The following is a 72089-nucleotide window of genomic DNA, read 5'->3' as shown; positions in this document are numbered from 1 at the left end:
TAGCCAGTGCGACCGCCACCGGAGCCGGCACAACAACCAGTTGCCCAGCATCCGACCCTACACCACAATCTTGTCGAAGACACAGCCCCTGTGAAAAAAACAAAAAAATAATAACAATAAATAAACACTCACCAACAAGTCCCTGGCCCGTGTGGGCATCGAACATCATGACACCACCCACGCGGTAGTCATCCACACAGATGTCCATGGCGAGGTCGGCCCCACCCGCCGCCGCCTCGGCGGTGCACAGCGGAGACGGTGGCCCTCGTTCCTTCGTAGGCTCAGCCGAAGGTGGCTTGCTCGAGCCGGCAGCGACAGCCCTCGCACCCGACGAAGATTTACTGGGCCCAAAGACGGTCAGCTTCGCAGCCGGCGGTGGTTTGTGGCTGCCGGGGGTGGCGAACTTCATGCTTCCCCGCGCCCTCTTGACCTCGTGACTAGGGTCCCCGACCCTAGTGAATGCCTGGCGCTTCCGCGCCACATCTTGGCGATCCTTGTCCATCATTGCCGATACAACAGTAGCAATATTCTGCCTGTAAGGAAAAATCTTCATCTCACGGGCCAAACGAGACGTAAACATGTCCTCGCCGGCCGCCCGGGGGATCGGAATGTTCCTCGACCATTGACCCCCGGTAACCTCTAGCATTCACGCCGAAGAATCCCGGAGCTCGGGCGAAGACATCCTTCCCCCGAGGACCGCACAAGTTCCCATTAAGCCCACAGCAAAACGATCGGAGACCCCCAACCTCTCAGCTGCAGTACCTAGTTTTCTCTTCTTAGTGGCCGACACAGCTTCCCGCGAAGGGCCTTCCTCAGCCGCAGCCGCTGGTTTTTTCCCCCGGTGATCAACAGCAGTAGTAGCATCGTGTCCAGGGTAACCACCATATGGCAGACAGTTTAACTCGAAGACACGGTTCAAACGAACATTGGATCCACGAATATCCCAGCTCCGCAGAGCCTCCATCCACGGCACATACCGCCCCACAATCCTCACTGCTCTGTCCTCTACTTCACGCACGAACGTGGCTGGGTTCCGGCCGCGCAAATCCAAAGCGAAGGTAGGACTTCGCACCAACTGCCCGCCCAAGGTAGGCATCTGGCGAGGGCACACTTCGCTAAGCAGCCAGACATGCGCCAAGGGCAACACTCCATAACCGATGAATTCCTCAACCAAATCACGCCCACTACTCATGTGGGCAGCGCACCGGAGGGCTCCTTCGTCCTCCGCCACCTCAAACGGTGGGAACGCCACGTAACAGTGGGAGCACATGATGGCCGCAGGGAGCCCTGGAAGGTCTTCGACTTCCCCTCCCGAAACATAAAACCAATAGTCCAACCAGTTGCCCCATTTATTCCGAGCACAAGGAACTATTTCCACGACTTTCACCGAAGTCTTTCCGGTCCTCGGCGTGAAGGTGCACGATCCAAATTGTGCAATCTTATTTCCAATTTTCCTTTTTTGCCAATGCAGACAATAGTTCTTGGCGAAGACTTCTACGGACGGCTGACCACCATACGAAGTCACCGCCCAGGCATACTTCGCTAGGGCAACCACAGTGTTAGGTGTCAACTGGTGGACCTGGACCTCGAACCTCTGCAAGACCTCCGCCACGAAAAGATGCGCCGGAAGGCGAAGGCCGGCGATGAAGAACGCCTCGAACACAACTAATTCGCCCCTCAGGCTCTGGGATCTCCTCAGCGCCCGGGACGCGCCCAACACCGTCACCAAAGTACCCCAGCTGCTGCATCTCCTGCATGTGAATCGAGGAAATCCTCGAGGTGCCGAACTCCACCGTGTGGCCCGGCTGTAACTCCATCACCGCCAAATCGCTCAGGGTATCCTCGGTCGACGGACCAGCCGACGACGCAATCACAGTAGATGAGGAGGAAGACATTGCTATGTACCGTCGACGGCGGCGCGCGATCTGCTTGACGCGGGCCAGATCTCCAAAGCAGAAGAACAAAGGAGGGCAGGCGAGCGGGCGATCGGTTTGAAAAAGCTAGGGTTTTCCGGTGCACGCAAGGGTAAGCAACAGCCCCAAACGCGTCGCCTTTTATAGACCGGACGCGGCGCTTCGGGAAACACGCAGTCCAACAGTGCCACGTCCATCAACAGTCACCTCAAAAAACCCCGCAAGACAACTTCGAGCGAGGGCAGCGTCTCCACCATCTAGCGACGTCTTCGGCACCAGATGACTCAGTCGAACTGGTCCCTCGGAGGGCAAATGTTGGGGCAAAGGCGAAGACGCTACCCTTCGCTCGCCAATCTTCATCGCCTCGCTGCACCAACAAAGGCCACGCCCGAGCGAGCCGTCGCAAGACGGAGGCAAGACTCCGACGAAGTCTGCTAGTCCCACGTCCTCATCACGCCCGGAGGCCCATGAGGGATTCGGCCCACTGTAACGGGCCCCACGCGGATAAGCGTGTTACAGGCCTCATCTGTAATAGCCTTTTCTGTAATGATGGTCTGTAACCTCCCCTTGTGGGAATATTCTGGGTATAGTCTGGGTACCCGAGGGCATATCGTCCCTACCAGAGGACAGTGGACACTCGGGTACCTATAAATACCCCCATACAGTGCCCTTGAGAGGCCAGATTAACAGAGCTATAGCCATTCCCCGTTGAACTTTGCAAACACTTTCTCCACTCTCCCGTTGGATTCACTTTCCCAGAAAAGCAAGTACCAACATCCAGTGCACACCGGACAGTCCGGTGAATTATAGCGGAGCACGCCTAGAAGAAACCCGAGAGTGAGTTGTTCGAGAGTTGCTCGGCCTCGTGCACCGGACACACCGGACACTGTCCGATGCGCCACTTGCAGCACACTCTCAAGTCCTTTGCTCCAAATCTATTTGAGTCCCTAACTTAATTTCTTTCTTGGTTTGTGTTAAACCTTATGCACCTGAGATAAAAGACATCTTGGCAAACTAATTAGTCCATGTGGTTTGTGATGGACATCAACCACCAAAATCGATTATAGGAAACGATTAGGTCCATTTCCCTTTCAGGTATCATGTTCAAGTTGCCCTTGGTGTTCATTGCTTTCTTGCTTTTAATTCGCAATTTTTGGTGAAGCAATGAGGTTTTTAGGCCACTAGTTTCTCTGTTTTGGTGCTTAATGCCAAAGGGGGAGAAATTAAAGCCAAAGCAACTAGATCAACTACCACTTGTGAATTTCAAAAATTATTGTGTTAGTACTTATATCTTGATCAAAACTCTCTTGTGGGGGAAAATCTTTATTATGGGAAATAGGGGGAGTTTTGGCTTTTGATCAAAACTAGTCTTGCAAAACGTTTTGATTTGCTAATCAAAGTGTTTTTCGATTATGTTAGTACCTCTTTTGTTGCTTTTAGGAGTGTTGGCATAAGTCACCAAAAAGGGGGGAGATTGAAAGGGAAATGTACCCTTGGGCTATTTCTGTTTAGTTTTGGTGATTAAATGCTCAACACATTGTGTTTGGACTACCATCATCTTGTATGAGCAACGAGAACAGATAGTTAAAGCAAATTGAGAAGAAGGCATTTTTAGGCTTGAAAGTGGGCATACTACAAATCTATATCGTTCCAACTAAAAATGTTATGCTTCTAGCACTTAGTCAATTGTTTTAGGTACTAATCATATTTGTCTAAGTGATAGGGACTATATGGAGTCAAGTCAAAAGAAGCAAAAGAGAATCGTGATGAAAAAGAACATATTGAACTCGTCTGCGTAGCACTGGACGGTCCGGTGCCACCCACCGGACAATCCGGCGCACAGTCAGACCGAAAGGGCTGCTCTCAGGAAAAATACACTTCGTCGGCTATAATTCATCGGATGGTCCGCATGGAGCACCGAGCAGTCCGGTTTGCCAGCCGGCCAACGAATAGTTGACATGTCAGCCGGCTGTCACTCCCGGTTTTAGAAGGCAAACCGAATGTGAACCATGTACGTGCCAGGATCAGCAATTCACGTACATAGCAGTTACATAACTGGACATCATCACTGTTGGGGACTTGTTCTCAAATGCTTCGTCTTAAGAACAAGGAAACATAAAATGTTAAATGTTAATGCCCTTCATCCATTGAAGCATTATCTCCCCATGGGTATAATGAACTTCGGACGAAGGTCATGAGCAAAAATCACGAAGGTCATACCTTCGTGACTAGAGTTGTGAAACAGTGAAAGATAAAATATAAAATATAAAACATGAAGGAATAATATATCAAAACACATAAACTTATTCATATATTTCATTATACAAACTTAAATATTAAAACATAACATTTAATCACATTTATACCTTCGCCTTGACAGAAGGCAATAATCCAAATGTCATGTGCAAGTGATTACAAGATTGCGTGAACAGTACGGGGGTACTGTTCATCTATTTATAGGCACATGGCGTAGCCTGTGTGAAATTACATTTATGCCCTTTACAATCGATTACAATCATGACACAAACTATCATGGGTCTATTGTTCATTTCATCTTTAAGTCAGTTCACTCCTTCGTCTTGAGATATGTCCCTATGCCGAAGCTTTATGGGTGATAGCTTCGGCACTTCTTTTGAGAGGATCTGTCGAAGGTGTTTCTTTCTTCAGGATCTTCGGCTACGAAGCATACCCCCAACAGTAGCCCCTTCGCGGTGCTAGATCGTTTTTCGTAACGAGCTTGATCCGTGAAAATGTCTCCTAGGCTTCGGGATGCCGAAGATCCGAAAAACACCTTCCCTGAGCTCATTGCCGAGAAACGATTAAAATAATCCGAGCGCGAGGTGGCCCACCATGCAGCAGTTACGCACGTCCTGGCGATTCACCTTCTCGGGCTCTGTGGCCCACCGTTTAGTGGGTGCAGGAGGCTATTTGTCCGGTACGGAAGACTTGACGATTTACCTTCCCACCTGCGGCACTATATAAACAGACGGGTAGGTGTGAAGTTACCACAACATTCATTGCTATTGCACTGTTTTGCTGCCAAAAATTTGACCATAGCTGAAGCTTGCTTACTACATCCTCAACCGAAGCTATTCATTTTGCTCGAGCTTCGTAACAAGAAAGAGCTTCGGCGAAGTTAAAAAAACTTTCAACTTCGTCAAAAAACAAGAAATTCAATCATCAGATGGCTAGAGTACGCTCAACAGCTAGGGTTACTCGCGGCGGAGAGGAAGCCGAAGGTGCCAAATCCGCTCCAATCTCTAAAGTGATGAAACGGTCAGGGCTGGTAGTATTGGAGGATGCACCTGCCGCTGAAGCTAAGCAGGTTGATGCTGAGGAAATTGAATCTAAAGATGATTACAGTGTCGTGCCATCTAAACCCAGCCACCTGGAGTTTGAGAAATCCACCATTACCGAAGGTGATATGTCTATGTTGATGAAGTTAGGCTATTTCAGTGAAGCAAAAAAGGAGCTGGTTCATTTTGGCGAAGAGGAAATTACTCCGAAGCCGAAAAAGGATGAGGTGGTAGTCTTCAAAAGCTTCTTTATAGCAGGATTAAGATTTCCTTTGAATGGGATGATTGCTGATGTTTTGAAGAAGTTTGGGATTTATCTTCATCAGCTAACTCCTAACACCATCGTTAGGCTTAGTGTCTACATCTGGGCCCTCCGAAGCCAGGGGGTAGAACCATTTGCCGAAGGCTTCTGCCGAGTACATGAGCTTCATTATCAAACAAAAGCTAGAGAAGATGGGCTGCATGAAAACTTCGGCTGCTACAATTTTGCTTATCGCAAAAATATGAAGTTTCCAGTTATCAGCTATCATACCAAGTGGCCAGCTAGCTGGAAGACTGAATGGTTTTACGTCAAAGTTGATGAAGAAAAGGAGAAGCTGGTCCAAAGTCCACTAGAATTAATCTTCGGAGAAACCAGGCCCCAGTGCAACATGACATCGGAGAGTCCAAGCCAAATTGCACTGGGCGAATTTCGAGTTATTGCAGAGCATATTGGCACTAGGGGTCCGGTGCAAGAATTCTTGGCTTTTAGAGTGTTCCCAACTTTGAAAGAGTGGGACATGCCGAAGCTCAAGGGAGAAAAGAAAAAGAGGGAACTTGTTCGGTTGCCCTATTATTATAAATTCAAGAAACATTTCAAAGTACCTTGCCAAGAATGGTTAGACACAATTGAAGTTATGTGCAAAAAAATTCTTGGCAATTATTCTAAAAAAGAAGACCAACTAATGACTGCAGCCTTAGGCACTCGTCCGAAGCGAAGGTTAAACCGGGTGATGGATGCTCTGAACTTTGAGTATCCTGATTATGAGCGACTGGACCGAGGTGCCGAAGGACAGAAGAGAAAGAGAGTTGCGAGCGTCCTGAATAAAGAAGCTGCTAAATTGGTGAAAGATGATGAAGAAAAACTGAAAAAGAGAAAGTTGAGGCCTGAGCCGAAGACAGATGCTTCGAAGAAAAGAAAGGCTGCGGCTTCGAAGCAGAAGGCAACTGATATAGAGGAAGAAACTGCTGCAACACCTTCTGCCACCGACGTGGAGGAAATCTTAAAGGTAATGACTGAATTTTTGCCTATCAAGCTAAGTCCACTGGGGCCGTATCTGACGAAGCTTTTTCAAAAGGAAAAGGAGCCCTCGATAACGAAGAAGGCAACTGGGCCAAAAAAACGAAGAATTATTACTGTGACAGAAGTTATTGAAGGGACACCACCGTCAGCTTCGGCTTCGAAGGCTCCAGCTGTTGAGAGCGCAACAGCTACCAAAGCTGTACCTACTGAAACTGCAGCTGTCGAAGCTGCCACGGCCGAAGATGTACATTTAGAAAGCACACTTTCTAACATTGATAAGATACTTCTGGACATGGCCACAGAAGAAGTTGCCGCAGCCGCTGAAGAAGCCATGGCTACAGTACGTGAGAAGGAGAAGGAAATAGCTGAAGATGCTTCGGAAGAGGAAATTTTCAATTTTCAAAACTTAGTCGGACAAGAGTTGATGAAGGCTGAGAAAGAAGAGTTAAAACATATGCCATATCATGTGGATATCAACCAGGGGCACTACTCTTCGGTGGTGTTGACGATGAAAAGTTAGGCTGCGTCCGAGATCAAACCGGAGCGAAAGTTATCGATACTCTATCAAAGAGTATTGGTTTCCCGAAGCTTGAGACTGACATAAGCCGCTACCGACGATAGCATCTTGTCGGTAGTTTATTCTATTCTAATTTCAAGGTAAAAACTTTTCTTCGATTTTTTATTGTTTTTAACAACGAAGGTGTTTTCTAACGAAGGTTGCTTGTGCACAGAGTATGCTGTTGAGTAAAGCTTTGAGAATGCAACATGATCTTAAATATAAAAAACATGAAGTTATAATTGAGGGTTTAGAAAGCAAAATAAAAGATCAAGCAGCTTCTCTTGAAAAGAAGGATTTCGAGCTTCAGACAACAGAAGGCTTATTGGCAGAAGCTGAAGCTAAAATTGCAAAGTTAAATACAGAGCTTCTCTCAAAATCAGAAAGCTTCGAACAGGAAAAGCAGAAGATTAATGCAAAATTTGAGACTGAGGTCGAGAAAAGTTCAAATTTGCAAAAATCATTGACAGAGCTTCAAAACAAATATCTGGAGTTCAGTAGCCGATGTGTTCAATGGCTGAAGCAGATCTTCAGTTCGGTTGGAGCCAGCTGTGAAAAAATTAGTCCTTCGACTGAAGACCTGCCAGGGGCCTTCGAACATATCGAGGGTGAAGTTGATGCCCTTGATGAAATTATAGCCAGACATGGTGATTTTTGTGCCCTAGTAGCTTCTCGGGGCACAGTTGTCGCCTTCCTGAAATCTGGTTGCACACATGGAAAGATTGTCAATAGACCCAACTTTAGTTTATCACCAGCAGATCTGGTTGATATTCCCAGTCTTGCCCGAAGCATAGGAAACAGATTTATAAAACTAATATGGACGAAGGGTGGACGAAGCATAGCTGGTGACGAAGCTCGAAGTCATCTTAAGCCGGTAACAAAATCATACCTTGTGCTTACCTTTTCCTTTAAACTTGAATTTTCCTTACAATACTTTAATATGTACAGGATGACGAAGCTGAGGAGCAAGTTGATAAAGCTGAAGAGCACAAAGCCGAAGCTTAATAGATAATGATGAAGCTTGAATAGATAGCTGTGGAAAAAACTCTAAGAACACTTGTAATAGCTTTTGTAAAGAATATTGTAATTTAAGAATTAGATCTTACTCTGTAAATTTTGTCCATACCTTGTAATATATTTTTACCTTTCCATCAATGTATGAAGTGCTTTGATGTGAACGAAACTAGCATTTTTTGAGTCGAAGGCGAAAAACACCTTCCGTTCTTTTCGTACACAATGAAGCATAAAACTGCTTCTTTTTCTTTTGCCAAAGCCTTATCTTTAGAGCCGAAGCATCCGCCTGTGTTATGATGATGATGATCCTATGTATGTCTAAATGAATGTTTATGAATGCAAATGTATGATGTAATGTGTCGTGCAAATGAATGTCCAAACACACGCATACGAAGCCACAACCATAGCCTTCATTCCCTTGGGAATGACCGAAGTCTCTTTGCCGTTTATTTTTCGGCTTCATCGCTTATTTTTCGGTGTATCAGCGCTGACTTTTCGCTGTAAGTTCTACATCCCCTTAGGAACGTCTTTTGAACTTCTTCGCCTTCTATTTCGGCGGTATCGCGTTGACTTTTCGCGCTTTGCCTTATATTTCAGCTGTATCAGTGTTGACTTTTCGCTGTAAGCTCTGCATTCCCTTGGGAACGACTTTTGAGAAGAAAACTTACGCTGCGCTCCCTTAGGAACGACTTTTTGTAGCTTCGTCGTGCTCTGCATCCCCTTAGGGACAACTTTCGAGCTTCTCCCTGTTTTTTCCTTTTTCCCTGCACTCGATGGTGCATGCTCAGTTTTTACATTTACATATTTGGTGGATTTTGCTCTTGTAGAGCTGAAATAAGAAAAAGAGAAATTACTTGCTATGGCCCTGTTAAAAACCTTTCTCCCCCTTTGGAAAGGAAATGGGTGCCATAGGAATAATAAAAAGATTACATCAATCTATACATAATATCGCTGAAGCTCATCCGCATTCCAAGATCTAGGAATGTCGTTACCGTCCATATCCTTCAATCTGTAAGAACTGGGTCTTGACGAAGATACTACCAGAAAAGGTCCTTCCCACTTCAATTGTAGCTTGCCTACTGTATCTGGGTTGGCAACTCTCCGAAGTACCAAATGCCCTGGCTGAATGTTCTTTAGCTGAACTTTTCTGTCACGCCATTTTATTGTTTTGGCTTGATTATTATTGATGTTCTCCACAGCCTGAAGCCTGATCCCTTCTATAGCATCTTTTGCCACAGAACAATCAGCTTCGTCCTCTGCCGAAGCCACTGTTCTTATTGATCCTGCCTTAGCTTCTTCTGGGGTTGTTGCTTCATCGCCAAACAGTAATTTGAATGGTGTAAAGCCTGTTGACCTTGATATTGTTGTGTTGTGGCTCCACACCACTTTGATCAATTCATCTGGCCACTTTCCTTTGGGCTGATTGAAGATTAACTTCATTATTCCTGTCATTATAATGTCATTAGCTCTTTCAACAAGTCCATTTGACTCTGGATGTCTGACCGATGCAAAATGAATCTTCGTGCCAATTTGTTCACAGAATTCTTTGAAAGCTTCAGCATCGAATTGTGTCCCGTTGTCCACAGTAATAGCCTTCGGCACTCCGAAGCGACAAACAATATTTTGCCAAAAAAAATTCTGGACAGTGACCGAAGTTATTGTGGCTAAAGGCTTCACCTCAATCTACTTGGAAAAATACTCTACCGCCACCACAACATATTTTAGATTTCCTTGTGCTGGTGGAAGTGGGCCTAGCAAATCGAGGCCCCACCTTTGCAACGGCCAAGTGGGTTGTATTAACTGAGTGAGAGATGAAGGTTGCTTCTGGTCTCTTGCACATTTTTGACAGCCTTCACATTTTTGGACTAATTCTGCTGCATCTGAAGCTGCCTTCGGCCAATAAAATCCTTGTCGAAAAACTTTTCCCAACAAGGGCCTAGATCCAATGTGAGATCCACACAGACCTGCATGTATCTCTTTCATTAATTCCATACCTTCGGTTCTTGATAAACATTTGAGAAGTGGTGAACAAACTCCATGTTTATACAATTCCCCTTCTATTATCACATATGGTCTTGTTCTTGCCTCCATTCTTTTGTTATAAGCTTCGTCACTTGAAAGACAATTGCCTTGAAGGAAAGATATTATTTCAGTTCTCCAGTCTTCACTGTGTACTGGAGAAATAGTAAGCACTGCTCTCTCCATGAGCTCAACCGAAGGTGCTTTTATTGCTTCAAAACATACTTCGGAGGGTAGGGGGACCCCTTGAATCGCTGATTTGGCTAGCAAATCTGCATGCTCATTTTCACCTCTTGGAATATTCTTGACGGAAAAACCTTCGAAGGAAGCTTCCAACCTTCGAACTGCATCCAGATATTTTTCAAGCTTCGGATCTCGTGCCTTGCTGCTCTTATCCACATGGCCAGCAATAACGTGAGAATTAGTCTTTAGGATGGCCCTTATTATTCCCATTGCCCTTAGTTTCCGAAGCCCCAATAGAAGTGCCTCGTACTCAGCAATATTATTTGTGCAACTGAAATCTAGTTTGACTGCAAAACATGTTTTGACTTTTGAAGGTGCCATTAGGACCGCAGCTGCTCCTGCACCGAAGGTTCCCGAACATCGGCCAAGCTTCAGTATCCTTGCTTGTCCCTTCTTCGTGAGCCCCTGGCGTCTAGTCAGCGATGAAGTCTGCTAGCGCCTAGGATTGAATTCAAGATCTGTGCACGTAGTCAATGGTGAATTCATTGAGCTTTGCGGCCCACTTTCCAACCCTTCCAGTAGCTTCTCTGTTCCTCATAATATCCTTCAGAGGCTGTGATGAGGGAACAATTATATGGTAAGCTTGAAAATAATGTCGAAGCTTCCTGGAGGCCATTAATACAGCATACAACACTTTCTCCAATTCTGTGTAATTTTTCTTTGATAAGCTTAATACTTCGGAGACAAAATATACTGGGACTTGCTTTTTAGTTTGTCCTTCAAGCTTCTCCTGTACAAGCGCCGCACTTACTGCAGAGTGCGAAGCTACCACATACAATAGCAGAGGAGCCCCTGGCGTGGGTGGAGTTAGCGTTGTTAGATCTATCAGGTATTGCTTCAGCTCTTCGAAGGCTTTCTGGTGAGCTGATCCCCATTGAAAGACTTCGGCCGACTTCAGCACTTCAAAGAATGGTAAATTTCTCTCTGCTGATCTAGATATGAATCGATTCAAAGATGCCAGTCTTCCTGTCAGCCGTTGAGCCCCCTTTGTGCTTGGCGGCTCCATCCGAAGAAGCCTTCTTCACCATAACAGTGTTGGCTAGCCATTCTGGGTATTTTACTTCTCTGATGACTCCAGCACTAAGAAGTCTTTTCACTTCATTCCGAGCACCTTTGGCTTTGTCATCAGACATTTTCCGAAGCCTCTGCTTTCTGGGTCTGAAGGATGGATCGACATTGAGCGAATGTTCAATGACGTCCCTATTGACACCACAGAGATTGTTGGCTGACCATGCGAAGACATCTTTGTTGTTGAACAAAAACCTTATTAGAGTTTTCTCCTGATCCTCAGATAATTGAGATCCCAGCAATAGCTTATGCTCTGCTATATCTTCACATAGAAGCATGGGCTTCGGCTGATCGGCCGAAGCAACCTTCTCCCTTCTGTACTTATACTGCTCACAAGCTTCGGCTCCATCTATATTATGGATTGCTTTTGAATCTGTCCAGTTTCCTTCAGCCTTTCTGGTAGCTTCCTGACTTCCATGAATAGCAATAGGCCCTTGATCCGAAGGTATCTTCATGCATAGATATGCTGGATGAAGAATTGCTTCAAAAGCATTGAGTGTCCCACGACCAATGATTGCATTGTAGGGGTACTCCATGTCGACAATATCAAACACAACTTGCTCAGTCCTTGTATTGTTGACAAATCCGAAAGTCACTGGCATCGTGATCTTGCCGAGTGCTACGATCTGCCTTCCTCTGAAGCCACAAAGAGGGTGTGTAGCATCATGAATCTTATCCTCTGGCTCTTGCATCTATCTGAAGGCCTTGGCAAATATAATATCCACTGCACTGCCTATATCAACTAGAACATTGTGGACCAGAAATCCCTTGATGACACAAGAAATGACCATAGCATCATTGTGAGGGTAATCCTTGAGTTGAAGGTCCTCCTGGGAGAAGGTAATTGGGATGTGGGACCATTTTGACTTGATGAAGGGTCCCTGCACCCCGACATGTTGTACCCTTCTCTGAGCCTCCTTCTTCTGCTTCTTGTTGGCCGGCTCTGAGCATGAACCACCTATTATCGGGAGCACCAGCTTCGTAGCCGAAGCAGCTTCAGCTTCAGCTTGGTTGTTGAATGAAGCCATCAGCTCAAAAAGTGGAAGTGAGTTCACTGGAGGTGAGCGCCAATGTTGGGGACTTGTTCTCAAATGCTTCGTCTTAAGAACAAGGCAACATAAAATGTTAAATGTTAATGCCCTTCGTCCATTGAAGCATTATCTCCCCAAGGGTATAATGAACTTCGGACGAAGGTCATGAGCAAATATCACGAAGGTCATACCTTCGTTACTAGAGTTGTGAAACAGTGAAAGATAAAATATAAAATATAAAACATGAAGGAATAATATATCAAAACACATAAACATATTCATATATTTCATTATACAAACTTAAATATTAAAACATAACATTTAATCACATTTATACCTTCGTCTTGATAGAAGGCAATAATCCAAATGTCGTGTGCAAGTGATTACAAGATTGCGTGAACAGTACGGGGGTACTATTCATCTATTTATAGGCACAGGGCGCAGCCTGTGTGAAATTACATTTATGCCCTTTACAATCGATTACAGTCATGACACAAACTATCATGGGTCTATTGGTCATTTCATCTTTAAGTCGGTTCATTCCTTCGTCTTGAGACATGTCCCTATGCCGAAGCTTTATGGGTGATAGCTTCAGCACTGCTTTTGAGAGGATCTGACGAAGGTGTTTCTTTCTTCAGGATCTTCGGCTACGAAGCATACCCCCAACAATCACACAGTGCTCAAATGATCACATAAAGGGGTAATAATAGTCAATTACATCATATGTCTGAGACATCCACATAGTCTTTACAATAATCAAAGTGCGGAAAAAAAACATAGATACACACGGCCTTCACAGGCAGCCGACTGGGGGTTGCCGCTAACCCATGCCTAAAACTCATAGTAATCTAGGAACTCCTGGAGATCTCCTTCCACGGCTTCATCCTCTCCTGAGCAGGGGTTGCAATGCTGACAACCTGGGGATGGGGGGTTTGGTGTGTAGAGCAAGGGTGAGTACACATCAACATACTCAGCAGGTGTCATGTTTGGATGTAGTGGACTAGCTTTATGTGGGGGTAAGTCAAGCAGTTGCTTTTAGTTGGTCAGATTATTATTACTAGTAAAGAAAGCCAAGTTTTAGAATTAACCCACGTTATTACCCAAACGTACTCCTTTCCAAACGGAAAGAGTACCACTTACCATTACCAGAGTCAATACCAAAACCATCATTCTCATTGCCACCTGTAATCGAAACATCTCTGAACAAGTGCCACTAATCAATGGAGCTCCCTTGGCCGCTCATAACCGCGAGCACGGCTGATATATCAATTCTTCATACACTCTACAGAGGTTGCGCACTTTACCCACAAGTCGTGATTCCCTTTCTGCCCGGAGATCATGACTCTCCATTGATCACTACCAAGGTGACCCAGTAGGGTATCACTACGTAGCCTTTACAAAGATTCCCCGGGGCTGTAGCCGCCCGTTAGGTTTCCTAAATGCACCGCACTCCTCCCCAAGGGGCGAACCAACTTGGCAGAGCGAGCCGCATACACCGAGCCCCATTAACGGCACGACAGCTAAGCGAACTACGCCCCGGTTCCTCTAATTATTCAGCTAAGGGTGTCCCACTCCACCCTCATGGTTGCACTATTTTCCCGGGCGGTCATCCAATGAACAGGTCCTTACGGAGAGGCACTCGAGAAACCGCTCGAGCCCCCTTGAATGCCACAAGAATAACATCATAATAAAGAAGGGAAACAGTGTATCATTGATAAATCTCATCATGTTCATTGATTAGAGTTGAGCAATAGCATAAAGCTAAACAATAATAATCCAACCCAAATAGGTAAACAAGGACATGGATAACAAAAACTAATCAATCCTTAGGTATAACTGTGTAAATGCGGGAAGTGAATTATAGAATGCATAGGACAAAGATAGGTCAAGGGACACTTGCCTCCACCAACCAGCTGCTGTTCAGGGGCTTCTCCTGCGAGTTCCTCGGGCTCTTCAACCAGATCGTTCTCTATACGAGCGCAAACATATATACATCCACACATTTAATACAAAAGAACAGTACACCATACAATAGAATACTATAAATAAACAGACGTTCCACACGGGGCCCGTAATTACGGTTAAGAGAGAAAGAGGAAAAGACAGTCGAGTCTACGGTCGAGAAGCGATCACGTTACATAATTATAAATTAAACCACTTGATTAACAGAAGGGTATTAATTTGGCCACTGCTTTTAGCATAAAGTAAGGTCATGTTCCACATTTAATCATTATAAATAAATAAAGATGAATGAAAGGGAGTGGTCGCACGGCGAGACGCGCGACACAACATTTAAATTGAATTAAGAAATAACGACTCGCCACGCGACAGAGCGCGCAACGAGATTCTTGCATTAATTATAGATAAACGTTAAGCGTTGTGCGACGAAACGCACGACGGCTAACGTCAACAGAACTGCATTTAAAACAAATCGTTGCGCGGCGAAGCACGCGACACAACACATTAATAAATATAAATTTAAGGTGAATCTTCGCGCGGCGAAGCGCACGACGCAGCACATCGACTAAACTAAAATTAAAATGAATTAAGACGGGGGCTGAACGCTGCGCGACTACGGTCGCACGCGCAAAAGCACACTGCGCGTGCCGAGGGCATGTGAGCACGGGCACGCGAGAGCGCGGCAGAGGGCGCGAGGCCAGGACGCGGGGCGCGGCGTGGGGCAGGGGCTGAGCCGCCGCCGCCCGGCGCGGGGCTGAGCCACCGGCGCTGGGCATGGACGCGCAGTGGGCCGCGGGCGCGGGGCCACAGGCGCGGGGTCGGACTGCCGCCGAGCACAGGGCGGGCAGCCGAGCCGCCGGCGCGCAGGGGGCCGCGGGCGCGGGGCTGGACCGCCGCCGGACGCGGAGGGGGCGCGGGGCTGGGCGAGGGAGGGCGCGGCGCGGCCGAGCCGCCGCCGGGGGGGGCGCGACGAGGAGGGGAGGGGCGCGGGCCGCCGGGCACAGGGAGGACGCAGAGACGCGGGGCCGGGCGCAGGAGGGCGCGGCGGGGGAGGGGGCTCACCGGGGGAGGGGGCGGCGCGGGGGGGAGGGCGCGGGCCGCCGAGGAGGGGCTCTCCGCTGGGGAGGGGGCTCATCGGGGGGAGGGCGCGGGCTGCCTGGGAGGGGCTCACCGTGGGGAGGGGGCTCACCGGGGGGCGCGCGACGGGGAGGGGGCGCACGGGGGGAGGGCGCGCGAGCAGGGGAAGGGAGGGCGCACGGCAGGGGCCACGCAGGGAGGAAGAAAGGGTGGGGGAGGGAGAGAGAGAGGGAGAGGGAGAGGGGAAGCTCACCTCGGGGATCCAAACTCCGGCGATCACCGTCTCCAAACCCTAGGGCACCACGGGGAGAGAGAGAGAGGTGGAAGAGGGAGAGGGAGGTTATTGCGCGGGAGAAATCAAATGAGACAAATGGATCAGGGGGAGGGGGCGCGCGCATAGGGAGGGCCAGGGGCGCGTGGTCCGGACTGGGCCGGGCTGAGCCGGGCTTGGCCAAGCCACGGATCCAAACCCACGACACGCACGACCACCAACGGAGACCGATCACGAACCGAAATCCAAAACAGAACGAGACGAACACGCGACTAATCACGACATCAGACCAAGAAAAATATGCTTCAGCATGATGCAACACCCATGACACTTTGGTTTTGTTTACACATGGCACGGACAGTCGTCACTATATGGCTTTGAAATTGGAAAGAAGCAGCGAAACGAAGAAGAGAAAAAGAGAGTAACGCCTGAATTTGGTGAGTAAAAAGAAGAAAAATTCTACCCCCAAATTCAGGGCATTACAAATCTATCCCCCTTAAAAGAATCTCGCCCTCAAGATTCAAGGTTGGCCAGCAAAGAGTTCAGGGTACGTGGCCATCAGATCATCTTCACGCTCCCAAGTTGCTTCTTCCTCAGAGTGGTGACTCCATCTGACTTTGCACATTCTGATAGTCTTCCTTCGGGTGACTCTGTCTGCAGTCTCAAGAATCTGCGCTGGCTTCTCTATGTAGGTCAAGTCCTCCTGGACCTCCAGACCTTCAACTGGCAACTGCTCTTTTGGCACACGTAGACACTTCTTCAACTGAGACACATGAAAGACATCATGCACTGCGGACAAGCCTTCTAGCAAACTGAGCTGATAGGCCACTTCTCCACGCCTTGCGAGAATCTGATACGGGCCAACATAGCGGGGTGCTAGCTTGCCTTTGACTCCAAATCTTCTGACTCCTCTGATCGGTGACACTTTCAGATAGACAAAATCTCCAACTTCGAAACTCAGCTCTCTTCTTCTTGTGTCTGCATAGCTTCGCTGCCTTGATTGCGCTATCTTCAGATTCTCTCGGACCATCTTGATGTTATCTTCAGCTTCAAGCAGAATGTCTGGACCAAACACTTGCTTTTCTCCAGGCTGATCCCGTTGCAATGGAGTTCTACAACTCCTCCCATAAAGCGCCTGAAATGGTGACATCTTCAAGCTGGCCTGGTAACTGTTGTTATAGGAGAACTCTGCATAAGGTAGCCTCTTATCCCATCTGGACTGATCTTGCAAAGCACAGGCTCTCAACATGTCTTCGAGGATTTGATTAGTTCTTTCGGTCTGACCATCTGTCTGTGGATGATAAGCTGAACTGAAATTCAGATGTGTACCCAAGGCTTCATGCAACTGCTACCAGAAATGAGAGGTGAATTGTGTTCCTCTGTCTAACACTATCTTCTTCGACACACCATGAAGACAAACGATCTGAGACATGTACAACTCTGCCAATACTGCACTGTTTTAGTTGGTCTTGATAGGTATGAAGTGGGCTGACTTGGTTAAGCGGTCCACCACTACCCAAATTGAATCGTAGTCGGCTCGAGTGCGAGGCAATCCGACTATGAAGTCCATACCGATTTCATCCCATTTCCACTGAGGAATATGCAACGGCTGCAACAATCCAGCTGGTGTCTGGTGCTCTGGCTTGATCCATCGACAGCTATCACACATAGCCACATGCTCTGCGATTTCCCTCTTCATTCCGTACCACCAGAATTTCTTCTTTAGATCTTGATACATCTTCTCACTTCCAGGGTGTATCGAATAAGCTGTCTCATGAGCTTCCTTGAGAATCAATTCCCAAATATACTGGACATTGGGAACACACAAGCGGTCTTTGAACCATATCACACCTTCTGCATCTTCCCTAAAATCTTTACCTCTGCCATCTAGAATCAGCCGCCGAATTTCACTGATCTTCTCACCATTCTTCTGTGCTTCTTTGATTTCCCGCTCCAGAGTGGGTTCTAACTCAACAGTTACTCCTCGCATATTATTTAGATATCCGAGACTCAACCTGTCAAACTCTTTGGCCAACTCAAAAGGCATCGAATGAGCGACCATCATATTGACCTGGCTCTTCCTACTCAAAGCATCTGCCACTATGTTTGCTTTGCCTGTATGGTAATGAATCTCCAATTCGTAGTCTTTGATCAACTCTAACCATCTCTGTTGCCTCATATTCAGCTCTGACTGAGTGAATATGTACTTTAGACTCTTGTGGTCTATGTAAACATCACATTTCTGTCCATACAGATAGTGTCTCCATGTCTTCAGTGCGTGAACAACTGCTGCCAACTCTAGGTCATGGATTGGATAATTCTTCTCATGAACCTTCAACTGTCGGGACGAGTAAGCTACGACTCTTCCCTCTTGCATCAACACACATCCCAAACCAGTGTAACAAGCATTGCAATACACCGAGAAGGGCTTATGCACATCGGGCAAGACTAAGACAAGCGTTGTAGTCAACTTCTCTTTCCGCGCTTCGAAGGCTTCTTGACATTTCTGGGTCCACTTGAACTCGACCGTGTTGCCTAGCAAGGCTGTCATTGGTTTCGCAATCTTCGAAAACCCTTCAATGAATCGCTGATAATATCCGGCCATTCCAATGAAGCTCTTGATTCCTCGAGCATCTGTTGGCGCTTTCCAGTTCATAATGTCTGCCACTTTCTTCGAATCCACAGCCAATCCTTCTTTGTTAATTATGTGACCCAAGAACAGGACTTCACTGATCCAGAACTCGCACTTGCTCAACTTTGCATACAGCTGGTGCTCTCGCAACCTCTGCAATACCATCCTCAAATGACTTGCATGCACTTCTTCGCTTTGAGAATATATCAAAATATCATCAATAAATACCACCACAAACTTGTCAATATAATCCATGAATACACTATTCATCAAATTCATGAAGAAGGCCAGTGCATTTGTTAGGCCACAAGACATCACAGTGAACTCATACAACCCATACTTGGTAATGAATGCCGTCTTCGGAATGTCTGAAGGTCGAATCCTGAGCTGGTGATAACCTGACCTCAGATCTATCTTTGAGAACACACTGGCTCCTCTCAACTGGTCGAACAGGTCTTCTATTCTGGGCAAGGGGTACTTGTTCTTGATTGTGACCTCATTCAGAGCTCGATAGTCGATACACATCCTTCTGGTGCCATATTTCTTTTCCATGAATAGGACAGGGGCGGCCCAAGGTGAGGTGCTTGGCCGGATGTATCCTTTCTCTAACAGCTCATCGATCTGCTTCTTAAGCTCAACCAACTCTGGTTCAGATACTCTGTAAGCTCTCTTAAAGATGGGGGCGGTGCCAGGAAGAAGCTCTATGGCAAACTCAACTTTTCGCTCTGGTGGCATACCTGGTAAGTCCTTTGGGAACACGTCTGGGAACTCGGATACAACCTTGATAATCTCAAGTGGGTCTGTTTCACCACTATCAACAGCCATCTGATAACAACTTCCTTTCTTTGGCTCAGGCAGGACTAACTCGGTCACCACTTCCTCTCCTAGTGGGGACATCAACTTGATTGTCCTCTTATCACAATTGATAATTGCCTGATACTTATCTAGCCAATTCATCCCTAGGATGACATCTATTCCCTGAGTACCCATTACTATGAGGTTAGCAAGAAACGCTATCCCCCTTATTTCCACACTTACATTCAAGCAAATGTTGTCGGCTCGAATTCTACCACCGGATGAGTCAATTTGAATGGGGGTTGACATGGTAGTTATTGGAAGATTATGTGCTTCTACCCATGATGCAGTAATGAATGAATGCATTGCTCCAGTATCAAATAACACTTCTGCAATATGGGAGTCGACTGGAAACATACCTAATATCATGCTGGGGGTCTCCTGAACTGCTTCAGCCTCCAAGTGGTTCAGTCTCCCATGGTTATAGCGTGGCTGAGAGCGGTTGCCTGCTCCAAGCTGAGGCGCATTCTGCTTTGCTGGGGCACTGGGGCCTGACTACTGCTGGGATGCCTTCTTCAGACATTGCATCACTCAATGGCCTTGCTCTCCACAGTGGAAACATGCTCTGTTTCCACCCTGAACTGGTGTTGCTTGACTGTTCTGCTGGATCGCGGGGGTAGGAAGATGAGGTGCCCGCTGATTCTATCTCTGGAACTGGTCTCCTCCTGACTGATTGTTTTGGCGATTCTGATGCTGGTGCTGAGGATACTGCCCTTGAAACTGTTGATGTTGAGGTGGACGCGGGTTCTGCCTGAACTGCTGAGGTGGATTGCCTGAGAAACGAGGACGATTGCTGCTTCCAGGCTGAGGTCCACTGACCTTACACTTGCGATCCTCCATTTCTTTACGCTTCCTCTCTGTTATGATTGCTCTGTCAATCAGGTGCTGAAATGTTGGGAAGGTATGATTCATCAGCTGATACTGCAGAGGGTCGACCAAGCCTCTCAAGAAACGATACTGTCGCTTGGCGTCGGTGTTAACATCTTCAGGAGAATAGCGAGACAGCTGCAAAAACCTGTCCCGGTACTCACTAACCGACAATGACCCTTGCTTGAGGGCCAGGAACTCCTCCTTCTTCACTGTTATCAGACCTGCAGGAACATGGTACTGACGGAAGCTACCTCTGAATTCTTCCTAGGTGATGGCGTCGGGGTTGGCATGGGTGGTGAGATAAGACTCCCACCAAGACTGAGTTGCTCCGCTCAACAGACGGGGACCATACAGAACTTTCTCCCTGTCATCACACTGAGCGGTATGCAACTCTCGCTCCATAGTGCGCAGCCAGTCTTCAGCATCCATGGGGTCAGAAGAGTGAGCGAACGTTGAGGGATGACCTCTCATGAATTCAGCACGCTTGTCTCTAGGCATCTGAGGCATCTGAGGCTAAGGTGGTGGCTGCTACTGCTGCTGCTGCTGAATAGCGGCCAGAGTCTGACCGATGGCTTGAACTGCCTGAGTCTGCATTATGAACATCTGCTCGATGGACATCGAGGGTGGGGGTGGCAGCTGCTGCTGGGGTGCCTCATCCTGCGGGGCTGGCTGTTCCGGCTGAGCACGCCTTCCTCCTCTGCGCCTATTTTCTGACATCTGCAGAATGCAATCACACATCAGAACTGACCTTGCAAATCTTGCAGCATAAGAAAAGAGTATAGAATTCTTCCACAACACTGAACAGATGAGCATCTTCACTAATCTCCAACACAAACCAACACAGCTTCTCAGATAAAGAGGAAAGTGGAATGAAAGGCTTCCTAACTAGATAACTAACTTCATTAACATATAACAGGTAAACCAAAATGCAGGGGATACCCACACTCTGGTGACAGTCATCACAAAGATCCAACTCCAACATAGTTCATCATGACAAACATAAATGCACAGGATAAGTAAACTACCCTGTCTAACTAAGACTAACTAAAAGCAAGACTAACGCTAAGATATAACTTCTATGTATATATTTTCATATTAATTACAAGATCTGACTCTAACGATCTATGGTTCTAAATTTATCTTGGTCTTGCAGTTGGGGTTGCCGTAGGACTAGTGTCGACGCCGAGGTGAGCGGTACGGGTGCTGAGTCCCGACGGGAGCGGGGGAGCCATCATCAAGGTAACGACGCTCTGTGCGCTCAGCCCACAGCTGGGCGATCTCAGCACGAGCCCTACTCAGCTCGTCTAATGCATGGTCCAGCTCTATGTTTAGCAAGGCGGCTAGGTTGACTGTGCTACTCAACCTAGGATTGTCCTCACCAACAGGTGAGACAATCACGCCTCCTGTGCTGCCAGATGGACAGCGGGGGTAATACTTCAGGTTGAGACCATCAGCTACCCCGCCAAGAACCGAGCAGTAGTGCGAAAGCGCACGCCGTGCGGCATCTTGCATGGCCGCCTCAGCTGAGTCCCGCTCAGAGATGGAATAGTGCTCTGAGCAGACCTCAGCACCCTAGAGACTGTTCTCCGGACGGCGCACCAAGTAGGTCGCCTCCCAGCGGTCCGGGTAGACCCCGCGACTGTGCTGGAAGACCACACAATGATACTCGATAGACCAAGTACGCCGGTCAAGTTCTCGACGTAGCAGGGTGTCGAGCGCATCATGGAAGTGACACCCGTGAGCAGCGTCGCGAGTGATGGGTCGAGCAACCCATCCTTCCGGCTCCTGGTCAGTAGAAAAGTCGGTGTCGTGGCTCGAGCTACTGTCGCCACCTCCGTCGTCTGGGTCTCCTCCAGCAGCTACTCCAGCGGCTAGGGCACTCAGTGGTGGTGCAGGGGGCGCCTCCAGCGGGAGCATAGGGGAGCAGCTCCTCACAGACTCTATCTCCTGCTGGAGCGAGAATAAAGAGCCCTGCTGCTCCTGCTCCTTTCGTCGACGCTCCTGCTCCTCATGCAGGTGGTGGTGCAACCTCTCAAAGTGGCTGGACTGACCGGCTGCTGGACGGCGAAGCGGACGCTCCGCGAGACGGGAGGGTAAGAAGGGGATGATAGACTTCCGTGCAGTGTGTCTAAGACGAGCCATCTACAAAAGACACCACAAGCATAAGAGTGAGAACAGAACTAGTATGACCAGCAAGTAAACCATGAATAAATGAGGAATTAGAATAAACAAAAAGATTTTTAGCAAGGTATAATATATAGTAGAACATAGGTTTGGTCGATATGACCAACTTTTGAAGGGATACCAAAGTCAAGGTGAGAATAAGGGTCTATAATCCTTAGAACGACTATTCTACTCTAGGTTAGCGGTCCTACAGTCAGCACGGCTTTGATACCACCTATGTCACACCCGGTTTTGGAAGGCAAACCGAATGCGAACCATGTACGTGACAGGATCAGCAATTCACGTACACAGCAGTTACATAACTGGACATCATCACACAGTGCTCAAATGATCACATAAAGGGGTAATATTAGTCAATTACATCATATGTCCGAGACATCCACATAGTCTTTACAATAATCAAAGTGCGGAAAAGAAACGTAGATACATGCGGCCTTCACAGGCAGCCGACTGGGGGTTGCCGCTAACCCACGCCTAAAACTCGTCGTAATCTTGGAACTCCTGGAGATCTCCTTCCACGGCTTCATCCTCTCCTGAGCAGGGGTTGCAATGCTGACAACCTGGGGATGGGGGGGGTTTAGTGTGTAGAGCAAGGGTGAGTACACATCAACATACTCAGCAGGTGTCCTGTTTGGCTGTAGTGGACTAGCTTTATGTGGGGGTAAGTCAAGCAGTTGCTTTTAGTTGGTCAGATTATTATTACTAGTAGAGAAAGCCAAGTTTTAGAATTAACCCACGTTATTAACCCAAACATACTCCTTTCCAAACGGAAAGAGTACCACTTACCATTACCAGAGTCAATACCAAAACCATCATTCTCATTGCCACCTGTAATCCGAACATCTCTGATCAAGTGCCACTAATCAATGGAGCTCCCTTGGCCGCTCATAACCGCGAGCACAACTGATATATCAATTTTTCATACACTCTGCAGAGGTTGTGCACTTTACCCACAAGTCGTGATTCCCTTTCTGCCCGGAGATCATGACTCTCCATTGATCACTACCAAGGTGATACAGCAGGGTATCACTACGTAGCCTTTACAAAGATTCCCCGGGGTTGTAGCCGCCTGTTAGGTTTCCTAAATGCAGCGCACTCCTCCCTAAGGGGCGAACCAACTTGGCAGAGCGAGCCGCATACACCGAGCCCCATTAACGGCATGACGGCTAAGCGAACTACACCCTGGTTCCTCTAATTATTCAGCTAAGGGCGTCCCACTCCACCCTCATGGTTGCATTGTTTTCCCGAGCGGTCATCCAACGAACAGGTCCATATGGAGAGGCACTCGAGAAACCGCTCGAGCCCCCTTGAATGCCACAAGAATAACATCATAATAAAGAAGGGAAACAGTGTATCATTGATAAATCTCATCATGTTCATTGATTAGAGTTGAGCAATAGCATAAAGCTAAACAATAATAATCCAACCCAAATAGGTAAACAAGGACATGGATAAAAAAAGCTAGTCAATCCTTAGGTATAACTGTGTAAATGCGGGAAGTGAATTATAGAATGCATAGGACAAAGATATGTCAAGGGACACTTGCCTCCACCAACCAGCTGTTGCTCAGGGGCTTCTCCTGCGAGTTCCTCGGGCTCTTCAACCAGATCGTTCTCTATACGAGCGCAAACATATATACATCCACACATTTAATACAAAAGAATAGTACACCATACAATAGAATACTATAAATAAACAGACATTCCACGCGGGGCCCGCAATTACGGTTAAGAGAGAAGAGGAAAAGGTAGTCGAGTCTACTGTCGAGAAGCGATCACGTTACATAATTATAAATTAAACCACTCGCTTAACAGAAGGGTATTAATTTGGCCACTGCGTTTAGCATAAAGTAAGGTCATGTTCCACATTTAATCATTATAAATAAATAAAGATGAATGAAAGGGAGTGGTCGCATGGCGAGACGCGCGACGCAGCATTTAAATTGAATTAAGAAATAACGACTCGTTGCGCGACAGAGCGCGCAACGAGATTCTTGCATTAATTATAGATAAACGTTAAGTGTTGCGCGACGAAACGCACGACGGCTAACGTCAACAAAACTGCATTTAAAACGAATCATCGCGCGGTGAAGCACGCGACACAACACATTAATAAATATAAATTTAAGGTGAATCGTCGTGCGGCGAAGCGCACAACGCAGCACATCAACTAAACTAAAATTAAAATGAATTAAGACGGGGGCTGAACGCCGCGCGACTACGGTCGCACGCACGAAAGCACGCTGCGCGTGCCAAGGGCAAGCGAGCACGGGCACGCGAGGGCGCGGCAGGGCGCGGCCGAGGGCGCGAGGCCGGGATGCGGGGCGCGGCGCGGGGCAGGGGCCGAGCCGCCGCCGCCGGGCGCGAGGCACGCGCGGGCGCGGGGCTGAGCCGCCGGCGCTGGGCATGGACGCGCAGTGGGCCGCGGGCGCGGGGCCACAGGCGCGAGGCCGGACTGCCGCGGGGCACAGGGCGGGCAGCCGAGCCGTCGGCGCGCAGGGGGCCACGGGCGCGGGGCTGGACTGCCGCCGGACGCGGAGAGGGTGCAGGGTCGGGCGCGGCGTGGCCGAGCCGCCACCGGGGGCGCGCGACGGGGAGGGGAGGGGAGGGGAGGGGCGCGGCGTGGGCCGCCGCCGCCGGGCACGGGGAGGACGCGGGGACGCGGGGCCAGGCTCGGGGACGCGGGGCCGGGCGCGTGGGGCGCGGGGCTGGGCGCATGAGGGCGCGACGGGGGAGGGGGCTCGTCGGGGGAGGGGGCGGCGCGGGGGGGAGGGCACGTCTCGCCGGGGAGGGGCTCTCCGCCGAGGAGGGGGCTCATGGGGGGAGGGCGCGGGCCGCCGGGGAGGGGCTCGTCGTGGGGAGGGGGCTCACCGGGGGCGCGCGCGACAGGGAGGGGGCCACGTGGGGGGAGGGTGCAACGAGATTCTTGCATTAATTATAGTTAAACGTTAAGTGTTGCGCGACGAAACGCACGACGGCTAACGTCAACAGAACTGCATTTAAAACGAATCGTCGCGCGGCGAAGCGCGCGACACAACACATTAATAAATATAAATTTAAGGTGATTCGTCGCGCGGTGAAGCGCGCGATGCAGCACATCGACTAAACTAGAATTAAAATGAATTAAGGCGGGGGTTGAACGCCGCGCGACTACGGTCGCACGCGCGAAAGCACGCTGCGCGTGCCGAGGGCACACGAGCACGGGCACGCGAGGGCGCGGCAGGGCGCGGCCGAGGGTGCGAGGCCGGGACGCGGCACGGGGCAGGAGCTGAGCCGCCGGCGGCGGGCGCAGACGCGCAGGGGGCCGCGGGCGCGGGGCCACAGGCGCGGGGCCGGACTGCCGCTGGGCACGGGGCGGGCAGCCGAGCCGCCGGCGCGCAGGGGGCCGCGGGTGCGGGGCCGGACCGCCGCCGGACACGGAGAGGGCGCGGGGGGGGCGCGGCCGGGTGCGGGGGGTGCGGGGCCGGGCGCGGGAAGGCGCGGCGCGGCCGAGCCACCGCCGGGGGCGCGCGACGGGGAGGGGCGCGGCGTGGGCCGCCGCCACCGGGCATATGGAGGACGCGGGGCCAGGCGCGGGGACGCGGGGGGCGCGGGGCCGGGCGCAGGAGGGTGCAGCGGGGGAGGGGGCTCGCCGTGGGAGGGGGCCGCGCGGGGGGAGGGCGTGGGCCGCCGGGGAGGGGCTCGCCGGGGGAGGCCGCGGGCCATCGGGGAGGGGCTCGCCGGGGGGGAGGGGGCTCGCTGGGGGCGCGCGCGACGAGGAGGGGGCCGCGCGGGGGGAGGCCGCGCGAGCACGGGAGGGGAGGGCGCGAGGCAGGGGCCACACAGGGAGGAAGAAAGGGTGGGGGAGGGAGGGAGAGGGAGAGGGGAAGCTCACCTCGGGGATCCAAACTCTGGCGATCACCGTCTCCAAACCCTAGGGCACCACGGGGAGAGAGAGAGAGAGAGAGGTGGAAGAGGGAGAGGGAGGTTACTGCGCGGGAGAAATCAAATGAGACAAATGGATCAGGGGGAGGGGGCGTGCGGGCCGGACTAGGCCGAGCTGAGCCGGGCTGGGCCAAGCCGCGGATCCAAACCCACGACACGCATGACCACCAATGGAAACTGATCACGAACCGAAATCCGAAACGGAACGAGACGAACACGTGACTAATCACAACATCAGACCAAGAAAAATATGCTTCAACATGATGCAACACCCATGACACTTAGGTTTTGTTTACACATGGCGCGGACACTCGTCACTATATGGCTTTGAAATTGGGAAGAAGGAGCGAAACGAGAAGAGAAAAAGAGAGTAACGCCTAAATTTGGTGAGTAAAAAGAAAAAAAATTCTACCCCCAAATTCAGGGCGTTACACCGGCCAACGGCTAGTTGCATGCCAGCCGGAGCCAATGCTCAATAGGAGCACCGGAGAGCCTGGTGCCACCCACTGGACAGTCAGGTGCCCCTAGAATCAGAAAGTAGCCAATCAAGTGATCCATAGTCATTGCACTATGTAGTGTCCTGTGTGCACCAGACAGTCCGGTGCACCCACGAACAGATGGCAACCAGTGCCTTCCAAATGGAGCTCCAACGGCTCCTAGGTCCCTTGGGCTATAAAAGGACCCCTTAGGCGCCATGGAGCAATACACAAGTATACCTTGAGCATACTACAACTTCGAGACGTTGTGACCATGCTACTGTTTCATTAGATAGAGATTTGAGCGCGTTCTTGAGCTATGACTCTAACGTTTTGATTTTTGCACTCTTTTCTTGACTTGTGTGCACGTTGTTGCTGCGATTGAGTTCTTGTGTGTGTTTATACTCCCTCCTTACTCCGGATTTGATTAAGATCATCTGTGTAAGGTGTGAGAGACTCCAACTTGTGGAGATTCCTCACAAACGGGATTTGAAATAAGGAAGAAAACTGTGGTACTCAAGTTTGATCTTTGGATCACTTGAGAGGGGTTGAGTGCAACCCTTGACCGAAGGAGGTCACCACAACATGGAGTATGCATTGTCCGAACCACGGGATAAAATTGTTGTCTATTGTCTATTTACTTTATTGCGGTTGCTGACCTCTTGAGTTCTCATATTCATTTATGTTATTGCTCCTAAGTTTGATACACATTTAAAAGGAGCAATCAAGTGAAGAATTCTCCTCTCTCTCCATCTATACACATACCAACTTGGTTTTAGCTTCCACTAACACTCGTTATAAACCAAGTTTGTGTCATTTAGAGTTGATTTTTGTAGGATCACCTATTCACCCCCTCTAGGTGCTCTCATAGTGGCATAGGCAGTTCATTTTAATTCTGAAACTAATTAGATAAAAAAAATATGTTTTTAGTAAAACATAGCATATGCATGTATTCATATCTAATGGTCTTTTAAGCATGAACAAACAAAATAATAAGAACAAGAGTAGATTTTAACTATACCTTGAGCTAAGGGCACTAGATGCGGCTTTACCAACGGTAGTAGCTATGTTGCTTGATGAGAAATTGGCTATTTTGCCACTCTGAGTTTTGGCTCTCTGTTATTATCTCATCCCATGTCTATGATTGGTGGGACCATCTATGTCTATGATTTGTGGGCCCGATGGCATACTAGCGAAGCTCACAAATGATAATGGCAAAATTGTCAATGGCTCGCTGCTTGGGGTTTTTTCCGAAGGTGACTCTTCATCATAGTCAGATTCATCATCAGCAGGCTTCTTTGAAGTTTTCTTGCCAGTTTCCTTTATGCCCCCTTTTCTTTTCTCTACAACTTCGGTGCTGGCCACCAGCTTGGAGTAGTTTGGGTATTCAACCCCAATGGCATTCATAAGCCTATTCAACCTCAATTTCGCTCGGTTCCTAAAGTTGGATGACATATCTTCGTGTTCCTTAGCAAGATAGTTCCCAACAATTTTATTGCTTTTTGTTTCTATTAGCTTTAACCACCAAGTATAAGGAGCTTTGTACGAGGCTTGCTCCTTAAATTTAAATGCTAATGTGACAAGTGCACCTTCATTAGATTTCACTTCCTTCGGCAGTTTCCACTCAGTGTAGGTGGGAAAGATATTGTAAGCAAGTGCTCCCTGAATCAGGTCTAGAGAGCCAATTTTCTCAGCGGCAGTATTGAAAATTTTGTACCATTTCTCAGCAGCTTTGCTCATGTCGCACTTCGGCCTCTTCAGACCGAAGCTAATCTTCAGAGGACTCATCAGCATGCTCTTGAACTCCTCGCGATGCTTAGAGTCTTCTTCAGTGTAGAACCACTCCTTTGACCAATCCCCATGCCACTTTGTCCAATATGCAAGAACCAAAGGAATTGTATCTTTACGGAATGCAAAATTGTAGCATCTGAAGTTATTGTGAAGGTTGTCTGAACTCCTGGCCTTTGTCTGATAAAGCAGGTCATGAATTCTACAGAATGCATCAGCTTTAGTGTGAGCTCCTTGGCTTCACACAACCCAAATAAAACCCCAAGCCAAATTGTAGCATTCGGCGTCAGCTAATGCATATATACTTGATACTTCTGTAGAGTCTTTGCAATCAACTGATACATTGGCAGTCAAAGCCTTGCTTTAAAGAAGCTCCTATAAACAACAACTTTGTCTTTCCTTGGGTTCAGAGTTGTCTCTTCAGCAGGAAGTTGCACATTGACTTTGCTACTAAAATATCCAAGTTTCTTCATTGTCTACAAATCATTATCCTTCAAGATGGATCGACCTATCTCGATGTAGCTCGGTTTTGATGGCCTATCTTTAGGACCCTCTTCTGCAACCTTCGAACTTCTCTTGAGTTTTGCTGCTGATGAAGCCTTCATAACTTCGAAGATCGGCACCATAGAAATTGCACAGTATCCGAAGTGTTTCTATCCCTTTGAAGAGCCTCCAAAGAAGTAGGGGTGGCTAACCTAACAGTTGAGCGGATTCTGGCCATATAAAGATGGAGGACCTCCCGAAGGTGTTTCACTCGAAGCTAGCACCATAAATGGCATTTGGCAAAAGCTCCAGTCACAGGAAAAATTGGCAGCAGGTAGGTAAGGGCAGTAAATGTAACCCCGCCCCGGTTCATCCTCTCGCTTTTATACTGAGAAACAGGCACAAAGCACGGAAAATTTTTGCGCCCAAAGTGTCCTTTCATCTTCTCGCTGTTCAATAGACCTCAAATATATCCTAATTAAGGCCGAAGCACCTGTTTTTATCAGACTCATAACGAGCTTCGAGAAGGTGTTTTTTTTGAACATTTGGCACAAGGGCTCCCAATTGAATTTTTTTGCGATCTAAGCTCATTATGAAAAAACGAACTCATCCCACAAGGGGGCTACTGTTGGGGGCCTACTTTACCAAAGATCCTCAAAACACCTCTCCTTCGGATTGAGCGAACGTGTTTCAGGTATAACATGAGGAGGCAACGAAGCAAGCCTTCGTTAGAGAGTAACTTGTGGACCAGAGAAGAGAAGCTGGGGAGCTTCGCATGAACATCGATGTTGTGAAGGCGTACGCAGAGAGGAAGGAAAAATGGAGACTTGATAAGCAAGAAACGAGAAAAGATAGTAGTGTCCCTGTAACATTTGTCAATTATATGCGTAAACTTTGTGGGCATATTTGTAATTTTGTATGAAGTTGTTTCTATCCCCTATAAATAGAGGAATGGTACCATGCATAAATTCACCTTTTCGAGGGCCCTTGGCTTCATTTAGCTCAGGCTCCGAAGTACGTTCGAGCCATTCCCTGTGTGAGCCGAAGCTACGCTTGTAATTTTATATTATGTCGAGAAGGATGAAATGATAATGGCCAAGGCACAAAAAATGAGTCACATGTTTTGTCCTTCGGTCATTCTTTTCTCATGCATATCGTCAGACGTTAATCTCATTTCTTACATTCTCCCTCAAATTATCCTTCGGAAAAGGAGTAGTTGGAGGTATGTTGCAATCTTTTAACTTGTGTTTCCTTGTTTTTGATGCTATGTAGCATTAAAAACAAGTGACCAACAAAAACACCCCTTTGAGGAGATTATGAGATTACAATAATCTGACCTTCAAATTATATAACCTGACCTAATAATTTGTGTGTTTGTTCTCTTTCTAGATTATTTAAGTTGTTATACTCCCTTCGCCCCAAATTAGTATTCATTTTAGCTCTTGATTCTTATGCCTATATTCAAATATATGATAATAAATATAGACACATATACAAAACACATATAACCATTATTGTATGAATGCATTAAAAGCCTAAAACGAATTTTAATTTAGAACAAAGAGAGTATAATCTCGCTAAATTGTAATATGAAACAAATAGACCTTAAGCTGATGTTATTTGTCTATAATATGTGATATAAGATGATAGCAACAACGAAGGGGGTGTTTGTTTGGGATTATAATCTACCTAGATTATATAATTCAACAATTTTTGAACTAAGTGTTGGTTTAAAAGTTGTTGGATTATATAATCTGGATAGATTATAATCCCAAACAAACACCCCCGAAGTCTAGATCATTCATATGGACGACACGACAGTAACAGTACGCGACACTACACGGTGCAGCACTAGAGCCCAACTATGCCATGCCACCTCGTGTCGTCGTGGCACCATCTTGGCCTATGCACCGCAGTACAACCTCATAGTTGTATTGCGACGTTTGGCGATCATAAATAAAAAAGGGAATCTAGCAATCACATATGACACCTTTATCTTATCTCTTATTTCAAACTTTACTTTGCAAGTAGTGTCAAACAATATCATCTACAGTTTTGTGTTCTCTATTTACACGATCGGCTGAAGACAATCTTAGACTGCCACCGCCAACTTTGGTAGCGGGTGAGGCCATGGCTACCGCCACTGCTTTGTCGGTGAGTGAGGCTGCGCGTGCGGGTTAGATGAGAGAAGCAGGAGAGGTAGAGTGCGATTGAGCAAGAGAGTTGGAGAGGATAGTTAAACCTTGTTTAAATGCATCAAAGCTAATAGTTATTCGTAAAAATATTGCTAGTAGAATTTACTAACTAACAAATAGTTGCTAACTATTAGTTAATTTTAGCTAGGTCGAATCAGCTAATAACCAATGAGTGGTTGAGATGTAGCTAACAGTTAGTTAGACTATTAGCTTTGGGGTATTTGGATGTCTATTAATTGGGTTTTCTGAATGTCTTGGGACTGTTTTAACAGCTAACTATTAACACTAATGCATTCAGCCTAATACATTCAATCAGGGTCTTAGCTAGTGTTTTCGACATGATTTTTTCCTTATACGTGTGTCGGCGTTTTGGACCCGTGAGGACCCTCAACCGACTAGTGAATTTGACGCTGCGTGTCCCTGCCCAAATGGATTGATGCAAGATGAGACGCAAGAGGGAGGATGAGGCTTATATTATCTTGCACCGGGGTGCTCGTAGTAGGGGTTACAAGCTTCGCGAGAGAGGGTGTGGCCTTGAAGTGAGCCGTCTGAGTTAGCCCCCTTTTTTCTCGCCTCCTTTCTCCCGCCGCTTTTGGGAAGGCCCTGGGCATCCCCTTTTATAGATACAAGGGGATGGTCCAGCTGTACATATGGGGGTGTAGCTATGTGCTAACGTGGCCGGCGGAGAAGTGCTTGAGCCCTGTAGAAGCGTAGCTGGCGGTGCGGCCCTGGGTCCTGCTGACGTTTCTTTGCCTTCGTAGAGAGCTGAGAACAATCGACGTCATGGACGCATGCAGGGAACCATCATTACCTGTTGCCGGAGTAATCTAGATGTGACACTGGTCTTGTTCCTTTGTAGCCTGAGGTGGCTAGCTAGAGCTAGGGTAATGATGTACCCCCTGTAGCGTAGTCAGTCTGAGGCCGAGGTCGGGCGAGGCGGTGACTTCTCCTGAGGCCAAGGCTGAGGTCGGGTGATGTTGTGACTCCTCCCGAGGCCGAGGCTGGGGTCGGGCGAGGCGGAGCTCCCTGTTGCGCCCGAGGCTAAACTCGGGAGAGGCCATGACTTACTGTTGTTAGTCTTACCCTGGTGGTTGGCACAGTAGTTGGAACGGGGTGAATAGTGTTGTTTTCCTGTCAGAACGATCAGTAAAGGGGCGAAGTGACTGCGGTCATTTCAACCTTGCCAACTGAGGCGCGCGTGTCAGGATAAGGTGTCAGGTGATCCCCGCATTAAATGTGCATGCGATACGGTCGGCGGTAAGGCGATTTGGCCAAGGTTGCTATACGACAAAGTTTGCTCGAGCTTAGCCTCGGGCGAGCCGGGGGTGCGCCCGCTGCCTGAGGAGGTCCTCGAGTGAGGCGTGAATCCATCCGGGACTACTGTTCTTGCCCGAGGCCAGGCTCGGGCGAGACGAGATCGGGTCCTTTGGTAGATGAGGCTTTAACTTTGAGTTGTGCTTACCAGTTTTTACGGTCTATTTTGAAGATATTTTCCAGCCATGCTTAGGAGTATTGGGAGTACCCTTAATTACGATACCCGACAGTAGCCCCCGAGCCTCAAAGGGAGTGTAGGCACTCGCTTGGAGGTTCTGCCGAATCTTTTGCAAGGGGACTAGCCTTTCTCAGTTATATTTTGTTCCGATGGGTGCGCGCGAGCGCACCCATTGGGTGTAGCCCCCGAGGCCTCGGAGGAGTGGTTTGACTCCTCTGAGGTCTTAATTCTTCTTGTGATCCCTCGGTCGACCTTGTTGTTCCCTCATGCGGCCTGGCCGCAGCCCGGGTGCATGGTCAGGCTCCGAGTTTTCAAGCTGGTTTGTCGACGTGGTCAACAATTTGGGCATAGCCTGGTGCGAGAGCAGCCTCCGAGCCTCTACATGGAGCGAGAGGATGATTGAGGGTTGTCTCGGCTTTTTATTGTACGCCCCTTCGTCGCCTTTCCGCAAGGAGGGGGGAACGCGCCATGTTACCCTCGGTGGGCGCTGAACATGGTGTTTCCAGTGAGTTGCTATTGGGTAATCCGAGCGCACGCCCGAGCCCCGTTCGATAAGGGTCGGCTAGTGGCCTAGAGGCACGCTCCAAAAGTACCTGCAGGTGATTTGCTGGACCCGGACCCATTCGATAGGGTCCGAGGGCTCGGTGCCTCCCTTCAGTGGGATTCCATTACAAACCGTTCCCGCTGGTCTCAAAAATGTCTTAGGGTACCTCGGGAGCATAGCCCGAGCCTTGGCCATGTAACGGACGTACTCAGGGTCATCCCTGACTCTGCATGTTCTGGGGCGGCTGTCGAATCCCTTCGAGGGGCCAGCCTTCGAACCCCTGATCAGTAAAGGGCTCGGAGCCCGAGTGGTCTGGGGCGGTCGCCGAACCTCGGAGGGTGCAACCTTCGAACCCCTGATCAGTAGGAGGGCTCGGGGCCCGTTTCTTTTGCTACGAAGGGCTCCTTCAAAATGTCCCTTTTCCCGATCCCTGCGGAGAGAGAGAAAGAGAGAGGAAAGGAAGAAAGGAGATATTTCGAAACAGTGTGGCGCACCTTTTTTGAGGCAGTCATCATGACGAAGGTGAAACAGCGCTCGCCTGCCTGCAGAGGCGACGTGTGTCCTGCTAGGGAGTTAATGCAATGGGACGGGCGACTCGCGGGGTATCCGTTGTGCGTGCGCGAGTTGTTCGAGGAATGGAACACGGGCGCCCGCTTTAGGGGAGGATGTGAGCCTATAGGTGGGACCAGGGCCTGGTTGGTGGTTGGACCACTGCTTCCGTACGTCTGTTGCTGCAATTACTGTCGGTCTGCCTATGGTCATACCAACTGTCATGTCTATTCCCACGGCTGACTGACCCGTGACCGTCGCACTTAATTGGCACTATTGGGTCATGCGCGAGGCTGCCTTGAGTCGTTGCACTGGTTCTGTAGTCCCGAGAAGACGCGACATTGGCGCAAGTGGCGGTGCGGTTTCTTTGCACGTAGTAACCGGTGCGCCGGTTACATGATATGTGGGACCTAGCCCCGGTGTCATAGGGTGGGAACCCTAGAGCACGTCGGGGGAGACTTTGCCTGTGATGCTTTGGGGCGCGAGTGGGGAGATCTGCCTTTAAAAAGGGATCGATCTCCCGGGCAGTAGCCATGCCTTTGCTCTTCTCGCATTCATCGCGTCTTTCCATCTTCCGGGCCTCCAGATGGGGTGCATCGGTGTTGCCTTCTTCTTGCTGCTGTTGGAGGAGCACGACCTCGTGGGGGTTGGCGCTGTTTAGTCATCGCTCGGCTTCAAGGATTTTCATCATGCAGCCCGACTGCAGTTCCCCGCCAGTGGTCACCCAGAATGATGACCGTCAGCCTTGTGGTGGAGAAGAGCGAGCCAGGTTGTGGCCTCCCCCCTGCCCTCAGCTTCAAGGATGTTCATCATCCGTGCTGAGGGGAGGGCAAGCCGAGTTGCAGTCCTGCCTTTCGCATGGGCTGGCAACCCGCTTCTTCCTCCAGCATTTGGGGGAGAAGGGTGTTCACCAGCCTTGCGGAGGAGGCGAACTGCCACCTGCTGCCTGGTCGGGGTGTGGCTGTCCGTCCACCGCACGGTCGACGGTCGCGCCGTGCGTAGGTCGGCCACATCCACGGCCCTTCCCGCGACGCCGACCGCACCGAGGGGTCGTACAAGACGTCGTACACCGCAGGGGCGGTGTCCGCATTCCTGGATGGTCATGTCCTCACTCCTGTAGCGAGGACGGGAGTGAGGACCTCCTTGTGCGCACTGGGGCGGCGGCCATTCACCGGTGCGGCGTTGGTGCGCAGGTGGCTGCTGTCGTCGGTGCTGAGGTGGTGGCCGCCACAGGTGAGGCTTCCCACAGCAGAGGTGGTTGCCTCCGCCGACGAGACCGTCAGTGCCACCTATGGCCAGACCTCCGGCTCTTTGGCTTTAATGGCTTGTTCTCGCCCCTTGTGGATGGGGGCGAGGGCCTTTTCACAGTAGCGTTTGCCTTGGGGCAATCGCTGCTGCTGTCTAGCCGCCCGAGGCAGAGGTCGTTGTCGCTGCTGGTGCAGTGGTCGCCGGTGAGCCGCTTGGAGTTTGTTATCTCGCAGACCCTCTGGTGTGGAGGTAGTTCATTCCTACAGGAATGGAGCTAGGGTCCCGTTTGTAAGGGAATGTAATGGTATTCGCCTGAGAGCAAAATGTAATTGCTTTAAGTACTAAGACATCTACCGCAGATCGAGAAAACCGCCGAGGGTGCTGCCGACGTCTAAGTCTATGTAGCATAGTTATCCTAAGTATGTGTGTTTGTTTTCTGTGGCTGCTGAGGCCTGAACATTTGGGTATAAAGTCATGTTTATTTCCTCTTATTTCGAGCATTAGGACTTGTTTGTCGGTAGCAGAATCACTTATCCGAGCGTGAGCTACCTTTCGCGGAAGGTGATGAGTGAGGTATCTGTATCCCGGAGGCGTAGGAGTCCCTTGGCTCGGTCGGCCTTGCCGTTCAAGGTCTCTCTCGCTCATCTTTAGGATTCCGTTATCGACATAGTCGAAAGGCACGAAAGTTGTTTTGGTAGAAAACTTTTTTGAGGAAAATTTTGACGCAGAGGGGGTTCTCCCCCTTCTAGACCCGAGGCGACCGCTCGGGCCGGGACCCTTGCGGAGGGCCTAGTCGTGGCCGTCGGGTCTGGCCGGTCTGCCCAAGCCATGGCCTTACAGCAGCGTGCCTGGACCGAAGGTATGTTTTGCCTGCTTTGTGACTTTGTTTTAGCTTCATTCTTCTCCTCGTGTCTGAAGAATATTGCCCGGCTGTCTTCAGGGTTCGAGACGGCTCTTAATGAGTCCATCAAGAACTGCAAGGCGCTTGCCCAGGCGGCTGAGCAGAAGGAGGCCGACCGCATGGCCATGTCCGAGGCCATCTCGGCCTTCTGCCGGACCTTTGGTCTCGACGACGTCCCCTCGAGCAGCTCCCCCCAGAGTCGCCTGCGGGCCTTGGGCGGCCACGTGCGCAGCAGACTCCGCGGGGTGCTGCACCACGCCGTTAGGCGGGCCTTCGCTGTCCTCGCTTCCCACTATGACATGGATTTGGAGCGGGTCAGCGAGGGCTACTGTTTACCCGACGAAGAGGAGGCTGCCCTAGCCGAGGTCCAAAGGCTTGATGCGGCTGCCGAGGGCCCAGGCACGACATTGGCTTCCTTTTTGAGGTGGAGATCCTTCCGCCTGTGTCACCGTCCGAGGCCGGGCCAGATTCCGCCGAGGGTAGGAACGACGCCGAGGGTGCTACTCCTCCCTCTGCCGATACCTGAGCCTGTGGGGAACAGTTTATTCTAAGTATGTGTATGTTTCTTGCAGCCGTTGAGGCCAAAACATTTTTAGTGTCAGAGTATAAAGTTGCGTTTTCTTTCCTCTTGTTTCGAGCGTTGGGACTTGTTTGGTAGCAGAATCACTTGTCCGAGCGCGAGTTACTTTTCGCGGAAGGTGATGAGTGAGGTATCCGTATCCCGGAGGCGTAGGAGTCCCTTAGCTCGATCGACCTTGCCGTTTAAGGTCTCTCTCGCTCGTTTTTAGGATTCCGTTATCGATATAGTTGAAAGGCACGAAAGTCGTTTTGGTAGAAAACTTTTCCGAGGAAACTTTTGACGCAGAGGGGGTTCCCCCCCTTCTAGCCCCCGAGGGAGGGTCGGTTTTTGCTGAGGCAAGGCCGATCCTCTCTTGACAGTTAGACTTTTTATTTATACATGTAAAGGGATCGAGATACATGAACAACTTGAAACACTTTAAGGGTAAAAGCGACGTAGTTGTTCGATGTTCCAAGCGTTGCTGTAGACCTCACCTTGATCGTTGGCCAGCTTGTTCGAAGACGATGAACCCTAGGAGCATGCCTCGGAGGACTCCGAAGACACACTTCTCGGGATTGAGTTTTACGCTCTTCGCTTTTAGGCACTTGAATGTTATCTCAAGGTCAGAGAGGAGGTCGGAGGCTTTCCTTGTTTTGACAACAATGTCATCGACGTAAGCCTCGACCGTTCTATCGATGTGCTCTCCGAACACATGGTTCATGCACCTTTGGTATGTTGCACCTCTTTGATGAACCCTGCAGCCATTAGCTTGTGGACCTCCTCACCTATGGCTCTGCACTTTTCCTCATCAAAACGGCGCAGGTGCTATTTCACGGGTTGGGCACCGGCTCGGATGTCCAGTGAGTGCTCGGCGACATCCCTCGGTATGCTTGGCATGTTCGAGGGACTCCACGCAAAAATTTTGGCATTTGCACGGAGAAAGTCGACGAGCACTGCTTCCTATTTGGGGTCGAGCTCGGAGTCGATCCTGACTTTCTTGCCGGCGTCGTTGCTGGGGTCGAGAGAGACAGACTTAACCGCCTCGGCTGGTTCGAAGTTGCCGGTGTGCCGCTTCGCATCGGGCGCCTCTTTGGAGAGGCAATCCAGGTCGACGATGAGGGCTTCGTACTCGGTGATGGCTTCGGCATACTCCACGCATTCCACGTTGCACTCGTAAGCGTGGCGGTATGTGGATCCGATGGTGATGGTTCCCTTGGGGCCTGGCATCTTGAGCTTGAGGTACGTGTAGTTGGGGACGACCATGAAATTGGCGTAGCACGGTCTTCCCAACACCGCGTGATAGGTCCCTCGGAACCCGACTACCTCGAAAGTGAGGGTTTCCTTTCGGAAATTGGAGGGAGTTCCGAAGCAGATGGGCAAATCAAGTTGCCTAAGGGGCAGGACACGCTTGTCGGGGACAATCCCGTGAAAAGGTGCTGCACCGGCCCGGATCGTGGACAGATCGACCCCCAAAAGCCCTAGGGTCTCGGCGTAGATGATGTTGAAGCTGCTGCCTCCGTCCATGAGGTCCTTGGAGAGCCTAGCGTTGCCAATGACAGGGTCGACGACAACCGGGTACCTTCCTGGCTCGGTACGCAATCGGGGTGGTCGCCTTGGTCGAAGGTAATGGGTTTGTCGGACCAGTCTAGGTAGACTGGCGTTGCTACCTTCACCGAGCAGACCTCCCGGCGTTCTTGCTTGCGGTGTCGAGCCGAGGCATTCGCCACTTGCCCACCGTAGATCATGAAGCAGTTGTGGACCTCCAGGAATTCTTCTTCCTTGTCGCCCCCTTCTTGTTGTTGCCTTGGTCCTTGCCACCTTCTACCGAGGGTCCTGTCTTATTGAAATAACGCTGGAGCATGTCGCACTCTTCAAGGGTGTGCTTGACGGGACCCCTGTGATAGGGGCACGACTCCTTGAGCATCCTGTCAAACATGTTGGCCCCTTCGGGAGATTTCCGAGAATTCCTGTGCTCGGCAGCAGCGACGAGATCCGCGTCAATGGCGTTGCGTTTTGTTTGCGCCTTCTTCCTGGTCTTCTTCTTCGTGCCACGCTGGACGGACGCCTCAGGGACGTCTTCCTTCTGCCTTCCCTGAGGCTGCTTGTCCTTCCGGAAGACAGCTTCGACTGCCTCCTGACCAGAGGCGAACTTGGTGGCTATGTCCATCAATTCGCTCGCCTTGGTGGGAGTCTTGCGTCCTAGTTTGCTCACTAGGTCCCGGCAAGTGGTGCCGACGAGGAAGGCTCCGATGACGTCCAAGTCGGTGATGTTGGGCAACTAGGTGCACTTCTTTGAAAACCGTCGTATGTACTCTCGCAGGGATTCCCCTGGCTGCTGGCGGCAGCTCCGGAGATCCCATGAGTTCCCAGGGCACACGTACGTACCTTGGAAATTTCTAGCGAAGGCCTTGACCAGGTCGTCCCAGTCGAAGATCTGCACAGGAGGCAGATGCTCCAGCCAGGACCGGGGAAGCGTCGAAGAGGAAAAGAGGGAGGTTGCGGATGATGAGGTTGTCGTCGTCCATCCCTCCCAACTGGCACGCCAGCCAGTAATCCGCGAGCCAAAACTTCGGCCTGGTCTCCCCTGAGTACTTGGAAATGGTAGTCGGGGCTCGGAACCGGGCCGGGAACGGCGCCCGTCGTATGGCCCGGCTGAAGACCCACGGACCTTGTGGTTCGGACGAGGGGCTCCGATCCTCCTCATTGTTGTAGCGTCCTCCGCATCTGGGGTGGTAGCCTCAGCGCACCCTTTCCTCGAGGCGAGCTCGACGGTCACGGCGGTGCTGCTCGTCGCCAAGGCAACCCCGGGCTGCAGGTGTCCTGTCTCCTGTGTGCTCGGTGTGGACTGAGGCCTCGCGCATGTGTCGGGAGGACGCTGCGTGATGCTCCGAGGGGCATCCTTGCCTTCGGGAGGCAGAGCTCTCGGCTCGTCGAGCTACGGCATTTTCCAGGAGGTCCTTGAGTTCGCCCTGGATACATCGCCCCTCGGTGGTGGATGGCTCCGGCATTGTTCGAAGTAACATCGCCGCTGCAGCTAGGCTCTGGCCAGCCCCGTTGAAGGTCGGGGGCAGCTCTGTCGTGGCATCGTCAATTATACGTCGCTGGACGTCCCGGGCCCGATGTCACGCCCCTCCGGTGAGTGCTCGACCTGCCCACTCTTGCTCGATGTTTTGTCGGAGCTGCACAAGTCGCCCTGTTTCTTCATCGAGCTTGGCCTGCATCTCGCGGAGTTGCTCGAGCTGTGTGCCCTGACCCCCCGCAGGGACCCGGGCCACAGCTAGCTCCCACGGGATCTCAACGCGAGACGCAGGCACAGGAGCGTCATCGTTTTCTGGCATGCCGAGGTGGTTGTCCTCGTCGTGATCCCCCTTATCGATGTGGAAACACTCGCGAGTTGGGTCGTAACCCTCATCGTCAAGGTTGTGGCCATCGTCAGAGTAGCCGAAGAGGTAGTGGTCACATGCGGACATGAAGTCTCGCATGGCACTGGGATCACGGAGTCCGGAGAAATCCCAACTGAAGTCGGGGTCGTCCTCTTCCTTGGAACCCGCGGGTCCGGAGGTTGAGACGGCCATCAGTAGGTCCCAAGTTGACCACATATGGTACCCCAGAAGGTCAGGATATGCCCTTGCGAAAGCGCTCGCCGAAGTGGGGTCGCTTGGTGGATCGAAGCTGAATCTAAAGGGAACAGGATGAAAACTGATGGTACCTCTTGGTTGATGGACGGTGGTGAAGTCGCATCGGGGATGGAATGTGTCGTTATCTCAGGTGCGAGACTAATGCCCGACAAGTCCCTCGCAAGGGTGCCGGCGTCATCAGTCCGCCTGGGGTTGGCATGTTGCTAGGAAGCGACACCCGTCGTTGTCCCAGGTGCGAGGATAACACCCGACATGTCTCCGACAGGGGTGCCGGCGTCGTCGACTCGCTCTGGTCCGACAGCCGACGAGGTGCCGCCTCTTGCCTGGCCATGGTTGCTCCGTCTCCTCCTCCTCCTGCGAGGAGGGTGGCGGGGCAAACCCGGGTGTTCCTCTTCCGCCACGGGGAGATGTCGTCCTCGAGTTCGCCTCCGCCGGGCGAGCCGACGACCGTCGTTGTTGTCGTGCTGCGGGGGGAGGAGTACCATGTCGTAGCTGTCGTCGGGGGACATGAACTCGAGACTCCCAAAGCGGAGCACCGTCCCGGGCTGAAGAGGCTGACGAAGATCGTCCATCTGGAACTCAACGGGAAAGTATTGCAAACACGCAGCTGGACCCCTACCTAGCGCGCCAACTGTCGGTGTTTTGGACCCGCGAGGACCCTCAACCGACTAGTGAATTTGACGTTGCGTGTCCCTGCCTAGATGGATTGATGCAAGATGAGACGCAAGAGGGAGGATGAGGCTTATATTATCTTGCACCGGGGTGCTCGTAGTAGGGGTTACAAGCTTCGCGAGAGAGGGTGTGGCCTTGAAGTGAGCCGTCTGAGTTAGCCCCCTTTTTTCCCGCCTCCTTTCTCCCGCCCCTTTTGGGAAGGCCCTGGGCATCCCCTTTTATAGATACAAGGGGATGGTCCAACTATACATATGGGGGTGTAGCTATGTGCTAACGTGGCCGGCGGAGAAGTGCTTGAGTCCTGTAGAAGCGTAGCTGGCGGTGCGGCCCTGGGTCCTGCTGACGTTTCTTTGCCTTCGTAGAGAGCTGAGAACAATCAACGTCATCGACGCATGCAGGGAATCATCATTACCTGTTGCCAGAGTAATCTAGATGTGACATCGGTCTTGTTCCTTCGTAGCCTGAGGTGGCTAGCTAGAGGAAGGGTAATGATGTACCCCCTGTAGCGTAGTCGGTCCGAGGCCGAGGTCGGGCGAGGCGGTGACTTCTCCTGAGGCCGAGGCTGAGGTCGGGCGAGGTTGTGACTCCTCCCGAGGTCGAGGCTGGGGTCGAGCGAGGCGGAGCTCCCTGTTGCGCCTGAGGCTGAACTCGAGAGAGGACGTGACTTACTGTTGTTAGTCTTACCCTGGTGATTGGCACAGTAGTCGGAACGGGGTGAATAGTGTTGTTTTCCTGTCAGAACGATCAGTAAAGGGGCGAAGTGACTGCGGTCATTTCGACTTTGCCAACTAAGGCGCGCGTATCAGGATAAGGTGTCAGGTGATCCCCGCTTTAACTTTGAGCTGTGCTTACCAGTTTTTACGATCTGTTTTGAAGATGTTTTCCAATCATGCTTAGGAGTATTGGGGTACCCTTAATTACGGTACCCGACAACATGCCACTCTCATCTCGTCCAATAGTGTTTTTTTCCTTATATGTGCCACTCTCATCTCGTCCAATAGTGCTGCTATCATCCAACGGTGACAAATAATTGGGTCACTATCGTGGCATCGTGCCGGCACTGCGGCCGGATCTACGCCCAAGCACAGCCCTAGATCGTATCTGTGCTAATACTAGTTTGAATCGCTTCCCTTTGCATCCGAAAAAACCGTTGACCGTGGATAACTTACATGTTTAGGGATGTGTTTTGTTTGAGGTTAAAATAGGACGATATCATCCCCTCGATTGATTTTTTAAACTATGTCGTCACTAAAAATTGGTCCAGAATTCAACTCGCCCCCACGTGACTCTCATCCAAACACTATAAAGATATGACCGTCATCTTCAATCCCTCCTTATAGGTCCAACCAAACACACCCTAAGACGTTAAGTATGGATCTACCAAAAACACATGTCCCGCTTAGGGTTTGTTCGGTTATTTCTATCTCATGTGGATTGGATGGGATTGAAAAAAATTATGAAAGATTTTGATTTGTTTGAGATTGAAACCCATCTAATCCCACCCAAGCCACATGGATTGAGAGCAAAACGAACAAGCCCTTCCTAGTTTTGCCCCGCCAAAGTTAGCCATTCCATGGGCAGCAAAAATTGGCGCCAAAGTTTGGCCAGCCGATGTATCTGCAGATGCAGCTTTGGCCACTATTCAATTCCGAGACCGTCCTAACGTCGTGGTTTTTTTGGTAGCGGGCCATCATATCTGGTCGTTTATGTTGGAATTAGATTCACTAATGTGTAGTCTAATTCAATAAAAAAGCTAAGGTGGTATATAGAGATGATATAGAGCTTTAGTCTCATATTGCTTATCTAAGTAGAAGAGAAACAATTTATATGTGGAAGTGTTCTCTGCTCTTCATATGAGACAAATAAATGGCTATAAAGGCTGGCACACGCTCGTGTTTTGTGTTTTTCGCGTTATTTATCGTGTGACTTATGACGATGCGCGATCGCGTCGTGACGTATTTTAAATGACAGTTTAATTTTTGCATTTTATTTGTTTAGTTATCAAATATCGCACCTAGACATGCTCTCCGGACAGTTGCACGTAGAGATATTCCAGGGGGTGGTTCCCGAAATTTAGCAGATCGAATGAAAGAGGTTGCGCGATCCGTCTATAAAGGTTAGACGTCCTTCAATCGCAGGACACATGCGAATATCACCCGATTCGTCCGCTTCTCAATTCTCTGCGCCACCACTTCTCTGCCCGTCCCTTCGTCTGCCGTGCAGCATATCAAGGGAGAGCGGTGTCTCCGAACCACCGTCGGCATTTTGATGATCTGCACGAGTGCTGACGAATCAGATTTCTAGGAAATGCTTCGCGCACGTGCGCTCAGGTTCCTCTCCAACACTCGTGGAAATCACTGAGAGTTTAATACAATGACGATCTTATGGTTAGATCTTTTATCGATTCTTGTTTTATGCGTTAATCTTATTGAGTTATTTCAGATCTGTTCTAATGTCATCTGCCAGTAGATTTGAGTTTTTCGTTTTATACTGTATTATCAAATTAATCTTAGACGCTGTTATTTTTTCAACAGTTTAGGCATCATTTGCCGACTCATGAAGAAAGAAGATAACAAGGCATGTGGAGTGGATTGAGTGCCATACTGCCATCTGCTGCGACGTGAAAGCAAGCACATCACATGGTATGGTGAACTGAACTCTACATATGAGGGATTACAAGTTTGCATATACCATATACCACCATCTGCAATTGTTCTACCGCACTGGGTATAACAATACAACAACGTACGCGCAGTCAGACGCAGATTAGAAGCAAAGAAGTAGATGCAGGGAGGTGCTGCATGCATCTCATACAACAGGTCATCTCCGTTTGCTGGTGCTGCCAAGAGACAGAGTAACCCTAGCGGCGCCATTCTTCCAGGGTTGGCGTGTCCACTCCGATGTTCTTCATATCCCTGATATTGGCTGGGTTACACATGTAGTAGATGCCATCAGTCACCAGGAATCACACAAGACGGAAGATATAGATAGACAAGTATATCATCTTTGCCGACTGTAATACGCTGCAGTGTTAAATTCTATAGCAGGGGCTCTGGCCGTTTCTTCTTGAGACAACAATTCTGTAAGAGACTTCCCCAAAAAAAATTGTTTGTGTAACTTTCTAAAATGTTTGTCAGCTAAGGCCTATACATGGTGTCTATCCATGCTAACTCGTTTGTGAACCTGGACAAAGCATGTAAACCACATGAATGAAGAAATAAAATGCTTTAACGTTCTGTCTTTTAAGCATAAGGTAACTACTACTTCAATAGAGTATCTACCTTGCAATCTGAGAAAAACTAAGTTGACAGTTCAATGGATCTACAACTCTTCATCCAATTGCATACTGAAAGTTGTATGGATTTTGTGCCGAGGAATATAGTTAATCATAAGGATATTGCCAATTTTAACTTGTTTGCCGACCTGGATTTCTTAGGAACAGGTTGGCCCCTTTCCATTACTGCGACGGAGAATGTGGATAAAGCATGAATCTAAGTCTTCTTAATGAATTGAAACTATGGTGACATGAAGCAATAAAAAGTACAGTTATCATAGATCCACCTAACTGATTTATCGGGTCACTGAAGCTTCAATTGTGTATTCACCTTGCAGTTTGACAAAACAATTGAGAGGAAAATTCAATAATTCTACATACTCTTTATCCAATGCTGGTTGAGACTACAGAGTTTGATACTAGGCATGCTGTACTGATGTGCTGCACTCTGGATTCTAGTTAGCTAAAGAATATTGGCAATTCTAATGTGATTTTTTTCTGTGCTAGGTCCAGAAAAGATTGTTCCATCTAACAGTTGCAAAACAAACTGGAAAAAATAAAACAGCATTTCAAAAGATGCGGCAGTTCGAAATAGAACCTTGCAAATCACTGTGGTACAGAATATGTCTAGTATTTGGCTCATCACCTCCCAATACCATAACTTAAATATCTGTCCGATCACATTGGACGGAATATGTATACCATAAAAAATAAGCATTATGAATAATCTACTGCTTTTAAAAATAAATTTATGAAATCAAAAAATCTAGAATACAAGCTTTCCCTCTTTAATGTAAACGAATATGTCTAACATCAGTCTAATCATACGCATCTCAAACTGTAAAGAATGGAAATATTGTTTTGATGTGAAAAGTATAGGAGATCTATGGAAGTACTCACACAAATGGATTTCTGGTCTTGCAGCAGCTGTTGCATCAATTAGAACCGTAACTTTCTCATAGTCCAGTGCTATAGCATCGAACACAGTCTGCCGAATGCAATTTGGTGTCTGAACTCCTGAAAATCAACAAATACATGTTTAAGTAGCATGATGTACGATGTGATGCTTGACCTCTGTAACTGTCTACTGGCTAACTACAAAGGAAATGAGTGGAAAGAACAGGAATAGCTGTTGGTAATTTCTTAGTTCTCTCTAACTCCGGTTCGCAGTATTTAAGCTGCCATTAACATGACGGCTGACTCAGCGCGTCCAGCGAGACGACGGGTATCGTGTATTGGGCCTGCGAACACGACAGCCCAGTCTGACAATTCCAGCTTCGGCATCATCTTGGCCCATCTCCGCATCCTGTCCATCTTCATCGGAACTCTATCCGGCTGCTGATCCTCCTCAACATGTTGGCTCACGTGTTGTCTGCTGACAACCTCTCTCAAGAAGAAAAGATATGATAACATCTCTGTTTCAAATAAGTTTCCCTTTTGGGGTGCACAGGTTGCTATACTGTAGAAAAAATGAAGAATTTGTACGTTTATTCCCATTGACACACCTATATATGAATGGGTGCTTCCATCATGTGGCCAAGAAAATTAAAATCACAAATGAAGTATTGAAAAGGAAGACACAAGGAAAAGGAATAAGATTATTAAGTAACAAGGATATCATACAGAATTCAATTATCATGGTAGCGAAATGACAATCACTTCCATATCATCAAATGTATATCAATGCTTACCAACAATAACCAAGTTCTTTATTCCTGCAGTTTTCAGGACAGAATCAAGATGTGTTGCGAAGAAAGCACTAAATCTAGTCTTCACCAACTTGTACTCCCCTTCTTTGATAACAAGCCCATCAGCCAGCTCCGCTCCTTTCAGACCTTTCACTGTTGGACCCTTTCCCCCAGAATAATGGTGCCTACGGAAAAGTTCAACATCTCTTCCAGAAGGGTCATGCTCTCTGACAACCTACATTCAAGTTCACCATACATCAATGTCTCAGCAGAGAACAAATGAACAATGGAAAGGCCTGATGATTAAATCTATTACTCTACTTTCTAAATTGCGCTGCTTTATGTGAAAGGCGTTAGGTTATGCTACGAGATATTAGCTTGTCACATGTTTCTAGTGAATATATGAAAACCATGCTAAGCCGAGTACATGTACACCAATAAACCCAAACATCCAAGATGATTTCGATGAATAGCGGAATAATTTATTCAAAAAAAGATTCCAGGCCTGAAGCAATACAGTATCTAGTTCTTGCAGGACAAGTGCCTAAAATTGGTAATATGTACTCGATTAGTTTTGAAGACGAGTTTAGAACATGTTATTTTAAACATTTAACAACATATGAGCTTTGTGTTCTTTCCTACCACCTAATCAAGAAATATGGTAACTCTCAGGTGTCCCAGCTCTTTACCTTATCATTGAAAATAACTCTATGAACATTGTGCTGTGTTCTTCAACAGATTAATTCATTACCAATATCATATAATGTAAAACCCTCAGATTTTTCATGTTTTTTTCTTGCACAGGATCTAGTTTTAATTATCCCTAGAGAAAGCAGAATGCAGAAGGGAAGTATTCCGAATAGGTAGTTAATCGGAGCAGACACAATGAAAAATTCCTAGAACCACTGCACCTCCGTGCCATCCAACACTGAATTGCTGCAGAAGAAACCCAAACAACCCTCAGTTCGTTGTGACTACCGGAAGTTCAGGAGTGGCATGTGCACTTACAATGGACGGTGGTCCAGCCAAGTACGCAGGTTTAGAAAGGAACAAGACCTTAGTCAGTGACCTAGAAATTTTTTATTATTTTTTTGTTTGAATTTGAGTGACGTAGAAATTGTTGTTTGCGTATGTCAAGCGCCAAAATAGGGTTCCCATCTTCTAAAGTTCAGAATGACTGAACGAGTCCTCTTAAACTTTAGTCATTTAGTCACCATAGGTGTTGTAAGTAGAGGGACTCTAACTCTCATCCAAAAGATGACACTACGAGCTGAGGAAATTTTCGTTTATTTCTCACACACTACTCAAATGTCATACCCATCTAAGGGTTGGAGACACATATTTATAGCCCTAGAGGTTGCACTACCACACCTTTTCACACACACTACACAACAGGATTGTCCTCTAGATGCTAAAGAGACTATAGAGGACAGTCAAAAAGCGTCTGTTGTCCTCTCGATGCTAAAGAGACTACAGAGGACAGTCAAAAAGCGACTGCTGCCCTCTAGATGCTAAAGAGACTACAGAGGACAGTCAAAAAGCGACTGTTGTCCTCTAAATGCTCAAGACTTATTCCATCAGGTGTGACTAACTAACAATGACTAAACTTGCACTTTTACAAGATTTGTCCTTTATTGTCCCTTCTTAAAATTGGACCACCCACATTAAATAGGAGCAATCTTGTCTTTATATGTAATATTTAATGCTCTTTAGTTAGTTTTAGTCTCAAACTAAATAGAGTATTCTAAGGACTAAAGTTCAGTCCCTAAAGTTTAGAAAGATGACTAAAGTAACCAAACAGGGCTTTAGTCTATTTGTCAGGGCCTAAGGAGGCCCACGGAGTGGCTACGGCAGCAGCAGCCATGGGCCCTCCAAGGGGGATTAGATAAGGATAGTTAGAGATAAGATTAGAAGATTAGTTGAGATTATCTAGGAGATTAGTTGAGATTATCTAGGAAGGTTATCAATTAGTAGTTGTTGAGAGTTTTAAGGAGATAAGAATATCTAGCTAGATAGGGGCAGCTAGCTGCCTATTTATGTAATCAATGAATGAGAAATAAAGTAGGCAAGAATTAGAAGGGAGAAACCCTCCTCTTGCTCGGCCGTGGGCAGAAGCCCACGGCCGATGTTCCTATCCATCGATACGCCTCTCTAATCCCTCACTCATCTAGCGACCATAACACCTGGTATTCAGAGCCAATTTTTTTCCCATCGCCCTTTCACTGCGTCTGTACCTGCGCTGTTCGCCCGCAACACGTAGCTGCCACCACATCTTCGTCGTGTGTCCGCCACATCTACGTCGTTGCTCACCACCACACCTCAACCAGCGGTCATACAACCGACCCACCAGCGCCGACGTGTGATCCCTTGCGCGCAGCCCGGCAACCCACTCGCGCCCCCCACGAGGCCACTTCCACGCCGGAGGCCTCGCCGCTCTGGGTCCGCCGCCGCCACCTCCACACCGGCAGGTTGCATCACCCTCTACGCCGTTGGGATGCCTCCGCCCCGCGCCGCTGGGACGCCACCTCCGCACCACGCTGTGGGCTCCACTGCGGGTTGCCTAGACCCAACCGAACCCGATGTCGAGTGGTAGTGGCTCGTCTGGGCGTGCAGCCCTGTTGTACGCGCCGGAAGACCCGTCGCTGTCCAAGCAGTGGCGCGGCCTCGTCGACGGCATCAGCGGCTACCTCTACTACTGGAACCCCTATACCAACGTCACGCAGTACGAGCGGCCAACGGCTGCGCCTCTGCCTCTCGTGGGTCCTTGGATTCCTGACCAGGCGTACTTCGACGATCTGTTTGCAAAGCTCAATGCAATCAACATGGCGCTCTCCAGCATCACGCCAGTACCAGCGGCCTGGCCGTCGTCGCCCGCTCCGGCACCTACATCTTCGTGGGCGGTGATGCCTACCAGTTGCGTTGCGCCCTCAGGGCCGTCTTCACACCAGTTGCATGGCTGGCGACGCCAGGGGCAACCATACTAGGACCGGTGTACCAGCCCCTGGCGCCGACCATCACTGCTGCTACCATGTCGACGACTGCAGCACCCCGCTCCTTCCCCCTCTACGATGGCAGTGGTGACCCTCTGGGGTGGTTCAACGGTTGCGAGCAGTTCTTCTGGAGCCAGCGCACTCTGGAGTCCGACAAGGCCTGGCTGGCATCGTATCACCTCACCGACCATGCACATACGTGGTTCTGGCGGCTGGAACACGACGAGCGTGAGGTCACGTGGCCACAGTTCAAGATCATGTGCCAGCAGCACTTTGGTTCCCTCGCGACAGTGGCGACTTCTGCTGCCATGTTTGTCGTGCCCTCATCGCCGACACCGCCCCCGTCATCAGGGGCAGCCATCACCGCTACCCTTGAACCCAAGAGCGATGTCCAGGAGAGGGTGCTTGCTCCACGACAAACGGTAGCGGCCGTCCACCTACAGGTTGCAACACGAGGTTTCCTAGCGCGTTGGCGAGTGAAGCAGATGACGGGGGTGATCCATTGCAGGGGAGTCGTAGCTGCACCAACGCGCCCGAGCAACGTGGTGGTTGTTCACCTCCGCGTACAAGAGGCTGCAAGACATGGCGCCCCTCTGCAACGCTTCGTCCGGCGCTGGCCCTCATCTGCGGTGACCGGGCAACTAACACGACTACTCTCCTTCGTACAAGGGGGTCTGCTGGCCTCGCCACCATCTACTCCAGCCACACCACCCTTTATGCACTAGTGGCCGCGGGATCATGAGGGGCTGCACTGCACGGGATTCACTTGCTACAAGCAACACCATCGTTGGCCTCCACGGACCCGCCTCCAAAGGTTGTTGTGTCTTTACCTCCGTGGTTCCAGCTCGTGCCCTCCTCTTCGTTGTGCAATGTTTCCTTGGGACACGGGATGATGCTTGCAGTTGCAATATATCTAGAATAATTAAAAGATGAGTCAAGATGTAAAAGATTTATTTTTCGGTGATAGGTTAGGTCATTACATGTCGTTTGTTGGATGCTGCAGCTCGAGGACGAGCTACTTGTCCAGGGGGGTGTAGTGTCAGGGCCTAAGGAGGCCCACGGAGGGGCTGCAACAGCAGCAGTCATGGGCCCTTCAAAGGGGATTAGATAAGGATAGTTAGTGATAAGATTAGAAGATTAGTTGAGATTATCTAAGTTTTTAGGAGAGTTTTAAGGAGATAATAATCTCTAGCTAGATAGGGGCAGCCAGCTGGCCTATTTATGTAATTAATGGATGAAAAATAAAGTAGTCAAGAATTAGAAGGGAGAAACCCTCCTCTTGCTTGGCCGTGGGCAGAAGCCCCCGGCCGACGTTCTTGTCCATCGATACCCCTCTCCAATCCCTCACCGATCTAGCGACCATAACACTATTATTAGGGGACATGCATCCACATTGCATTGGAGGGACCTAGGATAAAGGTATTAAAATATGAGTGAATTATCCATCTCCTTCTATCAATTTAAGCTTTTTAAATTGAGCGGTCGGTACACTTAACTGTGGTATCAAAGTTAGATGTCTGGAGTTAGAATCTTGGTTAGCGCAATTTAAAACAATTATAACTCTCTCTTATTCTATGTTTGAGGACTTTTTTCGTGAACGCGCAGGAGAGTTGTGCATCATTAAATTGAGAGAAGAAAATAGTCCGAAATAGACCAAAGTACAATGCCAAAATAGGCAAAACACAAGACCACCAAATCCTGCTGCGCACAGAACTGTAGCCTCCTTCTGTGCATGAAAACAGCAGTACGCAAAAGGAGATCAACAGCAAAAAAGTGCCAGCAGACCACACACCAGGACCCAAAGCATTAAGATGTCTAGCACCGGCAAGCCTCTAGCACTCAACCTCATCCAAAAAAACTGTCTTTATTGCATGAATGGAAGGTCGGACACCATCAAAAACCTCCTTATTACGATGACGTCTCAGGACTGAGAAGGCTCGATGTGAAGACAGTGTTGGAATTGTCCATCTGTTCTTTCGCTCTTATTCCATGTCTGAGGACTGGACTGAGAAGGCTCGACGTGAAGAGTGTTGGACTATAAGTGATTTATCCTTCACTTCTTTCAAAAACGTGCTAATTCATGTCGGCCTGTTCCTTGCGTGAGGAAAGCACAAACAAAAATAATTTGGAAATTAACGGAAATACGGAATGGAGGCAGCAAATTTGAATCCTAGCATCGTGTCCAGAACTTACTTAGAACGCACGCATCAAAAGATCCCTCTCTCGTTGGACCGAGAAATCAGCACGCCTCGTTGCATCGAACCAATAAACTAGATATTGATGACGTGCTAGACAAAAAAAAACTGCGCAGAAATTATAACAGGAAAAGACAGAATAGTTCACCCAGACGACGAAAATGCCGCGCTCCCTTGCGACGGCGACGGCCCCGGCAACGGCAGGGACGACGGCCTCGCCACCGGCCACCAGCATCGGGCTGCGCATCGCCGGGTCCACGAAGTCCTTCTGGATGGAGCCACCAATTCCAGCAAACACAAAACCGTCAGTAGCCAGCCCAGAATCAACTCAAAATCAAGAAACCGAAACAGCTCCCACGCGAGACGTGGAGAAAGAGGGAGAAGAAACCAGACCTGCATGTCGATAACGAGCATGGCCGTCTCGCTCCACTTGGCGGCCGCCATGTTCCGCCTCGATTTGGCGGGGGGCCTTGGGACGGTGGCGCCGCTGCCGCCGGAGAACCAGCGGCGCTTCAGGTAGTGGAAGAGGAACTTGTCGAAAGAGAGGAGCAGTACCAGCAGGCACGACAGCAGCGCCAGATGTGATGGCATAAATCGCCAGCGAAAAAATGGGCAAAACAAAAACAGAAAACGATAAGGATTCGATGCAACGCGAATGTGCAGTAAGAAATTTATTTTTATATCATCACGCGGCGATTAGAAGAGCGTGTGCTGTTTGATCCTCACAAAACTGGATTTGGGATTCTGAGGTTGGGTGGCACCGTGTCACTATGGTATGTGGTGTATACGAACGGGGACTAGGTTGGAACATATTTATAAAATAAGAATGACGGAGGCATGAATGAAATTGTTGTGGTTTGGTTAGGACTTCTCTAAGTTCTACCTCTAGTGTAGGGCTACAGTTTATAATATAAATTTAAATAGTTAATCGACATTCAAAAAGGTAGGGAAAGTGGTAGACTTAACCTTTTTATAGAAAAGAAGAACTGCTCATTGGGTTTAGTTTTCATTGTCTTCGAATAAAGTTGTCTTCAGCAGATTGTGTATATAGTCGTGCAAAACACTATTTTGTACTATAGATAATAATTATTTATAGAGTGAAGTTTCAAATAGTAGATTTGATAGGAGATAGGATAAGATGTTGGAGATAGCCTAAGAAGGAATTTTAATATTAACTCAAAACATTTTATGGTAGTAAATAATAGGTTGGTGTTCTGAACCTCTAAAGTTGTCAAAGTATTCTTTTTTATAACAAAGAAAGATATCAAAATATCCATCGATTTCTCTTTCATAATTAAGATAATGCTCTTATTTATCATATTTATTGTGATGGACGGTATTGTCATCAGGAGCAATAATGTTGTCACACCTGAGGCCACAAATATATTTGAGAATACTATACAAATATGTACATGAGAACATTAAACAATATACAATATTCGATGTATATCTAGAGTTGCAAGTGTATCTTAAGCATTATAAAATATGTGCAACTACATCGCCTACCAATTATATTGTACTAAATGTCTTGGACTCTCATACCTGCTTTAATAGCAAGACATGCTTGCCACTCCTAGGATCAATATCACTAAAGATGTAAGCAGTGTCCATACTTACATCTATACATCCATCATACAAAGGGTATAGAGGTATTACGCTCAAGTGACTGAACCTCTATAAATCATGCATGCACAATCTATTGGTCACATCCTGATTCAACGATAATTGGCCTACACCCCTCTTCCTCTCCTTCTCTGATTTTCTTTGGTACCCTAGTTACCTTCTAGGTACCCTAGTGTCAACTTGATGACAACAATGTAAATACGGAAGCTAAATTGTGATAGAGATGCAAACTCCTGTTCAAAGGTATTGGTATTTTTACTGAGGTATTGAGAAGCATGCAAAGTTTCCCTCTAGTCCTCGTTGGAGCCCCTCGCAAAGGCCTAGCTCTTAGTCTCAAAACTCCATGGATAACCCTTGGGCCTTCTCCGTGCTTAAATGGGTCTCCGAGATGTCCATATAAGTAAAATGGACCGGTGCCCTTTTGATTATTGAGTTTTGGTGTTTGATGATCAATATAACCATTTGAACTAATATTATTTGCTAGTGTTTTATGTTATAGTTTAAAGGGTGCAACTTGGACTTGGTGAAGACAAAGTGATGATCAAAACAACTCAAGCAAGGCACTAGAAGACTTATTAAAGACCTACAAAGATCATACAAGAGTCTAAGACATATGATGGAAGAAGCTCGAATAAAGAAATGAAGAAAAATAGGCTACTCAACAGCACCCGATGTGTCCGATGATACATCGGACAAAACATCGGGCAAGGAGTTGCACTGAATTGATGAAAGGCTACAGAAACACAGTACACCAGACATGCAGGTGTGCACCAAACGAAGTAGTAGATATGAAACTTAGGGAGGTCTACAACATGTTTAGGAATATCCTTAATGTAAGGAAAATGGACCAAGGCCCATTTAATTAACAATTTTGGTGTTTGATGATCAATATAACTATTTGTACTTATGATGTTTGCTAGTGTTTATGGATAAAGTTCAAAAGATACAACATGGACTTGGACAAAGGCAACATGATGATCAAGAGGATCAACGCCTCAACGCAAGACATTAGAAGACTTATTGAAGACCTACGAAGATTATACAAGAGTCTAAGACACAAGATGAAATAAACTCAAACAAAGAGACACGAAGAAATGAAGAAATGGTGCTACTTAGCAGCACTGGACGTGTCCGGTGATGCACCAAATAAAGCACTAGACAAGAGCAGTGCAAAACTAAAGAAACAATTGAAGAATCAGAGTACACCAGACACACAGGTGTGCATCGAACACAACACCAAACATCACATTATATATGACACTCAAAGAGGTCTGCATCATGGCTGGGGAGATCCATAAGGCACCAGACATATTCGGTGACATATCAGATGTGCCACTAGACAAGGTACTTAGAGAATGTAACGCAACCCGAGCGAGCTTACAACACACTGGAGTCTATGGTGCCTCACCGGACATAGCACTCAATATCTTGAGCTCAATGGTCGGCAATGACATAGTCCCTCCCAGCGGCTAGCTAATGTGGACATGCATCGAACATGTGTGGTGGGTGCACGGAGTATCCGCTGAGTATGCAAAAATTATGTACTGCTTCTAATGGCTAGTTTGGATATGGGGGATACAAATACCACCCCAACTGTAATTTAAGATGTGTGGGATCTAAGAAACATTGTGTTGGTCACATGTTAAGATTCATGAAGAGGACCAAAATAGGGCAACATAATTAGAGTAATATGGTATTCTCTTCTTTAATCTATTCACAAGGACAAAATATATTAAAGAGTGAAGGTTAAAATGGTTATGAATTCGCACTGAAACAGGGAACAAAGTTTTTGAATCATTACACCATAAATCAACTTCGTCATCTATTATCTATTTGATTTCAGATAAATAAATATTTACAAGAGTACCTTCAAAGGGTACAAAGGATGATGGGGTGCTCGAGTGCTCTAAGGCTTCAAATGTTAAGCTACTCGAGATTACATAGGCATGTTCTCTGTGTTTCTTAGCTCGTCCCCTGCATGGGAACTATTCACCTATTTATATGGATGGCTTGACGTACAACTTTGTGTGAAGTTACAACCATGACCTCGAACATTATACAAGTAACTACGTATCCTACTAGGGCATCACCGATCTTTTCTCCCAAAACAGTGGCGTGCATGTTGGCATGTCCTTTCTTCATTTTCTTGACACTTGTTTCGAGCTCGGCAACATGTTTCTTCTGCAAGCTAATATTGTCGAAGTTCTTTCATTTCCCTTTTAATCTATATTAGTGACCTTCGACAAGCATGAATCGGTTGCTCCTGAAACATTACAAAGTGGTTAAGATTAGTTAGTTTTGAGGACCTTCGGTAAAGGCTTACCCCCAATACATTGTTAGAGAGTTTAGATTCTATTCTTATAGCTCTAGGCACCTAAGTGCTCAAAGATCAACTAATGATTAATGTAGTTGTTTTGTAAAGTGCTTAGGTTAGTTAGAGCTCTATTATAGCTCTTGATCTAGGTTAACCCCTAGTTATTAGAAGTGAGGTTAGACACCCTCAAACCCTTTTGGTGCTTGTGCACACCATTGTATCCCTTGACGCTTGCATATGTCATTATACGTTGTACTAGGACAGGTTGTCTGTCTTGTGAGATCACACCAACTGTATTTTTGGTGTGGCCAGCATTGTGTATTGGAGGCCCATAATGTTTCATCTGGAAGCTTGATAGTAGAGACAATGAGGAGCATTCGAGAGAGACCAGAACTAGAGCACCACTTGCACGTGGAGAAGGTCTGAGGCTATCTGTGATGTTACCTGACTGGTAGCTTGGCCCTCATGTGGGCTTCCCTTTCAATGGGTTCCAATAAGGACTAGTGAGAATCATGCATGCTTCTTGATACCTTGGTAAAAATAATGTTGGGGACCTATATTGCCAAAGGTCCTTAGGGTATTTTATTATTAGCAAAATGTGTTTTAGGTATCTTCAATGGATAATGAAGCTACCCTCCATCCGAAGCAACATATGAAGCGAAGACGAAGCTATGAAGCTTTAGCTCCATGGGATTGGTGCGTAGGTGGGACCAGAGAAGTAAGCTTCGATTCTGTAATAATGACACGCGAAGCAGAAGTGGGCTAGAAGAATCCATAAGTTTGGCCAACACGATATGAGGGAGGAAAATACAATGTTAGCCCTACATGATCTATAGTTCATGTATATAGGATATGTGGGCATGTTTGTAATTTCATTCGAAGTTGTATCCCACCACTATAAATAGAGGAACTATTCCATGCATTAGAGGATGGGTTGAGAACGAGGAGGATTGAGATTTCTCTACCTCTAAAGATGTTTTGACCTATCTTCGTGCTCTCCTTTATAAAGTCGAAGGTATACCTGTAATCATTCATAATGAAACAAGACGAAGTTGAAAGCATCTAGGCCCCTGGTTGGTTTTAGTTATTAATGACAACATAAGATTATATGTGACTAACGTGTGTTTTGCACAACAAATGGTAAGTTAGGTCGCATTACAGGAGGTTGCGTTGCAACGGTGAAAATAATCCCTCAGATGAGAACTTGAAGCGACGGTTGAAAAAGGCGAATCAAAAGATGAAGGTCTTCATATTCCGAGTGTCGAAGGAGTTGTGGACACTTGGTATAGAATTAGGTCTTCTATTTTATTTTAGCCATACTATAAAGAGGGGTTGTGGATGAGTAGTTTGACCAAGAGAATTTTAGTGTAGTGTCGGTGCACATTCACACTCACAACTATCACTAGGTGTCACTCTATAACACACTCACGAGTTAGAATGAAATCGGGTTAGAAAAACCAAAGGAAAAGAAATTGGTTTTGTTGTCTTAGGGGCACTGGACTGTCCGGTGTGCCCCCCTGACAGTGAGAAACCCAAGGGCGACAAGTTCGTCGAGCCAATTTTTAGCGCGCGCACCAGACTGTCTGGAGCACTATTCACTGTCCGGTGCGCCGTTAGAGCAACGACTAGCTGTCAGAACTAGCCGTTGGAGTGCACCGTTGGCGCACCAGACTGTCCGGTGCGCCCATGCGCAGGAGGCTGTAGTAACAACTAGTTTGGTGGTTGGGGCTATTTATACCCCCTCCACCAGCCACATTAAGTGTCTTGCTGCCCACACTCAAGTGTATTCATTGCTAGTGCATTGCAAGTCCCACAAAACCTAGTGAGGTGATTAGAAAATCATTATCCCGTGTTAGGACCTCATTAGTGCGCATGAGAGCCACATAGAGCACACACCACATGCATTAGGCTTCTCTTGATCAAGTGAAAGTCTATGGCTTGTTACTCTTTGTGGTCGATATCACCTAGATGGCTTGGTGGCGATTGGAGTGCGGTGATCACCCTGGAGGACTTGTTGGTGACCCGGCTCAAGTTTGTACACGGTCGTGAGGGATCCACTGTGCCGAAGTGGCAAAGGATCATCTCATAGAGAGCACTTGGTCCTTGCGAGGACCAAGGCGGAGTGATACCCTTGCGTGGGTGCTCCAACGAGGACTAGGGAAGAGTGCCGACTCTTTGATACCTCGGCAAAAAATTGGTGGAGTCTTCTTACCCTTACTTTACATTCCACATTTACTTTGAGCATTTTACTTTGTGCAATTGCTTAGCAAGTATTTGTAGTAATGACTTAGGGTTGTTGTTTTCTAGTAGTATTTACTTATTGCTAGTAGTTGGGTGAAGTTGGGCTCATGCTTAGGGTTTAACTTTTGTTGGAATTTTAGAGAAGCCCAATTCACCCTCCCTCTTAGGCATCGTGATCCTTTCAATTGGTATCAGAGCCTAGTTGCTCCTAGCTTAGCTTAACCGCTAGAGTAGCGATGTTCGGCGGGGATGGACCTCCTCCCGTTTTTTATGGTGATGATTTTTTATTGGAAAATTCGTATGCAAGCTTATCTAGAGGCTATAGACATTGTTGTCTATAAAGCCGCCACCCAAGGTTTCCCCGAACCTAGAGACCCCACAAATCTTGTAGGAGATGAGTATAATTTTGAAAAATGGAATGCAAGGCCAAAAACAATCTTTTTAGGGGCCTTTGCAAGGATGTATTCAATAGAGTAAGAAATCACAAAAATGTTCATGATTTGTTGTTAGATATTTGTGCTATACATGAAGGAACCAAAAGTGAGCGTGATGAAAGATATCATATTGCAATGAAAAAATTAAATTCTTAGAAAAGTAGCAAATGCAAAAGTCAAAGTAACATTCCTAGGTCCACCAAGCAAGAGTAGACCTAGACAAATTTGGGTTGCAAAGTCCTTGGTTGAGAAAGTTACTGGTCCTATGCAAAATAGGCCCCCAAGATTGAAGCTTGATTTATTTGTTCATGTAGGTGAACTACAAGACCGGTGGGAGCCATTGGGGTATTGACAGTGGATGCACTCAACTTATGACTAGAAACCCACGGATGTTCACCTCACTAGATGAAGATGTTGATGAACAAGATAAAATCACTTTTGTGGATAATTCAAAAGGAAAAGTTCAAGGGCTTGGCAAGGTGGCAATTTCAAATGATCTTTCAATTTCAAATGTTCTCTTTGTTGCACCATTAAGCTTTAACTTGCTATCAGTGGGTCAACTTTGTGATCTTGGCCTTCAGTGCTTATTCACTCCTACAGAGGTTGTTGTGTCTAAAATGGATGATGAGTTAGTGATATTCAAAGGATTTAGATACAACAACCTATACTTAGTGGATTTCTCTTCTAAAGATGCAAACCTAAGGACTTGCCTCTTCACCAAAGTATCTCTTAGATGGCTATGGCATAGAAGGCTTGCACATGTTGGAATGAGCACACTGCAGAAGATTCTAAAGAAAGACATGGTTAGATGTTTGAAGTATGTTGTATTTGAAAAGGACAAGCTTTGTAGTGCATGTCAGGCTAGAAAGCAAGTTGCTAACACTCATCCTACAAAAGCTTTTATGTCAACTTCAAGGCCACTAGAGTTACTTCACATGGATCTTTTTGGACCAACAACTTATGCTAGTGCTGGTGGAAACCTCTACTGTCTAGTAATTGTTGATGATTTTCAAGATACACTTGGGTGTTCTTTCTTCATGACAAGTCTGAGGTTGCATCAATATTCAAGAAATTTCCCAAGAAAGCTCAAAATGAATTTGACTGCAAAATCAAGAAAATAAGAAGTGACAATGGAAAGGAATTTGACAACGCCAATATTCATGAATATTGTGATGAAATTGGGATCAAGCATGAAGTTTCTGCAACGTATACACCTTAACAAAATGGAGTTGTTGAAAGAAAGAATAGAACTTTGATCACTCTTGCAAGGACAATGATTGACGAGTATAACACACCAGAGAGGTTTTGGTCTGAAGTTGTTAACACTGCATTCTATGCATCAAACAGACTGTTCCCTCACCAGCTACTTGAGAAGACTCACTATGAAGTGCTAAATAGGGAAAAGCCAGACGTCTCCTTCTTCCGGGTGTTTGGATGCAAATGCTACATCTACAAGAAACGACATCACCTAGGGAAGTTTCAAAGACGTTGTGACATTGGTTTCTTACTTGGTTATTCATCAAAATCCAAAGCATATCGAGTATTCAACCATGCCACTGGCGTGGTGGAAGAAACATATGTTGTGGAATTTGATGAGACTAATGGCTCCCAAAGAGCACTTGAAAATCTTGATGATGTAAGTGATGAACCACTTAGGGAAGCCATGAAGAATATGCCAATTGGAGCCATCAAACCAAAAGAAGATGAAGAAGACGTGCAAAATATCGACATACCTTCTTCATCAAATGTACCACATGATGATGAAAAAGATGAGAGGCATGCAAATGAAGATACATTTGTCTCTCATGAACAAGAAAGGGTACAAGCCGAAGATGTTGATGCTCCAAGATCTTCTTCCCAAGTGGTTGACAAGAGGAACTCATCACTACTACAAGCACATCCACAAGATCTTATCATTGGGAGTCCTTCACAAGGGGTTATTACTCGTTCTCAAAGATATGCTTCATTTATTGAACATCACTCCTTTGTTTCTTGTGTTGAGCCTACATGTATAGATGAGGCGCTACAGGATCCAGACTGGGTGAATGCCATGCATGAAGAATTAAACAAATTTACCCGAAATCAAGTTTGGACCCTGGAAAAGCCTCCACAAGATGCAAGAATCATTGGAACAAAGTTGGTGTTCCGAAACAAACAAGATTATCAAGGTGTAATTGTGCGGAACAAGGCAAGGCTTGTTGCAAAGGGGTTATCTTAAGTTGAAGGATTAGATTTTGGAGAGACCTTTGCACCTGTTGTTCGACTTGAAGCCATTCATATCCTTCTTGCATATGCATCCTGCTATGACATAAAACTTTATCAAATGGATGTAAAAAGTGCTTTTTTAAATGGCTTCATAAATGAACTAGTATATGTTGAGCAACGGCTCGAGTTTGAAGACCCTAGATATCCTAATCATGCTTACAGGTTGTCTAAGGCGCTATATGGTCTAAAGGAAGCTCCAAGGGCTTGGTATGAGCGTCTTCGTGACTTCCTCATTTGAGAAGGGCTTCAAGATCGGGACCGTCGACACCACTCTATTCACAAAGAAACATAACGGTGATTTTTCATTTGTCTAGTTTATGTTGATATAATATTTGGCTCAACAAATGATTGTCATTGCAAGGAATTTGGTGAGTTGATGTCGAAGGAGTTCGAGATGTCAATGATTGGTGAGCTAACCTTCTTCCTCAGCTTCCAAGTCAAGAAAATGAAAGATGGAAACTTCCTCTCACAAGAGAAGTACACCAAAGACTTATTGAAAAGATTCAAAATGGAGAAGTGCAAACCAATCAAGACAGCCATGCCTACTAATGGACATCTCGACCTGGATAAGGGAGGTAACCCGGTTGATCAAACTCTCTACCGTTCTATGATTGTTAGTTTATTGTATCTTACCACATCTAGGCTCAATATCATGTTTATTTGTCTGTATGTGTGCTCGATTTCAAGCAAATCCTAAGAAAGCTCATCTTAGCGCTGTTAAAAGGATTCTTAGGTATCTTAAGCACACCCCAAGCATTGGCCTTTGGTAGCCCAAAGGAGCTACTTTTGAATTAATTGGCTATTTCGATTCGGAGTACGTCGGTTGCAAAATTGATAGGAAGTGTACATCTATAGGATGCCATTTTCTTGGGAGATCACTAGTTTCATGGACTTCTAAAAATAAAAATAGTGTTGCCATGTAAACCACCAAAGTGGAATACATTGTCATGGGTGCTTGTTGCACTCAAATTCTTTATATGAAACAAACTCTTATAAACTATGGTGTAGTTCTAGAAAAGGTACCTTTGTTGTGTGATAATGAGAGTGCTGTTAAAATTGCTAATAATCATGTATAACACTCTCGCACCAAGCACATTGATATCCGTCATCACTTCCTTAGAGATCATGTTGCTAAAGGAGATATAATATTAGGAGTGAGATCGGAAGATCAATTAGAGGATATTTTCACAAAGCCTTTAGACGAAACCTGCTTTTGTATGTTGAGGAATGAGCTAAATATTATTGATCTCAGAAATTTTACTTAATCATAAAATGGTGGTGTCAAGGTTGCATATTTAAATTTCTTGTATTGCATCTAGGACTTGTCTAACCTAGTTGAGATAACCGCCAACAAAGTGAGTGATAAAGCTTAACTCGGGCTCAAACTTGACAAGTTCTAGCTTTTAAGATTTTGGTACTTAAATTTCATTTACTATACAATTGTTGGTTTTTGAGATATGCATGTGGTACTGCACTTAGGGGGAGTATTCACAACTCAATTCATACATGAAACCTCTAGTGCAATACGCAAATGCAAAATCTCACCATTTGCTTATTTTCTCTAAAAAACTATCTAGCCTATGACACAATATTTTGAAAAATACGAGAGAATATGTGAGGGTAACAATACCTATCCTAACAGGTGTTCTTTTGTGTGCTTATAAGTTGGGATTCGGTTTGGTTCAAAATTTCCTAGAAAAAATCAAAATTCCCTTTGTCTAGGCTCACCGGACAGTCTGGTGTGCACCGAACACTGCAATGTGCAATGTCCGGTGCACCAGCTGGGCATGCGTGCATTTGCCACTATGCATCCCTGTCCGGTGTGCACCGGACATGCATTGTATGACTATCTGGTGTGCCCATGAAAGATTTTTTAAAAAAATCCTCCCCAAGCCAGAGCCCAAGCTCACTTCTCTCGCGCTCACCCTCTGTTCTCTAGCTCTGCTCTCTGCCGCCGCCGCCCAGGGCTCATCGCCGGCGATCTTCGGCCGTCTAGCTCCGGCAAGCCCCTCTGCCTAGAGCTCGTGCTCTCCCCTCTGGTGAGATGTCCTCCTATCTCTATCTCTCCTCTCTGCCATAAGGAGATCCCTCACCTACCTTTTGCAATTCTCTCAAATCTTATGATATTTGTGAAATCAATGTGTGTCGTAGAGTCCCTGGTACTCTATGATGCTTCCCCTACAGATTTTGAGCTCCCTCTAGGAGGTTTCAAACCCTAAATAGACGTTTCACCACCATTCTCAAACCTCGCACACCAATTGTTTGGTGAAATGCCTAAACCAGCCAAAATAGCTCAAATCGACCCCAACTTTTTCCAGCACACTCTAGCTACTACCAGTACCTCCTATGTCAGTTTTCACACACATTCGATATTCTAGACACATGTTTCACAACCTATTTATCTTTATGGTGATCCGTTTCGAGCCGAGTGCCAAAAACATTTTTCCTCTGCCAAACTTCAAACCAAGCACTCACTTCACTCATATATACCTATCTATGAAGTATTGGCTCATTTCCCAGTCATTTCATGCCCAATTTTGAATTTCAAACTCTCTATGGCACAATTCGCCGTTCAAACGCCGTTCTCGTGCCGTTTGACCTCTTTTTCTCCAAATCTCTCAGTTTTTGTGTCATAACTCTCTGTGTATGTATTTATTCACATTTCATATACTTATTACTATGTGACTAATATGTGCTCACCTCTTCTGTCATTTCAGTGATTCTGCCTGCCCGACTGCGCTTCTCCTCTCTCTCGAGACGTTCCCAGGTAGCTATTTCACTCTAATCATGTAACACCTCAAAACCATCAACTAAAAATAATACATTTAGAATATTAGTGTTAATAATATTAAAGAATTTTCTTTCAAGTGTTTGATTTTATTTGCCTTTAGAATAATTTTTGGCTGCTCATATTTGATTTATGGTTGTTTCGTAGAATTTCTTTTATATTGAAAATCCATTTAATTAATATCGAAATATTGGTCCAAAAATAAATATTTTAGTCATAAATAATTTTGGATAATTATTATGATTTTTTAAAAATATTTAAAAATATATTTGTTTATATTTCTTGTGAAAAAGGAAAAAGAAAAAAAGAGAAGCCGGAACCCTAATGGCTCGGCCCAGCCGCCCCACCGATCGGTATAGATGTCCATTTGGGCCGGGCCCACCGGGTGGCCCGCGACACGGCACGAAAATGGCCCGGCCCAGAACTGGCACGGCCCAGCTTCTAACGTGCCTGGGCTGGCCCGACCCGTTCGCCGTGTCGGGCTGGGCCCCAGAATTCGGCCCGTCGGGTTTAACCCGGCCCGGCCCGTCTGAGGGGGAGGCACGCGGCGGCCCGGTTACGTTAACCGGCCGCGCGCGACGCGCCCCGCGGCCCAGCCCACCCCCCGCCGTCCCATACTCCCATTTACGGCCTCTCCCTCTCGCCAGTCCCATACTCCCATTTACGCAGTCGCCCTCGCCTCGCTCGCTTGCTCTCGACGACTCCGCGGCTCCGCCCGAACCCTAATCTCCTCTCTCCTCTCGGATCTGCGGTTCGCCGCCGTCCGCCGGTGTCTCTTGTGCTTGGAATCAGTTGCACGTCGATCGCCCGCGCCGTGCTTGGACATCTATACTTCCTCTCTATCCTTACCTTCCTCTCCCGGTCCTCTCCCTAACCCTAATCCCCTCCGGTGTTCCTCGCTCCACGGATCTCGGCCATCGTCCGTCGTCTCCGGTGCTCCGACTGCACAAGGTGAGTCCCTCGGGCCCTACTCCTTTCCCTATTCTATGATTCTATCGGTGTGTTCTTCGGGAAATACTCCTAACCCTAATTCTTCCGGTGTGTTCCTCAACGTAGGTATCGGTTAAATCGGGTGTCGTGCAGTCGTTGAGGAGTCGGAGACGGGTGTCGAGAGCGGAGAGCCGAGAGTCGGAGACCGGTGTGTTCCTCGTGCTCGTTGTTGAGGTCAAGGTCTCAATACTATGGATCTTGACCCGGCTGCAGAGGATGAGGAGGCGGAGCGACAACTTGAGGACCACAATGAGGCGATGGATGCTAGACAAGCCTTATTGGGTGTTGGTGTCACTCATTTAGATCCAGTCGACCTCGAGGATTTCGTTGCCTCTAGAACAGGCACTGCTACGGACTCCACGAGCCCACCAGCATCTACCACTGCCTCTGCTGGTGGTGGCTCAAGGAAGAGATCCAAAGTTTGGAACAATTTCGACGAGTTAACCAATCTGGTCAATGGTAAGCGTGTAAGGTATGCTGCTCGATGCAAGTTCTGTCATGAGACATTAAGTGCTAGATCCTCTTCTGGTACTGGTCACTTGCTTAGACACAATTGTAGTGCTAAGAAGGCACATGATCGATCTGGCCAAACCCAAGTTGTGCTTAAGTACAACCCTGATGGTTCTTTGCAGCGTTGGGAGTACTGTCCTTCTGTTGCAAGGAATGAACTTTGTCGTTTGATAGCTAGAGATGATCTACCTCTATGGCATGGCTCCACTGATGCATTTCAAGAATACATCACTCGTGCACATAACCCTAGATTTGTGCATGTTTCTAGGCAAACCACTGCTAGGGACATGATTAAGTTATATAATGAGCGTAAGGTAAACTTAATTGGTACTTTGAAAACTGATGTTACATCTGTTTGTCTAACCTCTGATATTTGGGCTGGCAAGGCTAAGGAAGACTATTTAAGTGTAGTTGCTCATTTTGTGAATTCTCACTGGGAAATAGAAAAAAGGTTGCTTGGTCTAAGGTTAATTGATGGTAAACATAGTGGTGTTAGTATTGCTAATCTGGTTGCTACTGTGATAGATGATTATGCTTTAACTGATAAAGTATTTGCAATCACCTTAGATAATGCTTCATCAAACAATACTGCCATGAAATATCTCAGACCTTTCTTGTCTGGTTACCTTGGTGTGCCTGCTCCTGTTGTGACTGATGATGATGATGATTCTTTTACACCTACTGATGATGACTTGTGCACTATGTTCTTGCATCAAAGATGTTCCTGTCATGTTATTAATTTAATTGTTAAAGCTGGTCTTCAACATTTGAAAGCTTATATTGATGACTTTAGAACTGCTATAACCTTTTTAAATGCTTCAAATCAACGAATAGCTGCATATAAAAGCTATTGTATGAGTATGGCTATTCGTCCTCGTAAGTTTGGTGTTGACATGGATGTTAGATAGAATTCTACATACTTAATGCTTAAACACCTAGTACCATACAAGTCCAGCTTTTCTGTTTTTATCAAAACTCAGTATCCTTTGCATTCTGATGGTACTCCTTTACTCACTGATGATCATTGGACAATTGCTGAAAAAGTTCTTTCTTTCCTAGAATTATTTTATGAATCCACTGTTGCATTGTCTGGTTTGTACTACCCTACTGCTACTTTGATGCTGCACCATATTCTGAGGATAGCCAGACATCTAAATTCATTTGAAAATGATAGACTTCTTAGGGCTGCTGTTGTTCCTATGAAAGATAAATTTTTGAAATATTGGAGGGATATTCCTATTCTATATGCTGTTGCATTTATTTTAGACCCAAGGGCTAAGATGAGGGGTTTTAACAAACTCCTTGTCAGGTTAGCTAGCTTAACTGGTACAAATTATTCTAATGTTCCAATTGAAGTTAGATCTAAACTATCCAAGATATTTCAGTTGTATGAAGCTAAATTTGGTGACACACGCCTGCGTGCTAATCAACACCCAACATCTCTTGGTTCTGGTAAGAAAAAAATGGCATGGGATGACATCTATGGTGATGATGACTATGATGGTGAGTTTTCTGTGGGAAGGAGACCAGGTTCTAGTTCTATCTCTACTGCTGCATCCACTTCTGAGCTGGCATCTTACTTAGATAGTGATACTATAACTGAGTTTGATGAGGACTTCAATGTCCTATCTTGGTGGCATCAGCATAAGCTCACTTATCCTATTCTTGCTCTACTTGCTAAAGATGTTTTGACAGTCCCAGCTTCTACTATATCTTCAGAGTCTACCTTTAGTCTTGCTGGCAGGGTGATTGAAGAGCGTCGACGTCGCCTGGCTCCAGATATGGTCGAGGTTTTGTCTTGCATAAAAGACTGGGAGCTTGCTGATGCTCACCTGCAGCATACTATGGAAGAAGAGACACGAGAACTTGAAGCTGAACATGAGAACTTGTACCTTGATGATCCAGAAGAACACAACCAGTAGTTGGTGGTGGAGTGGTGGTTGGCTAGCTTAGTTGTTTGCCTGATGCCTGATGGCTTATTCTTGTAATGAACATGAACTCATGGACTGTACTGTATGAACTTATGCCTTAGGGCTTAGGAGCTGTGGCTGTACTCTTTTTTCCTTCTTAGGCTTTTTTTCTCACGAGGTGTGAGTTTTTGCCTAAGAAGGTTTTTAATGAGGCAGCCATTGCACACAGCTCCATAATTATCTGTTTCCATATTATATGTGTGCTTGTGTTTTCATATTAGTTGGTTGCCTGATGCCTGATTTTAGAATTTTAGTATTTTAGATTTTTTGTAATTCTGTGATTTTTCGGGCCAGTGGAGGGCACGGCCCGGAATGGCCCAGAGGCTTTCGGGCCAGCCCGACACGTTTTGGGCCTCTCTGGGCCGTGCTTGGACACATGTCCTGGCACGTGACCCGAACCGGCACGGCCCGAGGCACCAGCGTGCCGGGCCAGGCACGACCCTGTTCGTGCCGTGCCTAACCGGGCTCGGGCCGGGTCCGTGCCGGGCGGCCCGGATGGACATCTATACCGATCGGCCCAGCCACGCCGCCTCTTTATCCCCTCCCGTCCCCTCTCTGTCAATGGGGCCCACCCCAGCCCTGGCTCTCCCTCTGCCCTGGCTCGCCCGCGCGGATGCACAGCGCCGCCGCCGTCCCGTGCGCTCAGGCAGGCGCGCGCGCCGACGCCTTGCCTCCCCTCACCACCTCGCCCTCCCATGCAAGTAACGGCTGCCGGTTTCCCCTTCCCTCTCCTCTCCCCATTCACTCTGCGAAGAAACGGCCGCCACGCCATTGATGGCGTTTGAAGACGCCGCTGCACTGTTCTCTCTCTCCTTGGCGCCTCTCCCTCTCTATAAAACGCGAACTCATGCCCATGGAGCCAGTGCCCAACCGCTCCAACCTCTCCACGCTCTCCTCCCTCTCGCCGCCGCGCCGTGCTCGGACCAGCTGTGGAGCTCGCCGGACCGTCCACGCTGTGTCCTGCATCGGCCGCGCTCGGACCGTCCGTCTGCACCGCGCCCTCGCCGTGCCCTGCCCACCGGACCGTCTGTCCGTCCGTGCCGTCTTTGCCTGTCCCTGGCCATGCCTCACCTCACCGTGACCAAACCCCTCCATTCATCGCAAGGTTAAGACAACCCGAATATTTTTATTAATAACTCCAAAATCATGTTTTGAATTAGTTCATGAATTTTGTAATTATTTGTTGTAATATTGTGATTTGGAATTCATGTGTGTAAACGATTGATTTTGAGTATATGTGCAATGAATTAACATATTAGTATCGACCATGTTATTTGTTTATAATTATAATAGAATTTTGGATTAGAAAGAAGAATGACAGAATTTGGTAGACCATGTGTTAGTGATGAGAACACTAGATGAGTAATTAACTTTTTTAATGAATTTTAGAAGTTGTTAAGAAGTTTATACTCATAGATTCATATGCTTAAATTAGAGCTACTAAATAAGTAATAGAAACTTTCTAAACGAAAGTGACAAGTAGCACAATGTTCATCATAATAATTCAAAATCGTAGTCTAATCCGTGGTCGAATTTATTATTAAAATCTTTTAACCCCTGATAATTATAATGACGTTTTCTTTTAGAAAGAAAGGATAAAACTAAAATGAGATCATTGTTCATAGTATAAATAATTAAGTAATAATTAATTTATTTCTATAGAATTGGTTAAATCATTACATCTAGGCCATGTTATGTAAAATACTTTGTAGTCGAATGTCCATGTAACTTTCACTAGTGGCAACCAAAGTAGAGTTATAATTTATGTCAAAGCAACTAGATGACCATGTGTGTAGACTAATAATAGGAATATGAATTAGATGATATTCTACATTTTTATAAAGTATGGTTTGTGTAGTCAATGCTATTTATGTAATGGTGAATGTTACCCATGTAATGGTGTATGTTTATTTATTTGGCGTATGTATTCTTTTGTATGTACTATACGCGAATCAATTATTGACTGTGGGGTAGACGAACCAAACACGTTCGAGGACGACGCACAGGACACGTTCGATCAAGGCATGTGGATTCTCCCTGCATTTCTATTTGTACCCAAATAATGCATATAACAATGTTTACTTTTAGGATATTGCATAATTTGATGGGATTTGCCTAAATAAAGATTTCCTAGAATTACCAACCCTATTCCTTGAATTACCCTGGGATAAATGCTATGCTTAGCAATTTTTGCTATTGCTCAACTTGATAATCATGATGTCACTCTTTTAATGATACTATGTTCCAGAAATGAAGTTTTATTTATGATGTTAACCCAATGGTTAAACAAGAACATTTGTATTAAATGGAACATGGAGTGACCACACAGGATAACAGTGCAACCACGAGTGCTATAATGGCTCTGGCTTTGGTAATTAGCTCTATAGACTTAGTGCTTAGTAACCTTACCTGAAAGATGGGCAAGAGGGGCGGCAGTGGTTTGGTGGTAGCTCATGTTAACATGGGGTGGTAGTCTTGGATAAGTTACCTCACCTAGAGGGCCATCAATACTGACGTGGAAACCTTAGCGGGTGACTTTGTACTAAGGATATTTTGTGAAAGCCTCATATTGGATCCCTAGCCATTCACCTCGCAGTGTTTATGGGTCCAATCAACTCGGGCTAGATGGGATACATGGCTTGTGGGTAAAGTTGTACACCTCTGCAGAGTGTAAAACTGATATGTCAGTCATGCTCACGGTTAAGAGCAACCTAGACCCTCACATGATAATTGAACTTAAAGATGGAAAATAAATCGTGATCCGATGATCTAGCAGTGGTTTGCTTAAGTGATTTGACTTAAGTGTTTTTATATAATCTTATGCCTTTTATTAATTGGGATATTTGTGATACACACTTATTAGTAAGACATGTGTTGCTAATAAAATATTGACCAACTAAAATGCTTACCGCTTATCCATAGCCTACCTTGTTAACTTGCATTATTTCTTCCACTTGCTGAGCCCCGACCATATGTGAGCTCAACCTTGCTAATATTTTGATCAGAGGGTGATGACGAAGACTTCACAGATGACGCTGATGAGTTTTGAGTCTAACGACGCGCCCGTCACCTTCCGGTGGAAGAGTGTCCATGTTTAATTCTATCGTACTTTGATTATGATACTTGTTTAAGATACTATGATCCAGATGATGTAATAAAGTTACTCTACTCTCTTTACGCCTTTATTGCATTATCTTTTGATATATTACACTTGTGACGTCAACATATGTGTGGAAAATGGATCCTGACCCACATATGTTATGCATTTGATTTTGCCCCCAGAACCGGGTGTGACAGAAGTGGTATTAGAGACTATGCTGACTCTAGGCCGTTAGACTAGTTAGAAATGGAAAGCCTAGTCTGTTCAAAACATGCTAATTTTGTTCTTACAAAATTATTTTATTAACCTTACCTCTTTAAAATTCAACTAAGTTGACATTTTCTCTTGTAGATGGTTCGTATATAATCCAAACCACCCGGACCAACACCAACTACATCCCTCCGCCACGGCAAGTTCCTGTCTACCCAGTGGTAGTCAAGGAAATTCCTGTGGATCTCCCTCGCATTCGTGTGGAGAACAGAGTTATTCTGGAAGACAGCTCGGAGGAGTTTCTGCCTATGCCCACCCCGTTGGCAGAATCATTAACCTTCGCAACTGGATCGTCAGCTTCAGCACTGCCAGCACCAGCAGTCCAAGCCCCTGCTCCCGGAGGCGACGACCCGGACGACTCTAGTGACGATGATGAAGACGACGGAGAAGAAGAAGAGGAGGAGGAGAACGTCAACGAAGAAGCCAACGATGAACAGCAGGACCACTACGTTGGGTTATGGCCTGTCACTGGACATTATACATCAATGTTCGAGACATGGCACTTCCCTAACCTGCTGCATGATGTTCTGCATGAGTTGGGAACCTACGTCCGACCCCTGTATGAGACAAGGCGAGTGTACGAGCCTCCTCAGGCTTGCTACTAAATCACTCGCATCCATGTCAGGGTGATGGATGCAGGTGATAGAGGGTTCAGGACTGTAACGCCCTGAATTTGGGTGTAGAATTTTTTCTTTAATACTCACCAAATTCAGGCGTTACTCTCTTTTCTCTTCCTGTTTCGCTCCTTCCTTCCTAAATTCAAAGCAGTATAGCGACTGGTGTCAGTATCGTGTGTAAACAAAACCTAAGTTGCCATGGATGTTGTATCATGCCGAAGCATATCTCTTTTGTTTGATGTCATGTTTAATCGTGCGTTCGTCTCGTCTCGTCGCGGATTTCGTTTCGCGTTTGGTTTCCGATCTGTGGTTGTGCGTGTTGTGGGATTTTGGCTCGCGACGCGACCCAGCCTGGCCCAGCCTGGCCCCGCTCGACCCGACCCTGGCTCATGCGCCCCTGGTGCCCTGCCCCTCCCCCATGCGCACCCCTCCCTTCTCTTCTTTTCCCTCATTCAATTCTCCCGCGCAGCAACCTCCCCTCCTCCATCTCTCTCTCTTCCCGTTGTGCCTTAGGATTTGGAGACGGTAATCGCCGATTTGGACCCAGAGGTGAGCTCCCCTCCCCGCTCCCTCTCCCTCTCTATCTTCCCCTCCCCCTCCCCTTCCTCCTTCCCCCGCGCGCGCCCTCCCTGCGCGGCCCCTGGCGGCCTCCACGCGTGCCCTCTGCACCCCTCGTATCCTCCCCCGGCGGCTCCCCCCGCGCGCCCCTCCCGCGGCCCCACGGCGGCCTCCGCGCGCGCCCCGTGGCCCCCCCGGTGGCCTGTCGTGGCACCCCCCAGCGGCTCCTCCCCTCCCCCGCGGCCCCCTGCTCGGCCCCCGACGGCGGCCCCTGCGCGCCCCCGGCCCGGCCCCTCGCGCGCGCCCCTGCGCGGTCCCGCGCGCCCCCACTCGGCCTCGGCGCGGCCTCGTGCGCCCCCGGCACGCGCATCATGTTCCCACGTGCGCAGCCCCACGCGTGCGGTGATTGATTTTAGTTTTAATTAATTTTAAACGTTGTTCAATTAACATGTTGTGTCGCGCGCTTCGTCGCGCGACGAATTAGTTTCAGATTCTATTAATGGGTTGCATCGTGCGCTTCGTCGTGCGGCTAATTAATTTAATTTCAGATTATTTAATGTGTGGCGTCGCGCGTCCAGGCGCGCGACGTTTCGTTTTGAATTCAGATTGGATGACGTACGCCGTCGTGCGCTTCGTCGCGCGACGCTTGACGTTATTTTTATAATTAATTCAAGTGTCTCATGGCGCGCCCCGTCGTGCGACAAACCGTTTTATTCTTAATTTAATCTAAGTGTTATGTCGTGCATTTCGCCGCGCGGCAATCCTTTCAAATTTACTTTGGTCTGTTTATAATGAATTAAACACGGAATATGACTTTATCCTATGCTTAGCTCAATTGCCGAATTAATACTGTTCTGTTTGGACGAGTATTTTAATTTATAATCGTGTGACGTGATCGCTCTTCGACCATAGCCTCGATCGTTACTCTCTCTTTCTCGCTTTGTCGTATGTGTGAGCACTGCGCCGAGTGTCTATTTATTTATAACATTCTATTGTATGGTGTACTGTTCTTTTGTATTAAATGTGTGGAATGTATGTTTGAACTCGTATAGATAACGGTCAGTTGGTGGAGTCCGAAGGAATTGCAGGTGAAGACCCTGAGCAACAGCTGGTTGGTGAAGGCAAGTGTCCCTTGACCCATCTATGTCCTACTCATTCTTATAATTCACTCCCCGCATTTACACGGTTTATACCAAAGGATTGACTAGCTTTTGTTTATCATATCCTTGTTTACCTATTTTGGTTGGGCTATTTGGTTTAGCTATATGCTAGTGCTCCACATTAATCAATGAACATGATGAGATTATCTAAGATACGTTGTTTTCCCTTTTGATTGTGATGATATACTTGTGGCCCTTAAGGGGACTCGAGCTGTTTCTCGAGTGCCTCTCCGTAAGGACTGGTTTGTTGGATGACCGCCCGAGAAAATAGTGCAACCATGAGGGTGGAATGGGACACCCTTAGCTGAATAATTAGAGGAACTGGGGTGTAGTTCGCTTTGCCGTTGTGCCGTTAATGGGGCTC

At 47.5% G+C, this 72089-nt stretch overlaps 1 protein-coding gene and 1 long non-coding RNA gene across 2 annotated transcripts; both read right to left on the bottom strand.

Moving 5' to 3' along the window:
- Window positions 1-43386: 43386 nt before the first annotated feature.
- LOC100282265 (uncharacterized) lies at window positions 43387-51533 on the bottom strand. Its single transcript, NM_001155177.2, has 5 exons — window positions 51279-51533; window positions 51034-51153; window positions 45704-45935; window positions 44913-45029; window positions 43387-43663 (listed from the first exon to the last, which is right to left on the bottom strand). The coding sequence occupies exons 1-5, from the start codon at window positions 51474-51476 to the stop codon at window positions 43599-43601; spliced, it is 732 nt and encodes a 243-aa protein (NP_001148649.2). The 5' UTR covers window positions 51477-51533; the 3' UTR covers window positions 43387-43598.
- On the bottom strand, window positions 50539-51027 carry LOC118472055 (uncharacterized). The gene is made up of 2 exons (XR_004849555.1): window positions 50884-51027; window positions 50539-50778 (listed from the first exon to the last, which is right to left on the bottom strand). It is a non-coding gene; the product is annotated as an uncharacterized lncRNA (long non-coding RNA).
- Window positions 51534-72089: the final 20556 nt, after the last annotated feature.

This window comes from Zea mays, chromosome 5 (genome assembly GCF_902167145.1).
Source record: "Zea mays cultivar B73 chromosome 5, Zm-B73-REFERENCE-NAM-5.0, whole genome shotgun sequence".
Taxonomy (NCBI): Eukaryota; Viridiplantae; Streptophyta; class Magnoliopsida; order Poales; family Poaceae; genus Zea; species Zea mays.
Note: the sequence above shows the minus strand (reverse complement) of the source record. Positions and strands in the feature narration are given on the sequence as shown.

Bases quoted from the DNA above. Each gene is read 5' to 3' on its own strand.
- LOC100282265 (NM_001155177.2), bottom strand. From the start codon at position 51,476: ATGCCATCACATCTGGCGCTGCTGTCGTGCCTGCTGGTACTGCTCCTC. The intron at 51,154-51,278 runs GTCTGGTTTCTT...GGCTCCATCCAG, and splicing joins TGCTCGTTATCGACATGCAG to AAGGACTTCGTGGACCCGGC. The intron at 45,936-51,033 runs GTGAACTATTCT...ACTTGAATGTAG, and splicing joins GCGGCATTTTCGTCGTCTGG to GTTGTCAGAGAGCATGACCC.